The 70,936-nt window shown below is 50.9% G+C and overlaps 1 protein-coding gene and 1 long non-coding RNA gene across 5 annotated transcripts; one reads left to right on the top strand and one right to left on the bottom strand.

The window, feature by feature from the left end:
* Positions 1–16,266: 16,266 nt before the first annotated feature.
* Positions 16,267–48,807, top strand: LOC123345076. Its single transcript, XR_006572703.1, has 3 exons — positions 16,267–16,610; positions 24,679–24,754; positions 47,797–48,807. It is a non-coding gene; the product is annotated as an uncharacterized LOC123345076 (long non-coding RNA).
* Positions 20,338–35,878, bottom strand: LOC123345074. Of its 4 annotated transcripts, XM_044981721.1 has the most exons (3): positions 35,796–35,878; positions 33,037–33,189; positions 20,338–23,159 (listed from the first exon to the last, which is right to left on the bottom strand). In XM_044981721.1, the coding sequence occupies exon 3, from the start codon at positions 23,148–23,150 to the stop codon at positions 21,765–21,767; it is 1,386 nt and encodes a 461-aa protein (XP_044837656.1). In that variant the 5' UTR covers positions 23,151–23,159; positions 33,037–33,189; positions 35,796–35,878; the 3' UTR covers positions 20,338–21,764. The 4 variants fall into 4 exon arrangements, with proteins under 4 accessions (XP_044837656.1, XP_044837659.1, XP_044837658.1 ...); XM_044981724.1 differs by lacking the exon at positions 33,037–33,189 and having other exon boundaries at positions 35,796–35,868; XM_044981723.1 differs by lacking the exon at positions 35,796–35,878 and having other exon boundaries at positions 33,076–33,263.
* Positions 48,808–70,936: the final 22,129 nt, after the last annotated feature.

A 70,936-nucleotide genomic window follows, 5' to 3' on the forward strand; every position in this document is an offset into this window, starting at 1 on the left:
GGGCCGCAAGAGGGGAAAGGATAAAATCAGGTGGGTGGGACTGGAGATGCCCTGTGACAAGGAGAAGAGGAGACTGGGAGGGATACAGGAAAATAAGCAGGGGTGGGAAGTGAGGGCTAGAAAAATTATGAATAAAAAAAGGACAGAAGCGAAGGAAAGGGAACGTAAGAGGGACAGAGGGATTTTTTACATGTTACACTGTAACTCATTAATTCACTATATTAATTCCTGGACATTTGTGCTATTTTTGTGCCATTAAGGAAACTGATCTGGCTACCCTGTAGCTGGGATCTCCTTCCCACATGCTGTGGTTATTAATGCTCCTTCTTAGTGCCTTTTACTTTCCTGCTTTCCAGTTACTTGCTGTAAATAAAACATTACAAACAATTCTTGTTTTGTTCCACTTTAATGTCCCAGCTGCAGTTGCTGGGGGCAGAGTCCTGGGATTTGCTTCCTGACTTGGTTGTTCCCCCCATGCCCCTGCAGGGAATATCCTGCCTCTAGGAGGAGAGTTTGGGTTTGGCTGTGTTGGGTGTGTGTTATGTTATACTGTTATAGTCTGTTAAAATATGGATATATTCAATCCAATATGTAGTTTGTAAAGACATATCAGCAATCCAAGATGGAGTCTGAACTGCCATCTTGTCACCGCCATCTTGTTGTTTACTGTTATCGGCTCCCACTGGTTTTTCCCGCCACTGGCAACTGCAAGGACAATTTTATGTCAGACAGTTTCCCGCCTTTGCTGGGACTGTACCATATTTTCCGCCACTAAAGGCATAAAGGGACTGAACTCACCGACAAGTGGCGCAGTCCGTCCCAGGGAGTGTGCGTGCGCGGTTCAGAGCACCCCCAGGCCTGAGGCGAAGAGAAAGGGAAGGAGACGTTCCATGGTACCTGCTCCTGTTCCTGCTTCGGTCGCTTCTTCCGCCCAGAGACATCCACCGAGGGACTCCCCAGTGCTCCTCCTCTGCGGGTTCCAGTTACCCAATGAGTTGCAGGTCCTGGACTTCGCCGCCGCCGCAGACGTGCTGACAACATAGCGAGAGAAATTGGGTTTTCCCAGGTGGTGATTTATGTGTGTTATTGCCAAGGTGATTTGTATTTTGGGCCTGAGCTTCATGCTCCTGTTTTAAAGCTGCTGTTTCACTGTTTGTATTGTCTAGTTACTGTTCATTTACATCTTTCCCTGATTTTGTACGTGTCCCCCCCCCCATACACTTACCTGTTGTTTTTACCTTCACCTATTGCCAGTTTTGATTATTTGCACAACACACAGGGAAGAGGGAGGGAGACCTGCACACCAGTCCACCGGTGACAGACACGGCAGGGGGCGGCTCTGCTCTTGTGAGGAAAAGGGGCTTGTTTTACATCTCGATACCTACATCATCATACGTTAGAGTTACCTTGGCTCCCCTTTGAGGTAACAGCTGTGGTGTGTCACTGTCCAGCCTGTGCTCTGTCTCTGTCCTGGACACACTCATGTCAATCAGGAATTGCTCAGGCATCTGACGGTGCAGCGGCTGTGCCAGGAAAGGCCTATTATACTGCAGTCCATGCTGAGGCAGATGGGGATGGATGGATCCTGGCCAGGCCAGCTTATCTGAAGTGGACAGGCACAGATGGGGCGTGGCCGGCATCTTTTAAGGAGATGGGGCTGTGGTGATATTGTGCACACAGATGCTCGCCAGTATCGTGTGCGATGCTGTGGGGATGAACCGTCCGCCCACAGAATCAGCTGCCGCATTTGCAGCCAGGTAATAGATTATTTAGCAGTGATAAGGGAAAGAGCCTGGGAGCCACCCACAGTGCTCAGGGCTGGGCGTTGTCTGGGATGGGTGCAATGGCGGCCAGGAGCGCACATGGAAGATATGGAGGGAGGGGCAGGGAGATGGGGACCCATGCATGGGGTTGCAGCAATGGGACACACGTTGCTGAAATGGGGGGACCCAGCACATTGGAGTAAGGAGGACATGGCTGAGAGGGGTAGCGGGGACATGTGGGATCTCTTGCGTTACACCCCATAACAATTGCAGCTCCCAGGTGTGTCTGAAATAGGTGATCATCCGTCCCGTTTTTAAAGGAACAGTCTCATTTTTTGGGACTTTTTCTTATATAGGCTCCTATTACCCCCCACCCCCTGTCCCGTGTTTCCACAGTTGCTGTCTGGTAACCCTAGTCTGGAACACCAGAGGGCTCTAGAGAGCTGGGGAAAGGATTTCAGACCTTCCTACTAGAGCCCTGTGCAGATACAAAAATGTGTATCCACATCTGATCTGCGATCTGCAAACATTTACAGTGGATATCCGCATCCACGGACGTGGACATCTGCAGATTTGCAGGGCTCTACAGATTTGCAGGGCCAGGCTGAGGCTCTGAGGCACACATCCTCCCTCGCTGCAGACCGGTCGAGGAGAGTCGAGCGGGCAGCTTGTGGGGGGGAGGGGGATTGCGCAGATTCGTAGACCCTCCACCTGCCTCAGCCGGGCAGGAAGCCTGGGGGGCAAGGACTCAGCCGGGGGCTGCTCTAAGTCCCACCCATCGCACCACGAGCAGGTGGAGGGTCGGCCGTGGCTCCCCACAGCTCCCCGTCTGGCTTTTATCGTGGCCGTGCTCACCAGACCCGGGTTGGGGAGACCTGCGCTGGCAGCTGTGGAGAGCCTGGGTCCCTCCACTTGCCCTGGATGGAGGGTCTGGGGGGCAGGGACATAGGCCAGGGGCTGCTTGGGTAAGAGCCAGGCAGGCAGCTGTGCAGAGCTGCAGCGGACCCTCCACCTGCCCTGGGTGGGGGGCCGAAGCAGCTGGCCCCTGTCCTTGACCCACAGACCCGCCCCCACAGGGCAGGTGGAAGGTCCCCACCATGGTTCCTCTCAGCTGCTTGCCTGGCTTTTACCATCAGAGCCCTGCATGGATACGAAATTTGTATCTGCATCTGCCATCCGCAGAAATGGTTCATGGATATAAAGCGAATATCTGTGGATTTGCAGGGCTCTACTCACTAGCTTCCTAAAAGCGAGTGCTGCAGCGCGAGGGGAAGGGAAGGCCATGCAGCAAGGAAGGGAGAGAAGGGGGGTGGGAGGAAAAGGTGGGAGATCTCTAATCTTTCCTCTCAAAGATGCTGCGCAGCTGCACACCATGTTTTGGGAACATATAGACCCCGTGTGTGTGATTTCTCCCACCAGCCCTCTGACTAGAAAACCCACTTCACAGCATGATCTCTTGGGATTTGTGCATAGGGCCAGTGCTGATGGTAGACCATGAGAAACCTGGGTACGCCACTGGATATGCATATCAGGGATATGAAAACCTTGCCTGGAGTATGGGGAAAGACTTAATAAAAAGGGGGCTCTGTCTGTGGGGAACAGACTGGCAGTTAGTCAGGGATGTGGGGGGGGGTTGGGAAGAGCGGGGCTCTGTCTGTGGGGGACAGACTGGCAGTTAGTCAGGGACGTGGGGGGGGTTGGGAAGATCGGGGCTCTGTCTGTGGGGACAGACTGGCAGTTAGTCAGGGACGTGGGGGGGGGGGGTGGTAAGAGCGGGGCTCTGTCTGTGGGGACAGACTGGCAGTTAGTCAGGGAGGTGGGGGGGGGGTCGGGAAGAGCGGGGCTCTGTCTGTGGGGGACAGACTGGCAGTTAGTCAGGGACGTGGGGGGGGGGTTGGGAAGAGCGGGGCTCTGTCTGTGGGGACAGACTGGCAGTTAGTCAGGGACGTGGGGGCAGGGCCGGCTCCAGAGCCCAGCGGGGCAAGCACCCGCCCGGGGCGGCCCTTTCCCGGGGGGGCGGCAGGCTGGGCCGGCGGACCTGCCGCAGTCATGCCTGCGGGAGGTCCACCGGAGCCCCGGGAGCAGCGAACCGCCCGCAGCTGCGGGAGGCCCAGCCGAGCCGCGCGACCAGCGGACCCTCCGCAGTCATGCCCGCGGAAGGTCCGCTGCTCCCGCGGCTCGGGGGCGCCTCCTGGGCATGATTGCTTGGGGCGGCCAAATTTGTAGAGCCGCCCCTGCGTGGGGGGGTTGGGAAGAGCGGGGCTCTGTCTGTGGGGACAGACTGGCAGTTAGTCAGGGATGTGGGGGGTTGGGAAGAGCAGGGCTCTGTCTGTGGGGACAGACTGGCAGTTAGTCAGGGATGGGGGGGGTTGGGAAGAGCGGGGCTCTGTCTGTGGGGACAGACTGGCAGTTAGTCAGGGATGGGGGGGGGTTGGGAAGAGCGGGGCTCTGACTGTGGGGACAGACTGGCAGTTAGACAGGGACGTGGTGGGGGGTCGGGAAGAGCGGGGCTCTGTCTGTGGGGACAGACTGGCAGTTAGTCAGGGACGTGGGGGGTTGGGAAGAGCGGGGCTCTGTCTGTGGGGACAGACTGGCAGTTAGTCAGGGATGGGGGGGGTTGGGAAGAGCAGGGATCTGTCTGTGGGGACAGACTGGCAGTTAGTCAGGGATGGGGGGGGTTGGGAAGAGCGGGGCTCTGTCTGTGGGGACAGACTGGCAGTTAGTCAGGGATGGGGGGGGTTGGGAAGAGCGGGGCTCTGACAGTGGGGACAGACTGGCAGTTAGACAGGGACGTGGTGGGGGGTCGGGAAGAGCGGGGCTCTGTCTGTGGGGACAGACTGGCAGTTAGTCAGGGACGTGGTGGGGGTCGGGAAGAGCGGGGCTCTGTCTGTGGGGACAGACTGGCAGTTAGTCAGGGATGTGGGGGGGTCGGGAAGAGCGGGGCTCTGTCTGTGGGGGACAGACTGGCAGTTAGTCAGGGATGTGGGGGGGTCGGGAAGAGCGGGGCTCTGTCTGTGGGGACAGACTGGCAGTTAGTCAGGGAAGTGGGGGGGGGTCGGGAAGAGCGGGGCTCTGTCTGTGGGGACAGACTGGCAGTTAGTCAGGGATGTGGTGGAGTTGGGAAGAGCGGGGCTCAGTCTGTGGGGACAGACTGGCAGTTAGTCAGGGATGTGGGGGGGTCGGGAAGAGCGGGGCTCTGTCTGTGGGGACAGACTGGCAGTTAGTCAGGGACGTGGGGGGGGGGTCGGGAAGAGCGGGGCTCTGTCTGTGGGGACAGACTGGCAGTTAGTCAGGGACATGGGGGGGGGTCGGGAAGAGCGGGGCTCTGTCTGGGGGGACAGACTGGCAGTTAGTCAGGGATGTGGTGGAGTTGGGAAGAGCGGGGCTCCGTCTGTGGGGACAGACTGGCAGTTAGTCAGGGACGTGGGGGGGGGTTGGGAAGAGCGGGGCACAGACGGTGGGGGACAGACTGGCAGTTAGTCAGGGACGTTGGGGGGGGTCGGGAAGAGCGGGGCTCTGTCTGTGGGGGACAGACTGGCAGTTAGTCAGGACGTGGGGGGGGGTCGGGAAGAGCGGGGCTCTGTCTGTGGGGACAGACTGGCAGTTAGTCAGGGACATGGGGGGGGTTGGGAAGAGCGGGGCTCTGTCTGTGGGGACAGACTGGCAGTTAGTCAGGGATGGGGGGGTTGGGAAGAGCAGGGCTCTGTCTGTGGGGACAGACTGGCAGTTAGTCAGGGATGGGGGGGTCGGGAAGAGCGGGGCTCTGTCTCTGGGGGACAGACTGGCAGTTAGTCAGGGACGTGGGGGGGGGGGGTCGGGAAGAGCGGGGCTCTGTCTGTGGGGACAGACTGGCAGTTAGTCAGGGACATGGGGGGGGTCGGGAAGAGCGGGGCTCTGTCTGGGGGGACAGACTGGCAGTTAGTCAGGGATGTGGTGGAGTTGGGAAGAGCGGGGCTCCGTCTGTGGGGACAGACTGGCAGTTAGTCAGGGACGTGGGGGGGGGGGTTGGGAAGAGCGGGGCTCTGTCTGTGGGGGACAGACTGGCAGTTAGTCAGGGACGTGGGGGGGGGTCGGGAAGAGCGGGGCTCTGTCTGTGGGGGACAGACTGGCAGTTAGTCAGGGACGTGGGGGGGGGTCGGGAAGAGCGGGGCTCTGTCTGTGGGGACAGACTGGCAGTTAGTCAGGGACATGGGGGGGGTTGGGAAGAGCGGGGCTCTGTCTGTGGGGACAGACTGGCAGTTAGTCAGGGATGGGGGGGGTTGGGAAGAGCAGGGCTCTGTCTGTGGGGACAGACTGGCAGTTAGTCAGGGATGGGGGGGGGGTTGGGAAGAGCAGGGCTCAGTCAGTGGGGACAGACTGGCAGTTAGTCAGGGACGTGGGGGGGGGGCGGGAAGAGCGGGGCTCTGTCTGTGGGGACAGACTGGCAGTTAGTCAGGGATGTGGGGGGGTCGGGAAGAGCGGGGCTCTGTCTGTCGGGGACAGACTGGCAGTTAGTCAGGGATGTGGGGGGGTCGGGAAGAGCGGGGCTCTGTCTGTGGGGACAGACTGGCAGTTAGTCAGGGAGGTGGGGGGGGGGTCGGGAAGAGCGGGGCTCTGTCTGTGGGGGACAGACTGGCAGTTAGTCAGGGACGTGGGGGGGGGGGGTCGGGAAGAGCGGGGCTCTGTCTGTGGGGACAGACTGGCAGTTAGTCAGGGAAGTGGGGGGGGTCGGGAAGAGCGGGGCTCTGTCTGTGGGGACAGACTGGCAGTTAGTCAGGGATGTGGTGGAGTTGGGAAGAGCGGGGCTCCGTCTGTGGGGACAGACTGGCAGTTAGTCAGGGACGTGGGGGGGGGGGTCGGGAAGAGCGGGGCTCTGTCTGTGGGGGACAGACTGGCAGTTAGTCAGGGATGTGGGGGGGTCGGGAAGAGCGGGGCTCTGTCTGTGGGGACAGACTGGCAGTTAGTCAGGGACGTGGGGGGGGCGGGAAGAGCGGGGCTCTGTCTGTGGGGACAGACTGGCAGTTAGTCAGGGACGTGGGGGGGGGTAGGGAAGAGCGGGGCTCTGTCTGTGGGGACAGACTGGCAGTTAGTCAGGGACATGGGGGGGGGGTCGGGAAGAGCGGGGCTCTGTCTGTGGGGACAGACTGGCAGTTAGTCAGGGAAGTGGGGGGGGGTCGGGAAGAGCGGGGCTCCGTCTGTGGGGACAGACTGGCAGTTAGTCAGGGACGTGGGGGGGTTGGGAAGAGCGGGGCTCTGTCTGTGGGGGACAGACTGGCAGTTAGTCAGGGACGTGGGGGGGGGTCGGGAAGAGCGGGGCTCTGTCTGTGGGGGACAGACTGGCAGTTAGTCAGGTACGGGGGGGGAACGGGAAGAGCGGGGCTCTGTCTGTGGGGACAGACTGGCAGTTAGTCAGGGATGGGGGGGTCGGGAAGAGCGGGGCTCTGTCTGTGGGGACAGACTGGCAGTTAGTCAGGGATGTGGGGGGGGTCGGGAAGAGCGGGGCTCTGTCTGTGGGGACAGACTGGCAGTTAGTCAGGGATGTGGGGGGGTCGGGAAGAGCGGGGCTCTGTCTGTGGGGACAGACTGGCAGTTAGTCAGGGATGGGGGGGTCGGGAAAGAGCGGTGCTCTGTCTGTGGGGACAGACTGGCAGTTAGTCAGGGATGGGGGGGTCGGGAAGAGCGGGGCTCTGTCTGTGAGGACAGACTGGCAGTTAGTCAGGGATGTGGGGGGGTCGGGAAGAGCCGTGCTCTGTCTGTGGGGACAGACTGGCAGTTAGTCAGGGGTGTGGGGGGGTCGGGAAGAGCGGGGCTCTGTCTGTGGGGACAGACTGGCAGTTAGTCAGGGACGTGGGGGGGTCGGGAAGAGCGGGGCTCTGTCTGTGGGGACAGACTGGCAGTTAGTCAGGGACGGTGGGGGGGCGGGAAGAGCGGGGCTCTGTCTGTGGGGACAGACTGGCAGTTAGTCAGGGATGTGGGGGGGTTGGGAAGAGCGGGGCTCTGTCTGTGGGGGACAGACTGGCAGTTAGTCAGGGAAGTGGGGGGGGGGTCGGGAAGAGCGGGGCTCCGTCTGTGGGGACAGACTGGCAGTTAGTCAGGGACGTGGGGGGGGTTGGGAAGAGCGGGGCTCTGTCTGTGGGGGACAGACTGGCAGTTAGTCAGGGACGGGGGGGGGGGGTCGGGAAGAGCTGGGCTCTGTCTGTGGGGGACAGACTGGCAGTTAGTCAGGGACGTGGGGGGGTTGGGAAGAGCGGGGCTCTGTCTGTGGGGGACAGACTGGCAGTTAGTCAGGGATTGGGGGGGTTGGGAAGAGCGGGGCTCTGTCTGTGGGGACAGACTGGCAGTTAGTCAGGGATGGGGGGGTCGGGAAGAGCGGGGCTCTGTCTGTGGGGACAGACTGGCAGTTAGTCAGGGATGGGGGGGGTCGGGAAGAGCTGGGCTCTGTCTGTGGGGGACAGACTGGCAGTTAGTCAGGGATGGGGGGGGTCGGGAAGAGCGGGGCTCTGTCTGTGGGGACAGACTGGCAGTTAGTCAGGGATGGGGGGGTGGGGAAGAGCGGGGCTCTGTCTGTGGGGGACAGACTGGCAGATAGTCAGGGATGGGGGGGTCGGGAAGAGCTGGGCTCTGTCTGTGGGGGACAGACTGGCACTTAGTCAGGGACGGGGGGGGGGCGGGAAGAGCGGGGCTCTGTCTGTGGGGGACAGACTGGCAGTTAGGGACGTGGGGGGTTGGGAAGAGCGGGGCAATGTCTGTGGGGACAGACTGGCATTTAGTCAGGGATGGGGGGGTCGGGAAGAGCGGGGCTCTGTCCGTGGGGACAGACTGGCAGTTAGTCAGGGATTTGGGGGGGTTGGGAAGAGCGGGGCTCTGTTTGTGGGGACAGACTGGCAGTTAGTCAGGGATTGGGAGGGTTGGGAAGAGCGGGGCTCTGTCTGTGGGGGACAGACTGGCAGTTAGTCAGGGATGGGGGGGTTGGGAAGAGCGGGGCTCTGTCTGTGGGGGACAGACTGGCAGTTAGTCAGGGATGGGGGGGTCGGGAAAAGCTGGGCTCTGTCTGTGGGGACAGACTGGCAGTTAGTCAGGGATGGGGGGGTTGGGAAGAGCGGGGCTCTGTCTGTGGGGGAGAGACTGGCAGTTAGTCAGGGACGTGGGGGGGTCGGGAACAGCGGGGCTCTGTCTGTGGGGACAGACTGGCAGTTAGTCAGGGATGTGGGGGGGTTGGGAAGAGCGGGGCCCTGTCTGTGGGGACAGACTGGCAGTTAGTCAGGGACGTGGGGGGGGTTGGGAAGAGCGGGGCTCTGTCTGTGGGGGACAGAGTGGCAGTTAGTCAGGGACGTGGGGGGGTTGGGAAGAGCGGGGCTCTGTCTGTGGGCACAGACTGGCACTTATTCAGGGATGGGGGGGGTAGGGAAGAGCGGGGCTATGTCTGTGGGGACAGACTGGCAGTTAGTCAGGGATGTGGGGGGGTCGGGAAGAGCGGGGCTCAGTCTGTGGGGACAGACTGGCAGTTAGTCAGGGACGTGGGGGGGTCGGGAAGAGTGGGGCTCTGTCTGTGGGGGACAGACTGCCAGTTAGTCAGGGATGTGGGGGGGTTGGGAAGAGCGGGGCTCTGTCTGTGGGGGACAGACTGGCAGTTAGTCAGGGAAGTGGGGGGGGGGGGTCGGGAAGAGCGGGGCTCCGTCTGTGGGGACAGACTGGCAGTTAGTCAGGGACGTGGGGGGTCGGGAAGAGCGGGGCTCTGTCTGTGGGGACAGACTGGCAGTTAGTCAGGGATGGGGGGGTCGGGAAGAGCGGTGCTCTGTCTGTGGGGACAGACTGGCAGTTAGTCAGGGATGGGGGGGGTCGGGAAGAGCGGGGCTCTGTCTGTGAGGACAGACTGGCAGTTAGTCAGGGATGTGGGGGGGTCGGGAAGAGCCGTGCTCTGTCTGTGGGGACAGACTGGCAGTTAGTCAGGGAGGTGGGGGGGTCGGGAAGAGCGGGGCTCTGTCTGTGGGGACAGACTGGCAGTTAGTCAGGGAGGTGGGGGGGTCGGGAAGAGCGGGGCTCTGTCTGTGGGGACAGACTGGCAGTTAGTCAGGGACGTGGGGGGTCGGGAAGAGCGGGGCTCTGTCTGTGGGGACAGACTGGCAGTTAGTCAGGGAGGTGGGGGGGTTGGGAAGAGCGGGGCTCTGTCTGTGGGGGACAGACTGGCAGTTAGTCAGGGACGTGGGGGGGGGTCGGGAAGAGCGGGGCTCCGTCTGTGGGGACAGACTGGCAGTTAGTCAGGGACGTGGGGGGGGGGTTGGGAAGAGCGGGGCTCTGTCTGTGGGGACAGACTGGCAGTTAGTCAGGGATGTGGGGGGTTGGGAAGAGCGGGGCTCTGTCTGTGGGGGACAGACTGGCAGTTAGTCAGGGACGTGGGGGGGGGTCGGGAAGAGCTGGGCTCTGTCTGTGGGGGACAGACTGGCAGTTAGTCAGGGACGTGGGGGGGTTGGGAAGAGCGGGGCTCTGTCTGTGGGGGACAGACTGGCAGTTAGTCAGGGATTGGGGGGGTTGGGAAGAGCGGGGCTCTGTCTGTGGGGACAGACTGGCAGTTAGTCAGGGATGGGGGGGGTCGGGAAGAGCGGGGCTCTGTCTGTGGGGACAGACTGGCAGTTAGTCAGGGATGGGGGGGGTTGGGAAGAGCGGGGCTCTGTCTGTGGGGCAGGGCCGGCTTTAGGAAGTGCGGGGCCCAATTCGAACAGTTTTGACGGGGCCCCGGCAGGGATGACTAAAAAAAAAAAACACAACCCCCACCCTTTCATTTCTTCCATGTATTATTTACTTTCCACGACTATATACATAATAACAAAATTATATATTACATACATTACATCATATTATAAATATCAATATTTATTGTACACCTCACCTATGTTTTTAAAACTTTATCTTCCTCGCTTTTTGTTTGACAAAATCTTTCAGTAAATTGCCTAACTCTAAGCTCTTCATTACTTCCCATTCAATTGACATGATTGCCAAATTGTTTAATCGGTCTTCCTGCATCGTTGATCGCAGATATGTTTTAATTAGATTTAGCTTCGAGAAACTCCTCTCTCCTGAGGCTACAGTTACTGGAATAGTCAGGAAGATTCGAATTGCTATAAATAAATTTGGGAATCCTGTTGATCGGTTATTATATGCAAGAAATTGAAGGATTTTTAGGGGGTTTCTACAATCAGATGAAATAATTGGCTTTAATGCTTCCAGTTCTTCACAAAGCATGTAGCCATTTATGTCAACTGATTTTACAGTTGAAACTTGTTCGTTTTCCTGCACTAATTTCACATCTGTCAATGCAAGTTCCAGATCTGCAGCAGCTTTTCGTATGGTGTCCTTGGGAATATTTTTGAATTTGCATAAAAATCCAAATAAACTTTCATGCTTTTGTAACTCTTCAAACCTTGGTTCAAGTGACTGTAAAGCTTTGTCTAAGGGCTTGGCTACACTTACAAATTTGCAGCGCTGCAGCAGGGTGTGAAAACACACCCTCTCCAGCGCTGCAAATTGCGGCGCTGCAAAGCGCCAGTGTGGTCAAAGCCGCAGCGCTTTGAAGTGTAAGTGTAGCCAAAGTAGAGTCACTAATTTGGAGTATGGCTACACTTGCAAATTTGCAGCGCTGCAGCAGGGTGTGAAAAAACACCCTCTGCAGCGCTGCAAATTGTGGCGCTACAAAGCGCCAGTGTAGTCAAAGCCCCAGCGCTGGGAGCGCGGCTCCCAGAGCTGTCCGTTATTCCCCACAGGGAGCTGGAGTATGGACAGCGCTCCAGCGCTGGGGCTTTGACTACACTTAGCGCTGGGGCTTTGACTACACTTATGGCTACATTGAAGCGCTAATGTAGCCATAGCCTAACACTTGATTGAAGCACTGCACTCTGTAAACTCCTTTGGGTCAGAAAAAGGCTCATCTGCAGACTCGTACTAAAACTGTTTTTTTTGTTTGCGCAAACGTTTAGTCTGGAATACTGGAGTCACATCTAGATCTTTGGCAAGTTCATTGGCACCAGTTAACACTTCCTGAAAACCCTTCTCTCTGTACATTTTTAACCAGTTACAAAGCTTTTCAAATGAAGAAATTCCTGCAGAAATATCCATTGTATCACTCTGCAGCTCTTTGCTCACAAAATTCACTTGAAAAAGTAAATCATGCCAGAAAACTAGGAGATAAAAGTCTTAGCCTGCCCTGTTGCAGACCTTTTGCATTCTCCCCTCTTGATGTATTTGATTTCCTCCTCCAAACCTCCCTCTCTCTCACCTGGAGTTCACAGCACTAAGTACCGGCTCGGGGCTTTTTTCCTGGGTTACAGGATCCCGATACTTTAGTTTTGAAACAGACACAGGCAGCCACAAACTCACCCTCAAACACCAACACCACGAAAACCACAAAAACAACACAATATTACAAACCTACGGCCAGGGTCACTATATTACTGCACACAGCAGTCAATCAATGCAGTTGTAGATAAATCTCTGCATTATGCATTTTTGTATAACCTTTACATGACTTTGTATTGAACCTTAGTAATATGTTATAGCGGGCCCCTAAGGTAGCATAAGGTAAAAGAAAAATGTCTTTTTGCTAGAAGTAGAATAAGATCTTCCCTCCACTTTGTAATCAATTGCCCCATTGACTGAATGAGGTGTGAATGAGGAAGGTGTGGAAGGCAGGCACTCCAGACAGCTGCAAATCTTGGAGAGGGGCTGGGAGCCAGACCAAGGAGCTTTGCCCAGGGCTGAGTGGGACGGAGTGCGGAGGGGTGGGTGCAGGCTTTGGGACAGAGTTTGGGGGCTGGAGGGAGGTGCTGGGGGGAAGGGACTGCCATGTGGCTTCCTTCCTCCCCTGTTGCCCCTCACCATAGCCTCAGTGGGGGATGGAGCTGCCCCTTGCCCAGTGTTTGCAGGAGTGGTGGCTGGGGGGAAATCCAGTCAAACTCTGGTTTTACTCTTTCGCTGACGGGTCACTTAAACCCCTTACAAACTCCTTCCCGCCTCTCTCACTCCCCTTTTCTACTGGGCTTGTTTGTTCTTTTCGGTGGAGCCAGATGAAAACCACAAACCCCAGTGAGAGCAACAGGCTGGAAGACTAGACTGAACCCACCACCCAGCCTAGTCCATCCCAGAGCCCAGGACTGAGGGCAAATGTCCCCCCACCCCACCCCAGGCCACCTGCTTCCACTCCTGGCCTCTCCCAGCGCTGCCAATGATTCTGTGTGGCTGCATCGGGTGGGATTTCAAGCGGACCCCTCAACCCCCTGCTAAATTCACCCCTGTTTTGTGACCACTCTGCACCAAGAGCACCTACCTTCCCTGCCCTAAAGCTGCTGGATGGCTAGAAAGCTGAGCTGGGCATTTGATTGATCTAGAATATTATCATGTCCCCCCCAAACCTTAATATCCACAAAGCTTTGGGGGGGGGGGCTATTCCCCCCCAAGCCGGTCTATTTCATTGTTGCAGGGCAAATGAAGGAGCCATGGTTTAATGGAAATATTCAGCCCCTACAGCGGTCTTGCAGCAGGGAAAGCAGAGTTGATGGGAAGGGAACAGGTTTGGATAGGAGCCCCTGTCCTCCTCCTTTGCAAATAATTTGGAGAGGGGAATTTGATCACTCAGTGCCTCAGTTTCCCCTCTTGCGGGGGGAGGGGAGATAAAAGTCTCAGCCTGCCGTGTTGCAGACCTTTCGCATTCTCCCCTCTTGATGTATTTGATTTCCCCCTCCAAACCTCCCTCTCTCTCACCTGGAGTTCACAGCACTAAGTACGGGCTCGGGGCTTTTCCCCTGGGTTACAGGATCCCAAGACTTTAGTTTTGAAACAGACACAGGCAGGCACAGACTCACCCTCAGACACCAACACCACGAAAACAACCCAATATTACAAACCCTGGGGGAATCACAGGGTCAAACACTCACCGTTGGAAGCCCCAACTGCTCAGGTGAGTGAGGTGCACTGCAGAGATTCCTGTCTGCCACAGACCAGAAGCTCCCTTGGCGTCTCCTCCAGGTGAGTGCTGGGGGTGGGGGAGGGGGAGGGGGAGGAAGGCAGGCACATGTGCCTTCTCCCCCCCCATGACCTGTCCTGCAAGTACAGCCAGGGCTGCCTCTGCCGGCCAGCGTCTCTCAGCGTCTCTCGTTGCCTAGCAACAGCTGCTGCTTCCGGGAGACGCAGAGTTTGCTTCCGGGAGAGACGCTGCCGGTGCGGGGGGGCCCCTTCAGGCGCGGGGCCCAATTCGGGGGAATCGGGCAAATCGGCCTAAGGCCGGCCCTGCTGTGGGGACAGACTGGCAGTTAGTCAGGGATGGGGGGGGTCGGGAAGAGCTGGGCTCTGTCTGTGGGGGACAGACTGGCAGTTAGTCAGGGATGGGGGGGGGTCGGGAAGAGCGGGGCTCTGTCTGTGGGGACAGACTGGCAGTTAGTCAGGGATGGGGGGGTTGGGAAGAGCGGGGCACTGTCTGTGGGGGACAGACTGGCAGATAGTCCGGGATGGGGCGGGGTCGGGAAGAGCTGGGCTCTGTCTGTGGGGGACAGACTGGCAGTTAGTCAGGGACGTGGGGGGGTCGGGAAGAGCGGGGCTCTGTCTGTGGGGGACAGACTGGCAGTTAGGGACGTGGGGGGGTTGGGAAGAGCGGGGCTCTGTCTGTGGGGACAGACTGGCAGTTAGTCAGGGATGGGGGGGTCGGGAAGAGCGGGGCTCTGTCCGTGGGGACAGACTGGCAGTTAGTCAGGGATTTGGGGGGGTTGGGAAGAGCGGGGCTCTGTTTGTGGGGACAGACTGGCAGTTAGTCAGGGATTGGGAGGGTTGGGAAGAGCGGGGCTCTGTCTGTGGGGGACAGACTGGCAGTTAGTCAGGGATGGGGGGGTTGGGAAGAGCGGGGCTCTGTCTGTGGGGGACAGACTGGCAGTTAGTCAGGGATGGGGGGGTCGGGAAAAGCTGGGCTCTGTCTGTGGGGACAGACTGGCAGTTAGTCAGGGATGGGGGGGGTGGGAAGAGCGGGGCTCTGTCTGTGGGGGAGAGACTGGCAGTTAGTCAGGGACGTGGGGGGGTCGGGAAACAGCGGGGCTCTGTCTGTGGGGACAGACTGGCAGTTAGTCAGGGATGTGGGGGGGTTGGGAAGAGCGGGGCCCTGTCTGTGGGGACAGACTGGCAGTTAGTCAGGGACGTGGGGGGGGTTGGGAAGAGCGGGGCTCTGTCTGTGGGGGACAGAGTGGCAGTTAGTCAGGGACGTGGGGGGGTTGGGAAGAGCGGGGCTCTGTCTGTGGGGACAGACTGGCAGTTAGTCAGGGATGGGGGGGGTCGGGAAGAGCGGGGCTCTGTCTGTGGGGACAGACTGGCAGTTAGTCAGGGATGTGGGGGGGTCGGGAAGAGCGGGGCTCTGTCTGTGGGGACAGACTGGCAGTTAGTCAGGGACGTGGGGGGGTCGGGAAGAGTGGGGCTCTGTCTGTGGGGGACAGACTGCCAGTTAGTCAGGGATGTGGGGGGGTTGGGAAGAGCGGGGCTCTGTCTGTGGGGACAGACTGGCAGTTAGTCAGGGATGTGGGGGGGTCGGGAAGAGCGGGGCTCTGTCTGTGGGGACAGACTGGCAGTTAGTCAGGGATGTGGGGGGGTTGGGAAGAGCGGGGCTCTGTCTGTGGGGACAGACTGGCAGTTAGTCAGGGATGGGGGGGGTCGGGAAGAGCGGGGCTCTGTCTGTGGGGACAGACTGGCAGTTAGTCAGGGATGGGGGGGGGCGGGAAGAGCGGGGCTCTGTCTGTGGGGACAGACTGGCAGTTAGTCAGGGATGGGGGGGGGTCGGGAAGAGCGGGGCTCTGTTTGTGGGGACAGACTGGCAGTTAGTCAGGGAGGGGTGGGGAAGGGAAGAGCGGGGCTCTGTCTGTGGGGACAGACTGGCAGTTAGTCAGGGATGTGGGGGGGTCGGGAAGAGTGGGGCTCTGTCTGTGGGGACAGACTGGCAGTTAGTCAGGGATGTGGGGGGGTTGGGAAGAGCGGGGCTCTGTCTGTGGGGGACAGACTGGCAGTTAGTCAGGGACGTGGGGGGGGGGGTTGGGAAGAGCGGGGCTCTGTCTGTGGGGGACAGACGTGCAGTTAGTCAGGGATGGGGGGGTCGGGACGAGCGGGGCTCTGTCTGTGGGGGACAGACTGGCAGTTAGTCAGGGAAGGGGGGGTTGGGAAGAGCGGGGCTCTGTCTGTGGGGGACAGACTGGCAGTTAGTCAGGGATGGGGGGGTCGGGAAGAGCGGGGCTCTGTCTGTGGGGGACAGACTGGCAGTTAGTCAGGGACGTGGGGGGGTCGGGAAGAGCTGGGCTCTGTCTGTGGGGACAGACTGGCAGTTAGTCAGGGACATGGGGGGGTCGGGAAGAGCTGGGCTCTGTCTGTGGGGACAGACTGGAAGTTAGTCAGGGATGTGGGGGGGTTGGGAAGAGCGGGGCTCTGTCTGTGGGGACAGACTGTCAGTTAGTCAGGGATGTGGCGGGGTTGGGAAGAGCGGGGCTCTGTCTGTGGGGACAGACTGGCAATTAGTCAGGGATGTGGTCAGGCTGGGGGATGACTGTGGCATTGCTGGAGCAGATGGTCTGACGGGGGGCACAGGCTGGCGCTCGGGGTGTCTGGATGGGGAAGGTTCGAGACGAGGACGAGCCAGATGGTGAATGGGAAACAGACGGGGGAGGGATAGGAAAGGCTGGTTCTAGCTGCCCCGGGGCAGTTAATGGGGTTTGTCCACTGTGCACTGGACTCAGAGGTGACAGAGTTTACACCATTCAGTAGGATATCATGAAGCCCAGCCCGGCATTATGGTGGTAGCTGAACAGGCTGATGTGGTTTCTGGTTCCTTCCTCTGGGCATCCGCTCCTGGAGCAGGTAGGGGTGTTGTTGGATTCACTGTTAGAATATAAGAACATAAGAACGGCCAAACGGGGCAGACCAAAGGTCCATCTAGCTCAGTATCCTGTCTCTGACAGTGGCCAATGCCAGGTGCCCCAGAGGGAATGAACAGAACAAAGAATCATCAAGTGATCCATCCCCTGTCACCAATTCCCAGCTTTTCGCATCCACCAACTCTCTCCCCTGGCCTCCAGGCCTTGTGCTACAGGGAACCTCCCCTGGAACCCCAGTCTCTGACCCCGTTCCTCAGCCCCTCTCTAGCTGGCTCTGGAGAGTCCCTCACTCAGCTCTGGAGTCAGGCCCGTAGCCCCTTTCCATCCAGCCGCTCTGCCCTACACCATCCCTCCAACAAGGCTCGCCGGCATCCCAAGGACTAGCTGTGACCCCCCAGGCTGGACTTGTCTCTTCAAACCAACTGTGTTCATGATTTAATATTCTTGTTACAGCTTTAAACTTGCTAAACAAGCACACTATCCCGCTCTGCTGCCTGAAATTCTCCATTACAGCCTATTGGTGCCTTGGCTACTCTTAATTATTGGTACAGTGTCTTATTATCATCAAAATAGTGTGTGCATCTTAATTTGTTGCATATATTTGGTTCCCAAGATGCACTGGTGTGTTGGTGTTAATGGTTTTAGGCTATTTTTTTTGCTAAACAGAGGATATTTCATACAAAAACAAGTGCAGCAATTAGAAGGGTGCAGTACAAGCAGTTGATCTGGGTTCAGTTTCCAGCCAGTGCTGTATCTCTTCAGTTCTTCTGATTTTCAGACTGTAAATAAGGTGTCAATTTGTAACAGTGAGGGTAATTGACCATTGGAACAACTCAGCAAGGCCTGTGGTGGATTATACATCACTGGCAATTTTTAAATCAAATTGGATGGTGTTGTGTTTTTTTTCAAAAGAACCGATCTACTTCAAACAGGAATTAATTCAGGGAAGTCCTTTGGCCTGTGTTATAGTGGAGGTCTGACTATATGATACTGGTGGTCCCTTCTGATCTTTTAATCTGTGAATATAAGTATTGTCAGACTGAGTCAAACTTGAGTTTATTCTAGCCCAGTGTCTTGTTTCCAACCATAGTGAGCTCCAGCCAGGAGTTACAGAGGCTCCCTAAAAGTGTGTGTGTGTGGGGGGGGGCTACTGGCACCTGAACTGGGGCCCTTCCCCCTTCCCTGCCACCTCCCCCTTCCCCTTGAACCTGCACTCCCCTCCACTGCCTCCTCGCACCATCGCCCAACCATACAGCCAATGAACAGTGATGAGGCTATGGGTTCCCGGCCCCCCTTGTTCCGGTACCCTTGGCTCCAGCTGTTTCAGAGGGACAGGTAAGAAACCCCCCTAGCTGACAGTGATGTAATAGCCTGGCCATGGGGGAAGTTCCTGTCCTAACCCCCATCTGTTAGTGATTGAATCGTGCCCTGAAACAGGAGCGTGTATAGCCCTGCCAAACTTGTGTGTGTGTTTTTAATCCGTACTATTGCAAATTGGAGTGTTCTCATTCTCCATCTAAACTCCAGTCCTTGTTGGAATACTCCTATGCTCTTGGCTTTAATAAATATCTTGTGGCAATGAGTTCTGATGGCAAATTTTACACTGTGGTTGACTTTCATTTTCATTGAATGTCTGCTTGTTTTTGTATCATGGAAAAGGGTGAATTAAATAATGCTACCAGTAGGATTTGACATTTTTAATATACATTATCTTTGATTATTACTATACATTACTATTGTGACAGTGCACTCCATATGCTCTATGAAAATATGCTTATGAATGTGAATATGATGTAACTGGAATATGCTTTATGCAAAAGCTCTCTTGTAAGGTATTACAAAGGTTATAACCTCCTGAATAGATTCATTTATATGCATGTATCATTCTTGTATCTGAAGCTAGAAATATGAAGTATAACTCTGAGGTCCTGTTGTAATTATGCAAAGTGTGGGCCATTAAGGGTGGTTTAGAAACTTGATGGCTTCCATTGACTCAGACAATTGGTTGTAAATGACCTTATTTACCTGAAGCCTTCTTGTGTAGGTGAGGGCCAGCCCATGGGTACTGGGGAATGAGGTCTCTCAGACATGTGACCATGTTACATGATACTGGAATCCATCTTAATCCTGGTACTTTTCCATTGAGAGGCTGGGGTGGGGACCAAGCACAGATAAAAGACTCCTGCCTTGTGCCAAAGCTATAAAAGGGGGTGGAGCAGGACAAAGGGGTGGCCAATCATGAGAAAACCCCTGGTTACCACAGGAGATGTCTGCTGGAACTAACAAGGAAAGGATCGGGCCCAGACTAGGAAGGAGTCTAGTCTGTGAAAGAAGCTTATTGGAACATCTTTGAGGGTGAGCTATTACCTGTCATCAATTTCTTAATGTATTAGGCTTAGACTTGCATGTTTTTGCTTTTATTTTGCTTTGTGACTTACTATGTCCTGTCTGTTATTATTTGATACCACTTAAACCCTACTTTCTAATAAGGTTTCTTGGGGATGCAGTATTTCAAATGAGCTATATAAGCTACTCCCTGACCTCTTGTGTTTGTTCTAGATCTCCAGTCACTTCTCCCCTTGCCCCCAGGATGCTGGTTACAATTTGGCCCTAGGTCCTGGGGGACTGGCCACCCCAGGGTTTGAGTAATATGAGATGGGGCGTTTCTTGTCTAGGGGCCACTGGCTTCAAACTTGCACCATTTCCCTTTGTGGAGTAACATTGTGAGTTTGGAGGAGCCTGCCCTGCCTCTGTGGGGGCTACTGAACTAGCACCCAGGTATAAAAAACAAGCTGAGCTGGTGCATGAACTGATGTGAGCACAAGAAAGCACAAAAACCTAATAGAGGAGAACAGGCTGCATTTACCCTGGACAGACTAAGAACTGATGCACCTGTCACAGGTTAATTTCAGTAGGTGTATCTAGCAGCCTTGCTATGACCTGGCAGTCAAAGAGCCCAGGGTGAACTCCTCCAAGAAATAAGGGCCATCACAAACTGCACCACTTTCTGCTCTCTAAGTGCAAGGTGCATTCTTTGACCTTGTCCTCTAATGTAAACACAGAGCAACAGGTATGTTAAAAAACCACCCGACCAAAACAAGACTGTACACTGCCCATGCTTCTCACTCTCATCACTATGGTGTTGAGAATGGTAAAAAAAACCTTAATAGATTGGAATAGAGACTACATGTTGGTGTTTGATGCAGGATCTCTCAGTTTTGGGCCCCCCACTACAGAAAGAATGTGGACAAATTGGAGACAGTCCAGCGGAAATGATCAGGAGGCTGGAGCACATGACTTACGAGGAGAGGCTGAAGGAACTGGGCTTATTTAGTCTGCAGAAGAGTGAGGGGGGATTTGATAACTGCTTTCAACTACCTGAAGGGGGGTTCCAAAGAGGATGGAGCTCAGCTGGTCTCAGTGATGGCAGATGACAGAACAAGGAGCAATGGTCTCAAGTGGCAGTGGTGAAGGTCTAGTTTGAATATTAGGAAACACTATTTCATTATTTCACAGCCGCCTAGTCCGCCTAGTAGTTGCACCGGCCCTGCTGGCTGGGATGATTTAGTTGGGTTTGGTCCTGCTTTGAGCAGGGGATTGGACTAGATGACCTCCTGAGGTCTCTTCCAACCTTAATATTCTATGATTCTAAATTTTGACTAAGCTGTTGTAGACAGAAGTACATTCAGAAGCCTTGGTTAATTGGAGTCACAGAAGCTTTATTGAATCAGAGCCACTAAATGAGTCACAGGTAAGAATTGCAGCAGAAATGCATCCCAGATAAAAGTCAACTCATGCACCCCAAATATACGGCAACAGGGAGTCAGCAGCACTTCAGATGGGACTGTATTGAACAGCTGACTCTCAGCCAGTTCTACCCATCTCCCCTCAGCCCTGGGGATGGAACTCAGGAGTCCTGATTCCAACTCTCCTACTTGAACCACTAGCTCCCACTCCCCTCTCAGAGGTGGGAATAGAAACCAGGATTCCTGACTGAATCTCTTGCTTTCACCAGGAGCTAGCTAATGGTTTATTTTGCAGTCACTGATGTGCTGTATGTGCCAATGCATAAAGATAGCAATCAGCAAATAAAGGAGAAGAAAGATCAGGCCAATGATTCTCTCCTTGGCCAGAGGCTCGTCAATTGCTCTGACAGATGATAAACCATAGGAGATTGCAGTGCTGTAGGTGTGGAGTTAATTCTTTATTCACCAAAAGCAGCATTGCTAACGGGATTGGTTCTTGCTGTCTCCCTAGCACCGTAACAAGGTGGACAGCGTTACACCAAGTGAAACATATTAACAACCCCACGACTGTCAATTCACTGGAGAGCTAATGGATCTTGAGTTGACAGGGCAGTGTCCCAGGAGGAAGCTCCCCAGCTTTAGCTCCGTTTCCCCTCAGAGCACTCTGGTTCCAGGTTTCTTCTCCAGGTCTCCATCCCTATCAGAGAAGGTTGGAGTTTCTGGCTTCTTCTATCCCTTTGGAGGAACATGGGATTCATCCATGATAGGCTCTCCCCCAAATGTTCATCATCCATCCTTGTTCCAGCCGCTGATGACTTCCTCTGCCTCCCATGAAATCTCCAACTACTTCCCGCTGATGTCTCCTCTAAACTGAGCTAATGTGTCAGGATCTGCATAGACCCACTTCTTGCAGTGGGGCCCATTCGAGACTCTTCATTATGTGTTTAATAGGAGTGATATATTTGAAGGGTCGTATGTGTGTGTGTGTGTGTGTGTGCACGCGAGAGAGAGAGAGAGAGAGAGAGAGAGAGAGGAGAGTCTCATCACTTGGGACATTTAAAGCTAGAGCCCTGGGGAAATAGACTGAAGGGAACAATTCTGCCTTGGTGCCTGATTGGGCTGAATGAACTGAGACCTGATGGGGCTTCTTTCATTTTTGTCTCCCAAGAAAGATGAAGTGGATCTGAATGGAGCTTTTCAGAGGTGAGCTTCGAGAGAATGGCTGGTTGAGATCTTCAAGCAGAAAACAAAGCAAAAGAAAAGGGTGGGAATTTTTAATCACTTGATTGTGGAGCTTTGCCCAGTAGCTGGCACCTAACTGGGACCTCATATTCATACTAATCTTCTAACTTTGCAGTTGGCCCCATGAGTTACTTTCAGCTTCTCCTTGCTCATGGGTGCTGCATGGCCTTCATCTTCTCGATGGTCTCCAGCCCGGCATTTAAATTCCTCTTGAACTTATCCTTCATCTCCAGCACTAGGCTGGAGACAGCTTTCTGGGCCTCATCACAGCCACTGGCTATCTTAGCACACTCAGAGTCAAAACTGGGATTGGAAGGTTCCATAGTGAGGATTCTCCCTGAGCTGCTGACCAAGTTTATCAGGTATTTTTCACATACTTGGGTGAATGTCTGGGAGATCATGTGCACCAGCTGAGTTACATTGGAGGCACTGAATGCATGAGTGATCTGCTGGATGCCTTCAACAGACGCTAAACATTCCTCAATGTGCCAGTTGAAGCAGAATTGGATCAGGTTGGAGATCATATGGAAGAACTGTACCATCTTATCCCACTGTTGCTCCACCTTCCCCAGGGCATCTTGCCCTTCATTCAGCATCTTCTTGGCTGTCTCAAAATCTTTTCGTCTCATCTCATACTCCTTCATCTCACAAAGGATTTCTGTCTGCTTCTTCATCAGATCAATGATGTTCTTCAAACTTCTGTAATCCTCCTTGTGGGACTGCCTCAGTGCCTCCCCACTCTCCTCCACTTTCGATAATTGTTTTTTTATCCACTCAGTTTTATCTGTCACATCTGAGCCTATGTCATAACATGAAATGGGACTGAAGTTCAGAGCTTCTTCAATCTCACTGAGGGCCCTCTTTATCTCCCCTTCCACTTGCATTTGCTTCCACTTAGCATCCTCCATAGTCTTTCTGACTGACTCCTGCTTGATCTTTGCCTCCTCTAGCTTGATCTTCACCTCATCCAGGTCCTTCTCATAACCATACTCGGCATTCTGACAGGCCTGCAAGAGCTCCTTGACCAGGAAAATCACCTCCAAGAACTTTTCCTTCGTTGCTTGAGCTGACTTTGTGCACTTCTCTGCCTCATTCTGTATTTTCATTATCTCTTTCCTGAGCTGGTTCTTTCCCTCTTGAGCATTTTGGAAGAAGCCCTGCCTGATCTTTGTCATCTTCTCTGAGACATACTTGGAATGCCAGCAGATCGGCTGCGTGTTGACCTCATTGAAAGCGTCCCATGCTCTTTCACTTACTTGGCGCAAGCAAGCCCTGAAGGATTCTGGGTGTTCAATAGATTTAAACCCATCTGTAGGGCGGTTCTTATTGATGGAGACATCATCTTTCTGCCTCGTGGAGATGAGTCCTAGTTCCCCCAGGATGGCGATGGAGATGGGGGCTGGCATGAAGATCTCCTCCCACTTGGCATCAGGCTTCAACAGCAGCTCTGCCTCCTCCCTCACTTTGTCCGCTTCTGTGATGCTTACCATGGCTTTGGTTATGGCCTGAAATTGACCTTCTGCTGCTGCTGCCATTGTCTAGCCCTATAAAACACAGAAAGATATCACAGACCTGGCTGAGATCCCCCCGCTGCACTCGCACAAGACTTCACTGTTTGGATCCAGACAGTGGATCCTGCATGCTTGACTTCTAGGAACTGGGACCCCACAATCCATACCACTGCCCCCCAGTGCTGACCCCCCAAGTCTCCCGAGTAGCTTAGGCATCACCTCCCCACAGTTTAACCCTTCATGGACATGTGACAGTTTGAAACAAGTAACTCACAGGCTTTGGAGAGGGATTATAAACCAAACACATTTTCATAGATTCCAAGGGCAGAAGGGACCATTGTGATCATAGAATCATAGAATCTCAGGGTTGGAAGGGACCTCAGGAGGTCATCTAGTCCAACCCCCTGCTCAAAGCAGGACCAAACCCAACTAAATCATCCCAGCCAGGGCTTTGTCAAGACTGACCTTAAAAACCTCTAAGGAAGGAGATTCCACCACCTCCCTAGGTAACCCATTCCAGTTCTTCACCACCCTAGTGAAAAAGTTTTTCCTAATGTCCAACCTAAACCTCCCCCTCTGCAACTTGAGACCATTACTCCTTGTTCTGTCATCTTCTACCACTGAGAACAGTCTAGATCCATCCTCTTTGGAACCCCCTTTCAGGTAGTTGAAAGCAGCTATCAAATCCCCCCTCATTCTTCTCTTCTGCAGACTAAACAATCCCAGTTCCCTCAGCCTCTCCTTATAAGTCATGTGCTCCAGCCCCCTAATCATTTTTGTTGCCCTCTGCTGGACTCTCTCCAATTTATCCACATCCTTCTTGTAGTGTGGGGCCCAAAACTGGACACAGTACTCCAAATGAGGCCTCACCAGTGCTGAGTAGAGGGGAATGATCACATCCCTCGATCTGCTGGAAATGCCCCTACTTATACAACCCAAAATGCCATTAGCCTTCTTGGCAACAAGGGCGCACTGTTGACTCATATTCAGCTTTTCATCCACCGTAACCCCTAGGTCCTTTTCTGCAGAACTGCTGCCCAGCCATTCGGTCCCTAGTCTGTAGCGGTGCATGGGATTCTTCCCTCTCTGCACTTGTCCTTGTTGAACCTCATCATCTAGTCTGACCTCCTGTATCACACAGGCCATAAAACTTCCTCAGAATAATTTACAAGGCAGAACTTTTAGAAAAACATCTAATCTTGATTTTAAAATTGCCATGCTGGAGAATCCACTGTGACCCTTAGTACATTTTTCAAGTGGTTAATTCCTTTCCCCTTTAAACATTTTACATCTTATTTTCCAGTCTGAATTTGTTTAGCTTCAACTTCCAGCCACAGGATCGTGTTAGACCTTTCTCTGTTATACTGAAGAGCCCATCATCTAACATTTGTTCCCTAGGTAGTTACCTATAGACTGTGATCAAGTCAACCCTTAACCTTCTCTTTTTAAGCTAAACAGATGGAGCTCCTTGAATCTATCGCTATGTGAGGTATGTTTTCTAACCCTTTAATCATTCTCATGGTTATTACCTTTTGAACCCTCTCCAATTTAGCAAAATCCTTATTGAATTGTGGACCCCAGAATTGGACACTATTCCAGCAGTGATTGCACCAGTGCCAACTACAGAGGTAAAATATCCTGTCCACTCCAGCACAAGATATCCCTGTTTATGCATTAAAGGATTGCACTAGCCCTTTTGGCCACAGCTTCACACTGGGAGCTCATGTTCATCTGATTATCCACCACGACTCCTAAATCTTTTTCTGAGACACTGCTTCCCAGGGTAGAAGCCTCCATCCTACAAATATGGCCTACATTTTTTATTCTTAGAGGTACGCATTTACATTTTTCCATATTAAACCACATATTCTTTACTTGAGCCCAGCTGACCAAGCCCTCAACATCAGTTTGTATCAATGATTGGTCCTCTTCATTATTTTCCACTCTCCCAATTTTTGTGTCATCTGCAAATGTCATCAGTGATGATTTTATGCTTTCTTCCAGGTCATTGATAAAAATGCTAACCAGAGTAGAGGGCCAAGAACCAATCCCTGTGGGACCCCACTGGAAACACACCTACTTGATAATGATTCCCATTTCAGTTAGATTTTAAGACCTATCAGTTAGCCAGTTTGTAATCCATTTAATATGCGCCATATTAATTTTATATCATAGTTTCTTAATCAAAATGTTGTGCAGTACCAAGTCAAATGCCTTATAGAAGTCTATTACATCAACACTATTACCTTTATAAACCAAATTTGTATTCTCAGCAAAAAGAGATATCAAGCTAGTGTGACAGGATCTATTTTCCATAAATCCATGTTGATTGGCATTAATTATATTACTCTCCTTTAATTCTCTATTAATCTAGTCCCATATCAGCCATTCCATTATCTTGCCCCAGATCAATGTCAGACCGAGAGGCCTATAATTACCTGGGTTCTTCTTTGAGTGATTGCTTATATTGATTCCAATTAAGTGTGCATGTGCCCTGTGCACAGTCGTTGGAAAGTTTTTCCCCTAGCAGCACCCATCGGGTCAGCTGTGGAGCCTCCTGGAGTGGCGCCTTCATGGCACTCAATATATGACCCTGACGACCCGGTGCCTGCTCAGTTCCTTCTTAGTGCCAGTAATGGTCATTGGAACTGTGGTGTCTTGCTCAGCAAGTTCTACCATGTTTCCGTAGCCTCATTTGTTGTTCTTTATTCATTCTATTTAGTTTAATTGTTGGTTAGTATTAGTAGTTAGCAGTTGGACTGGGGGGTTTACCCTCTGTCCTGAACGTGTTTCCTTGGGAGGGCTTTCATGCCCAAATCCCAGGGGTTCAAGCCCTGCAAGTCCTGCTCCAAGCCCATGCCAACCGGCAACCCCCATGACGCTTGTCTAATGTGTCTGGGGGAGGCTCACCAAGCCAATCGGTGCAGGATTTGTAAAGGGTTTTGCCCCAGAACCAAAAAGGAGCAAGACTTTTGCCTTAAGCAGCTCCTTACGAAGGAAGCACTTAGACCTCAGCCTCCGCTGGCGTGGCAGGACCTGGCAACAAGTTCTTCAGTGCGTAGCACCCCGGTGACAGTGGTGGACGCAGCACCATGGAAGGACTCTGGCAGAGACCCGCGGCTCTGCTGCTCCCTGGCGCCGAAACCAGTGGGATCGACCCAGCACCGCTCCCACTCCCCGGCACAGACGCGGCACTGGAAGCAAGGGAGGAGCAGCTCTTGTCACAGAGGCCCACCCCGTTGGAGCCAGTGAATGGTGCGCGTCCTCGTGAGGAGCACCTAGTGCCAAAGTGTGCAGAGATGGCACCGTTGCCTTCGGCCCCGCAAGGCGGCCTGTCGAGTCCGGTGTCATTGGACTCCCGGGTCATCAAGGAGGTGGAGCTGCCATCCATCTCAGACACCTTTTGAGGCCACGAGGGACCTCATTACCATCACAGCACCAAGGTCACCCAGCATTCATGCCAACCCTCCAGTACCACATCGGATGGCACCATCTCGAGGCAAACCAGCATTACTCTGGCCCTCGGCACCGCTGATAGAATTGCGGCACCGCTCAGAGTCCCGGCACCGCGCGGAGTCTTGGTGCTGCTTGCACTTGCAGCACCAGTTGGACTCGCGGCACCGCTCCAGGTCATGCCAGAGCTCCCGCTCTTGATGCCAATCCATGCGTCGATCCCTATCGTGCAGCAGCACTGGTCTCAACACCACTTAGCGACCCTGCACAGCTCCAGATCATGGCACCGCTCCCTAGTCTCGTGGCACTGCTCCCCAGTGTGGCACTGCTCGCTAGATCAGCTCTGCTCAGCAATGCCCTGGCTTTCGCAGTCCCAATCTCAGTCTTCAGACTTGGAAGCAGGCTCTAGATACTCAGAGCAGGGCTGACACTGGTGAGGCTGTGGATGCTCTGAGGTGAGGACCAGCGCAGTGGCCATTCTGGACTCTGTGGGCATACCACCAGGCCCAGGGCACCCAGTATAAAGGCTCCTGATCAGCCACCTCTGAACTGTGGGTGCTGGAGGCCTTCACCAGTCTTCCCACCCCTAGAGCTGCTGAGGAGGCATTGTGCCCCTGCCCCCACCTTGGAACCGACTCCAACTCCGGTTCCTGAGCCTGGTCCAGCCAGAGAGACTGGACGAGAGGTTCCTGATGAGCAGGAGGGACAGGAGGACCCTGTTCCCCCATTAGCATCTTTGTCCGCCTCCCCAGACGAGGCTATTTGTGAGCACTTCCATCTCTGGACCACCTCCCATAGACAGCTGCGCCCACTAGGACCTCCTTCTCACGGTGGCACGCAACATGGGTCTGCAGGCCAAGGAGGTGGTGGAGTCAGAGGACCAGGTGGTCGACATTTTGGCCCCAGAGGGTCCATCGAGGGTGGCTCTGCCCCTCATCAAAACTATACAGCCAATGCCAAGACCATCTGGCAGACCCCGGTCTCCATCCCTCCCAAAAGGAGAGGTGGGGAAGCAAGCCCCAATGCCTACATCCAAGGAGACCAAATGCCTGGACTTGTGTGCATGTAAGGTGTACTCAACGGGGGGCTCCAGCTCAGGATTGCCAACCAGAAGACAATTCTGAGCCAGTATAACTTCAGCTCCTGGGACTTGATACTCAGGTTCAAGGAGCTGGTGCCAACAGAGTCCAGGGAGGAATTTGGAGCTATAGTGGAGGAGAGCAAGGCAGTGGCTCAGACCTCTTTTCAGGCCTCACTGGACGCTGCGGATTTGGCGGCGCGCACCTTGTCCTCTGGTATCTCCATGAGGCGCACCTCATGGTTGCAGGCCTCGGGCCTACCATCCGAGGTTCAACAGACAATGCAGGACCTGCCTTTTGATGGGGCAGGACTGTTTGTGGAGCAGACTGACTCTTGGCTGCATAGCCTAAAAGACTCAAGGGCTACTATGAAATCTTTGGGTATGCACGCCCCGGCAATCCAACGCACTATCATTGGGTTACAAGCAGGCCTTTTGAAGGGGCACCCGAGGACAGCACCCCAGACTCATTCTCCGATTCTTCTCTGTCCTTTTTTAATCGTCTGTCCCACTTCTACCATGCTTGGTTCCAAATAACTTCAGGCCTCTCGGTCCTCTGCACGGTGGAAGTGGGATACTCTCTCCAGTTCTGCTCCTACCCCACTTCCCCGTCCCTCTTCAGGGACCCCTCTCACGAGCAACTCCTTATTCAAGAGGTGCAAGCGCTCCTCGCCATGGGAGTGGTGGAGGAGGTTCCTCAGGAGCTAAGGGGCAAGCAATTCTACTCCCAATACTTTCTAATCCCCAAGGCCAAGGTGGGATCTCAGACCCATTCTAGATCTGCACGGACTCAACAATTTCATGGTAAAGCTGAAGTTCTGCATGGTCTCCCTGGGCACTATAACCCCTCCTTGGATCTGGGAGACTGATATGCCACCCTCGACATGAAGGCCGCGTACTTCCACATAGCGATTATCCAACACACAGGCGCTTCTTACACTTTGTGGTCAACCACAAGCATTACCAATTCACTGTCCTACCATTCGGTCTCTGAACAGCTCCCCAGTGTTCAGCAAGTGCAAGTCGGTTGTGGCTGCTTTCCTCCATCGACAGCAGGTCAAGGTATACCACTACCTCGATGACTGGCTGCTCAGGGGCCGCACTGGGGCACGGGTGCAATCCAAAATCTGCTTGGTCAGGCACACATTTGAGCGACTAGATCTCCTCAACTTGGGGAAGTTGACCTTGGAACCGACCCAAAGAACAGAATTCACTAGGGCTCTGTTAGACTCGGTTCAGGCGCAAGCCCTTCTGCCGGAGACCTGATTCTGTGCCATCACGGACATAATTCAAAGCCTCCAGCAATTCCCACCCATAACAGCAACAGGGTGCCTGAGTCTCCTCGGCCACATGGCTGCTTGCACTTACATGATCTGGCACGCCAGGCTGTGGCTCAGACCTTTGCAGGCATGGCTCGCCTCGGCCCACCACCCAGGGTGCAACAGCTTGAATTCAGTGGTCACAGTGCCAGGGCAGCTCCTCACGTCCCTCCACTGGTGGTCCAACCCTCAAGTGATGTGCAAAGGAGTCCCCTTCCACAACCCTCAATCTTGCTTGTCCTTGGCTATGGATGCGTCGGCTCTAGGATGGGGTGCGCCCATCCTAGTGGTTTAGGCACTTTACTGGTTTGCCAAAATCTCCCCGTACAGAGGAGCCCGTTCCTCTCTCTTATGCCAGGAGGCCCTCCGACTGTGGGAGTTCTGCATAGCCCACTCCATTCACCTGGAAGCATCCTTTCTACCAGGAGTTCAGAACATGCTGGTGGACTGCCATACACACACACACAAGTGGCCCATCCGGCCGGATGTCATACACCTCATTTTTCAAAGATGGGGATTTCCCCAGGTCGACCTGTTTGCCACCCGACGCAACAGGAAGTGCCCAATGTTCTGTTCCTTCCAGGGTCACAGCCCAGGCTCACTCATGGACGCATTCCTGGTACCCTGGAGAAGTTACCTGCTCTATGCCTTTCCCCCATTCCCTCTCATGAACAAGGTCCTTCTCAAGGTCTGCAGGGAAGGGGCAAAGGTAATTCTGATAGCTCTAGCGTGGTCTCGACAACAGTGGTACCCCAAGCTACTGGAGCTGTCGGTCGATGCACTGGTCATGTTGCCTCTCCTCCCTGACTTACTCGCTCAGGACTGCAGTCACCTCCACCACTCCGACCTGCGGTCCCTCCACCTCACAGCTTGAAAGTTTCATGGCTGAACCCCGTGGAACTTCTGTGCTCAGAACAAGTAAGGGAGGTTCTCCTTGGCAGCAGGAAGCCCTCCACTAGAGCCACGTATCTGGCAGAGTAGAAGAGAGTCTTGTGCTGATGTGATCTGTGTTGTAAACCCCTCCTCCAGGCACCTGTACCCCTCATCTTGGACTACCTCCTACACCGGAAAAAGCAAGGCCTGGCAGCGTCCTCCATAAAGGTACACCTGGCTGCTATCTCGGCCTTCCACCCAGGAGCATCTGGTCGATCCGTCTTCGCCAGAATCCTGGTTCCTAATCTTTTATCTGCCCTTCTTTCATGTCTAGATTTCTGGGACTTTCCAGGGGCTGAAAATAACTCTGGGGAAAACCCAGCAAAAATTGGGGTAGAGCCACCCATGGGTGCCTCGATCTCTGCCTGGGGTTTACTGTCCTCCCCTCACTCGATGGGAGGGGAGTAGGCTCTCGAACCTGGGAAAGTCCCTGCCAATTAAGACCAGATAGGGGAGCTTGGGGACCACGTCTGCAGTCATGTTGGTAGTGTTCCCCTGGATCTCAATCCATTTTGGGGTTCTGGGGTAGAAATTTACTGTGCCATGGACACACATCACTCTTGGGCTCTTGGATCGGCTCAGCTGGTGTTGCCCCACTAACTTCCCTGAGACCAGTGTGACAGCATTCCCAGAGTCCACCAAAGCTACGGTCTGGATGCCCTTCATCTTTACTGGCTTGGTGTACTCATGTGGGGCCGTTGTGATGCCCCCCAGGCTGATTAGGCCACACTGGTCCCCGTGATCCCCCAGATTGCATTGCATGGGCTCCTCCCTGTTGGGGCACTGGGCTGCTATATGCCCCAACTTCCAACACTCGTACCAACGATATCTCATCCTGCAGACTGCCCTCTGTCTTGGGCTCTCTGGACTGCTCCCCCAGTCCTCTCCTGCCGGAACCCAGGTCCCTTCGGGGCCTCAGGCTGCTTCTTGGTGCCTGGTCTTCCACCTGTGGCTTTCCTGGAGTTCTCGATGATCCGAGGCCTCGGGAATGGGACTGGCTTCCTGGAACACTGTGTTTCACCTCCCGGGTTTTCAAACAGTTCACGGGCTGCCAGTTGTCTCTCCATGAGGGTGACCAGTTCGTTATAGGTGGAGGAGACATTCTGACCTAATCAGGCTTGGAGGCCCGAGGGTAGTCCCCTTGTATAGCGGTCCAGCACCAGGAGCGCCATCGTTTTCTCAGAGCTGAGGGCCTCCGGGCATAACCACTTCCAGGCTAGGTGGATTAGGTCAAACAGTTGAGACTGCGGTGTCCTGTCTTCAAAATACTGCCATTCATGGAACCTCTGGGCTCGCAAGGCTGTCGTTACCCTGGACCTGGGCAGGATCTACGCCTTCGGTTGGGGGTAATCTGCCACCTCCTCTGAGGTCATATCATAGCAGGCCTTCTGGGCCTCCTCACACAAAAATGGGGTGAGGATGCCCAACCCCTGGTCTCAGGACCAGACCTCCTGCAGGGCTGTCCTCTCGAAGGACAGGAGGTACGCCTCCACATCATCCTCTGTGTCATCTTCTGCAGACAGTAGCTGGCCGGTATAGTCCACGTCCCGTCATACCCATGGCTCAGCTCCCTAAGGGTCTTCACCTGGTTCACTCATTCCTGCAGCACGGCCCGATCTTGGGTGGCCTGGGTCATCAGCAGGCAATTGGTCTCTTGCTGCAGCTGCATGGTCTCCTGTTGGGCAGCTGCCTGGACCTGCGTCACCTCCTGCTGGGCAGCAGTGGCTTGCACCAGTGCTTTGACCACGTTCTCCATTTTGGGGACAGGGTGGTCGTGCCCCACCCTGGGTTACATTCAAGGTGCGGAAATCCCACTCTTAACACCACAAGTGACAAAATGACCAATGTTGGCATGATAGGTCCCGTGCTTTTCTTGGTGGGCTGGGGGCGGGGGGCTAGGATGCCATCCCTGGCCCCTACTCTTGAGGCACCAAGGGCCTTGCTAGTGGCCTGGGAAGGTGGTAGAGGAGGGAAGGGGGGAAGGGGTCTGGGTTTGCTCCTCACTCTGAGCCCCAGCCCCTCTCAACCCCTGTAGGTGTCTTACTCTCTTCCCCCTTGGGCAGGGTAACCCTTGGTCCTTGACACTGGGGAGGGAGTCTGCCTTCCCTGCTGGGGCAGGATCTCCTTTCCTCTGGTTCTCTGGTCTGTCAGTTGTCAGCAACACAGCTCCAAACTCCAGCCGTCTCTCCTTCATTGCACATCCTGTCTGCCTGAAACAGGGCGTTTTTATTAGGTTCCTGACAGGCCTTTAATTGACTACAGGTGCTCCAATTAACCTATAGCAGCCCTCCCTAGTCTATGGAGAACCATGCCTAGGGTTTATATATCTCCCCTTTACCACTCTCCTGCTTCGAGGCGCAATGGGCGCTGTCCAGGGTTCTCTGCTCAATGTCCCCCAAACTTGGTTGGGTTCTGAGTTTAGTTTATCCTCCCTAGGCTGAGGGAGGGGCTTTTAGCAGTGAGCGAGCTAACACCCACCCATGTCCCGGCACTCAAAAGGGGCACTCTCCCACTTCGAGCAGCTGTGGGCGCTGTCCGGGATTCTCTGCTCGGTGTCCCTGTCAAGTTCCCTTCATTTAGCTGTGACCTCACTCCTGTCCCTGTTATATCTTTAGTTGTCCCTCGTAATTAATTGAGATCCCGGACTTTGTGGATCCTCCCGCTAGGCCGGGGGAGGTCCTTTGCCAGGCTTCCACCCACCCACTTCTAGGATCCCAACAGGACCACTCTCCCACTGCTCCCTGGCCCTGCTGTATCACACTCCCAAGACTGGTGGGTAAAACTGAAGTTAACCCCCCCCAACCAGTCAGGAACTGTGCTTCTGATCCCCCACATTGGTTAGCAGGAAGCAAAAAAAGAAATCACACAGCCCCCTTTACTGCATTCCAGTTCTCTGGCTCCCAATCACACATAGGTCCAGTACAGTGAAAAGTTATTTAAAAAATTCTGCTCACATATACAAAATGTTCTTCTGACCCCAAAGCCACATTACCAGGTCAGTATAGGTTTGGATCTTACCCAAAATACCATGCTGCCAGCCAATCCTTTAGTGTCTAAAACTAAAGGTTTATTATAAAGAAAAAAGAAAGAACAAGGAGAGATGTTTAAAGGTAAAACAGTCACATACATACAAAGACTTCAAAGTCTATCAGGTTCCTAGCAGTACCGGTGAGTTTCCTGGCTTGAAAGTCCCTCTGGAACACATCCACAGCTTGGATGGGTCATTCAGTCCTTTGCTCAGAGCTTTGTAGAAAGGTTACTCCAGAGGTAAGAAGCAGGACTGAAGACAAAATGGAGAAGATGCAGTTGCCGTTTATAGTCTTTTGCCAAGCAGCTTGTATATTTCCTTTGTTCCAAACACAAGCTGCTCAGCACATGAAGCCTTAGAGTTCTGTCCATAGGCATGCCCCTGCCTGCCTTGCTGAGTCATAAGCCTTTCAATGGGTTCATTGTACAGCTGATGTCCCTTGATGGGCCATCAAGCAGGCTAGGCAGTGCTGATGCCAACCTGTCTGGGGTTGTCACCCAGATGCATAGCACAAGTTTGAAATACAGATATACCCTACATATCTAGAACTCATAATACAAAGATGATACAAACATATAAAGAAGATCATCATATTTGGCAAATCATAACATTTCCACAGATACCTTACACAGCATATCTGGTCAGATTCCTTCCAATTTTACAATATTGGTATTCATAATATCCTAAATCCTAAAGTGTCCCCCAGGTTCCATACAGTGTCCCAGAGCTAATGTCGTTTTTCAAAGTGCCTCTCCCATTCCCCTTTTGCCCATTCAACCCTTCCTCAACAAGTTATAACTGTTCAGTTTCACATTCCAATTGTGTGAATCGTCCCCTCCCTCAGATAAGTCACAAGAGTTACACAGTTCTAAACAAAATAATAAAACTCCCATGTGATATTCCCTCCCCCAGTTTCCTCGCTACTGTTAAGCATTGTTTGGATTTGATCGGTGTCTTCAAGGTCCCAAGACCACTTTCTCTTCCTTCCTCCTGCTCAGTCTTGCCCTTTTGTACTGGTTGATGAGAGAGTTACACAGAGCAGAACTTGTGCTTTCAGAATTTCCTGTCCCCTCTCTCCTGCCATCTCCCTGGTCAGCATCAAAGCATCAGGTGATCAAGGTCCCTGGTCAAGTGATCTGTTGTGGGGCTACTACCCACCTGTATTCCAGACTAAAAAGCCTGGTTCTTGCTGCTCAGCTACCCCTGTAGCCAACTCATTGTATGGCCAAGGTCGACCCAATCGAATGTTCACATTGGCCCTGCATTGCTCATCTTTGTTCACCCTATATCAACACCTCTTGGAAATAATATCAGTTGTGATGGGGCAAGGCCAGATGGCTATAGAAAAGTAGTGGGAGAGAGATATATTAGCCCCAGGTTAAACAAATCTCTGGTACCAGGATAAGTAAATGGCAGCTGCTCCAGGTCAATTAAGACACCTGGGGCCAATTAAGAGCTTTCCAGAAGGCAGGGAGAAAGCTAGGTTGATTGAGACACCTGAAGCCGATCAGAAGCTGGCTGAAACTAGTTAAAAGCCCCCCAGTTAGTCAGGTGGGTGTGTATGCCAGGAGCTGTGAGAAGTTGTGCTGTTGGAGAGACTGATCTGTACACACCATATCAGGCACAAGGAAGGTGGCCCTGAGGTAAGGGTGAAGTGGAATTGAGGAAGTAGCCCAGGGAATTGTATGTGTCCTGTTCCTAAAAGGTCAGTTACTATAGCTGATACCATTAGGATCCCTGGGCTGGAGCTTGGACTAGAGGGTGGGCCTGGGCTCCCCCCTCCTTTGCCCCCGTCTTTAATCACTGAGACTGGGAGACAGAGACTGTGCAAGGGAGGCTAGCTTCTCCTCACCTCCCTTGCTGGCTTATGATGATAATGACTCAGATTGTGACCCTTCTCTCTAGAGAGGGAAGGGTTAAGTGGAGGGTCACAGTGGGCCTCTGCGGCTGGTGAAATCGGTCAGGAAATGCAGGACCCATGGAGACAAGGACAGAGATTTGTCACACGGCAAAATGGATAAAAAAAAAACCCAGCAGGGAAGGGTCAGGACATCCTTACAATCAAAAGGATGCTCACAAAACAGAGTTTGTATTTTGATAGAGACGCATACAGAAATATACTAAACCCTCACAAAAGCTCCAGAGACATGTACCAAGATATGACAAAGGAGGAGGGGAAGGTGCTTTATGGTTTAAGTCCCAGCATGGCAGTTCAAGATTCAAGGCTGGGAAATCCTTTGATTTAAATTTTTCCACCAACTTTTGTGCATTTATTAAGCGCCTCAAAGTTGATCTGCAAATAGGAATAAACCAATCCCACTACTTCAGGTTAATGTGCTGGATACCTTTGCCTTCTAGATTGAAGAGCCAACTGTCAAATACTTGTTCCCATGTAGATACTTATAGACTGATCAAGTCACCCCATAATCTTCTCTTTGTTAAGCTAAAGAGATTGAACTCCTTGAATCTCTCCCACTATACAGCATGTTTCCTAATCCTTTAACCATTCTCATTGCTCTTCTCTGACCCTCTCCAATTTATCAACATCGTTCCTGAACTGGACACAGGATTCCAGCAGCAGTCGCACTAGTACCAAATACAGAGGTAATAGAACCTCTCTTCTCCTATTTGAGAGTTCCCCTGTTTATACATCCAAGGATCACATTAGCCCTTTTGGCCACATGGTTGGGGATCTGACCCCATTGAATCCAATGGAGCAACTTTTTCCTCCCAATGCAGGGTCAGATCCCCAGCTGGCGCGGATTGATATATACCATCTGAAGATCTGGCATATAACCCTACAAGCCTTTTTGCTCTTTCTTGTGCCTTACCAACTCCCAGTGACAGAAGGGACTCACCTTTATATGATGGAAAAGTTGCCTGGATTTTTGTCAGCTTATGATGCCTCTCAGAGTCAGGCTGAATCTCCAGTGCTGGTGAGTTGCAGGCAAAATGGGACCTCAATATATGGGAGTTCTTATGCAAATGACCTGGTGGGTAGCTCAAGTAACCATGGCTGAAGGAGGGCCCTCTTAAAGTGATAGTGCACTGAAGTGTGTTTCCAGGGCTCATTTGTGTTTTACAGCAGTGGGTCTCAAACTGTTATACTGGTGACCCCTTTCACTTTGCAAGCCGCTGAGTGTGCCCCCCTAATAAATTAAAGACACTTTTTAATATATTTAACACCATTATAAATGCTGGAGGCAAGCAGGGTTTAGGATGGAGGTTGACAGCTTGTGACCCCCCCATATAATGACCTGATGACCCCCTGAGGGGTCCTGACCCCCAGTTTGAGAACCCCTGTTTTACAGTATCCAAATCTCTATAGCTGGTAGCTCCATTGTATTGCTAGGGCAGGGATATTAATCAGGCATTAGGTTAACACATAGTACAGAGAGACAGTACAAGTGAGGTAATATCTTTTACTGGGCCAGCGTTAGTTGGTGGAAGGGACAAGCTTTGTCGCTTCACTGAACATTTCTGATGAGCTCTGCAAAGTTTGAAAGCTTGTCCCTTCCACCAACTAAAGTTGGTCGAATAAAATATTACCTCACTTGTATTGTCTCGCTCATATCCTGCTACCAACACACGTACAACACTGCAAACAAATATAGTAATGATATTTATACTGTTCTGAATCATAGATTTTTATTTTTTTTGTCCTTGCTGGAACTAGAATCTAGAGGCTCCGCACACAAAAAATTGATATTTGACCTCTTTTTCAAAGGCCCCACCACGTTATGAAGAGTCAACATAGACTCATAGACTTTAAGGTCAGAAGGGAAAATCATGATCATCTAGTCTGACCTCCTGCACACGGAAGGTCTCAGAAGGCTGCGTGTTACCTTGTCTATGAGCCTGAGCTTTACACTGAGATGGACCCCTGACTCCTACTTCCCACCTCCATCTGGGACCCAGGCTGAGTCTGCTGCTCCTCCTGCCCGACACTCTGGCTAGCTTCTCCCCCCGCCCCCAAGTGGTGACGTGTATCTTAATTATTCATTTCCTGGATTTCAGATGTTTACGTTTGTGTTATCTAGGGGCAGGAGAAGGGCTTAGATACCCCATGAATTCAAGGCTGACATGCCCCAAACCATAAACCCCCAACTTCCTTTGCTACCCCTCTTAATCTCCAACCTCCCCAGTCGTCTTCCCTCCCACTCTCTCCCCAATCCTTACCTTACCCCTCCCTCTTACTTGAACGCACCCTCTTCCTTCCCCTGCCACTCATTCCCATTCATCTCACAGGCATAGTCTCTAAGGACCGTTGCACCAGCCAGAGGGGCCACAAGTGAAGGCATCGCACCAGGCGACATGTAGCTAAGTTCACAGAATTAGCTCGTCCAACGAATCCATGAGGTTAGGGTCAGGGCATGCACCCTGTTGCATGTCCCATTTATGCCCCTCCCCATAATACCCTTGCTGCAGATCCAAACTCCCCTTCCCCATTACCACCTAGTCTTGCACCCCAAATTACCCCATCCATCCCAGTGAGCATAGGCATGTGTCATTTTTTTCTTTAAAAAAAAAGTCAGCACTTATGAATATTCTGACATTCAGATTACATTTCTCCAACATAATATAATTAGGGCTGTCAAGCGATTAAAAAAAGTAATCATGATTAACATTTTTATCATGTTTAATCACATGTGGGATGCACAAAATTTTAAATTGCAGATTTTAGGAAAATCTGCTAATGAGTGTGACTATAATGTAACTAGAATATGCTTCATGCCAAAGGTCTCTTGTAAGGTATCGTTACAAAGTTTATAATCTGAGTAGTCTTCCTATTTGTTTGTATGTATCACTCTTGTATCTGAAACTAGAAATATGAAATATAACTGAGGGCCTATTGTAATCATGCAAAGTGGGGCCATTAATGGTGGTTTGGAATCCTGATGGCTCCCATCAACCAGGACGATTGATGGTGGGTGGCTCTGTTTGCTTGCAGGCCTTCCTGTGAGTCAGGCTGGGAGGAGTGAAGGCTTGGCGTCTTACAGTGATCATGTCACCTGAACTGGAATCCATCTTTAACCTGGTGCTTTTCCATTTAGAGGGCGGGGGACCCAGGGAGGGACACAGGATTCCCACCTTGTGCAATGCTGTATAAGGGGGTGAAACAGAAGAAAGGGGGTTGCAGTCATGAGAAATCCCCGAGCTACCACCTGAGCTGGAACAAGGGCTGTACCAGGGGAAAGGATTGTGCCCAGACTAGGAAGGTGTCCAGTCTGTGATAGAAGCTTATTGAAACATCCAAGGGTGAGATTATTATCTATTCAGTTTTCTTACTATATTAGGTTTAGACTTGTGTGTTATGTTTTGTTTGGTAATGCACTGTGTTCTGTCTGTCATTACTTGGAACCACCTAAATCCTACTTTTGTAGTTAAAATACTTTTTACTTATTAATTAACCCAGAGTCTGTATTAATACTGGGGGGGGGGGGGGGGGGGGGGAGCAAACAGCTGTGCATATCTCTCTATCAGTGTTACGGAGGGTGAACAATTTGAGTTTACTCTGTATAAGCTTTATACAGGTTAAAACAGATTTATTTAGGGTTTGGACCCATTGGGAGCTGGGCATCTGAGTGTTAGAGACAGGAACACTTCTTAAGCTGTTTTCAGTTAAGCCTCCAGCTGTTGGGGGGTGGGGGGGAGAAGCCTGGTTCAGATCTGGGGCTGTTTCCAGCAGGCAAGAGTGTCTGGCTCAAACCAGGCAGGGCACTGAAGTACTAAGCTGGCAGGGAAAAACAGACTCAGAGGTAGTCAAAGCACATCATCTGGCAGTTCCCAGGGGGTTTTTTTGTGACCCAACCCACCACAGTGCTATTAAACAATAATAGAATACTATTTATATAAATTTTTTTTGATGTTTTCCACATTTTCAAATATAGAATCATAGAACTGGAAGGGACCTCAAGAGGTCATCTAGTCCAGTCCTCTTCACTTAAGGCAGGACTAAGTATTATCTAGAACCAGGGCTTCTCAAATTGAGGGTTGTGAGGCTATTACATGGGGGGTCATGAGGTGTCAGCCTCCACCCCAAACCCCGCTTTGCCTCCAGCATTTATAATGGTGTTATACATTAAACACTTTTTAATATATTTAAGGGGGGGGGTTGCACTCAGCAGCTTGCTATGTGAAAGGGGTCACCAGTACCCAAGCTTGAGAACCACAGATCTAGACCATCCCTGACAGGTGTTTGTCCAACCTGATCTTAAAAATCCCCAATGATGGAGATTCCACAACCTCCCTAGGCAACTTATTTTAATGCTTAACCACTCTGACAGTTAGGAAGTTTTTCCTAATGCCCAACCTAATCTGCCCTTGCTGCAATTTGAGCCCATTGCTTCTTGTCCTAGCCTTAGAGGTTAAGAAGAACAATTTTTCTCCCTCCTCCTTGTAACAATCTTTTACGTACTTGAAAACTATCATGTCTCCTCTGTCTTCTCTTCTCCAGACTAAACAAACCCAATTTTTTCCAATCTTCCCTCATAGGTCATGTTTTCTAGACCTTTAAAAAATTTTGTAGCTCTTCTCTGGATTTTCTCCAACTTTTCCACATCTATCCTGAAATGTGGATCCCAGAACTGGACACAATACTCCAGTTGAGGCCTAATCATCATGGATTTCAATTACAACACAGAATACAAAGTGTACAGTGCTCACTTTATATTTATATTTTATTATAAATATTTGCACTGTTAAAAATAGTATTTTTCAATTCACTTAATACAAGTACTGTAGTGCGATCTCTTTATCATGAAAGTTGAACTTACAAATGTAGAATTATGTACAAAAAATAACCACATTCAAAAATAAAACAATGCAAAATTTTAGAGCCTGCAAGTCCACTCAGTCCTATTTCTTGTTCAGCTAGTTGCTCAGACAAACAAATTTGTTTACATTTTCAGGAGATAATGCTGCCCTCAATTTGTTTACAATGTCACCTGAAAGTGAGAACAGGTGTTCACATGACACTGTTGTAGCCAGCGTTGCAAGATATTTACACGCCAGATGCACTAAAGATTCATATGTCCCTTCATGCTTCAGACATCATTCCAGAGGGCATGTGTCTTATGGTGGGTTCTGCTTGATAACAGTCCAAAACCGTGCAGATCAACACATGTTCAATTTCATCATCTGAGTCAGATGCCACAAGCAGAAGGTTGATTTTCTTTTTGGTGGTTTGGGTTCTGTAATTTCCGCATCAGAGTGTTGCATGCGCCACAGCCCATCTCAATCAGATTTTGGAAGGCACTTCAGATTCTTAAATGTTGGATCAGTGCTGCAGCTATCTTTAGAAATCTCACATTGGTACCTTCTTTCCTTTTTGTCAAATCTGCAGTGAAAACGAACAACATGGTCTTAAAACAAACAACATACTAAGTCATCATCTGAGACTGTTATAACATGAAATATATGGCAGAATGTGGGTAAAATAGAGCAGGAGATATACAATTCTCCCCCAAGGAGTTCAGTCAAAGCATGAAGAGGCATACAAATGTTTAGCATATCTGGCACATTAACACCTTGCAATGCCAGCTACAAAAGTGCCATGTGAACATCTGTTCTCACTTTCAGATAACATTGTAAATAAGTGGGCAACATTATCTCTCATAAATGTAAACAAACTTATTTCTCTGAGCAATTGGCTAAGCAAGAAGTAGGACTAAGTGGACTTGTAGGCTCTAAAGTTTTACTATTGTTACTTTGAGTGCAGTCGTGTAACAGAGACTGATGGGGCCAGGATATTGACTTTCTTTCCAGGAGTCAGTCTTAATATTGAGCTTGATCAAGGCATCCAGACTGGCCAGTGACTCTACTCATAGCAGCTCATCTTTGAGCTGCACTTCAAGGCTGAACCAGAAGTGGTAATGCTGTGCAGACTCATTCCATATGCAGTGTCAGCTACCAGATATTGCAACTCCACAGCATAATTGGCAACTGGCTAGTGTCCCTGCCATATGGTCTGGAGTGTGACCTTGGCTGTGTGCACACAGTTTGCCTTGACCAAAGTCCTCACACTGGTTCAGAAGAGGACTAGGCTTTCCAGGAGTGGGGAGGTCCAAGCTAACAGCTCCCTAGGCAGCAAGCTAATGATAAGTCCCACCTGGGACTGGTCAGTGGGGAAGGACTGTGGGTGCAGCAGGATAGGACCCGGCGCTGGTACATAAAAGTGCAGACTGGCTGTAGTCACCTGTCTGGGAGGGGAGCTTTAGGTTCCTGAGGGGGAGGAGTCATGGGTGACATGGCCTGTGCCTGCGGCATAGCATCCTGCACCTGCAGGGTGTGTATCTGCATCTGTAGATTTGAAGTGTGCTCACTGTCTCCAAGAGGGAGCTGCTAGCCTTAGCAGGATCCATTCCTGTAAACAATCCATCCCTCCTCCCCTTCTTTACCTCCTTCTCTTTGTGTTTGGGCTGCTCCAATTATCACAGACAGGGGTGGAGGTGGTCCAGCCTAGTTGTTGGAGCTGAAGTTAAGATCCAGGAATCAGACAGAGCTGAGGGTCACAGCTAGGGTCAGGAACTAGAGGTCAGAAACTAAGCAAGAGGGCAGGGCTGGAATGGACTGGAGCAGGGCTACAGCAAGGTTGGAAATCAAGCCGGCACAGGAGTGATTGCAGCTGTGGGCATAAGCACTGAGCAGCCACTGGCCAAGTGCAACTGCTGGGCATAAGAGCAGCCCTGGCAATGCCGCTCAGGCTATCTGGCTCATTCGGGGTTTCAGCTGTTAACTAGCTGATCCCAGGCCCTGCTGCAGCCCTCATTCCTGGCACCAGCTTCTGCCCACAGAACAAGTGTAGGAGAGAGAAGATCTTGTGCAGGAATTGGGGCTGAGGAGGACTCTGTCACCCAGCTCGCTGACAGGTAATTGGGAAATTACCTTGATATCTTCTCCACGGGGGATGATAACCTGGGGTGCACAGGGTTGACGCAGCACGGGACTGAGACTGAAGATGTCAGATATGTGAGACAGGGATGACAAAGGATCCCAATCCACCACCAGGCAGAGTTCAGCAAACAATTGCAACAGATGGTGAAGAGAGGCATGATCTGGCTCCCGATGAGCCCATGGGCTTAAGAAAGAAAGCTGGAGGGAGATGGACATGGGTGGATTATTGACAGCTGGATTATATTACCATGAGAGATGCATGTCTCCTCCCTTAAACTGATGACACTCAAGACTTGCTGGTAAAAGCCTGTTGGTTCTTCACCCTGGGCCTGGCCAGTGGCTACTGGCAGGTAAAGGTGCACCCTGATGACTACTAACAGAAGACAGCATTCACCGCCAAACAGGGTCTTTTTGAGTTTAATGTCATGTGTTTTGGATTCTGTAATGCTCTGAGGACATTCCAAAGGTGGTTGGATGTCATGCTGGCAGATTTGCAGGGCACATCCTGCATGGTGCATCTTGACGTTATTGTCATTGTGAGCTCATTTGAAGAGCACCTGCAGATGTTGGGCATAACGGTGACCAGACAGCAAATGTGAAAAATCAGGACGGGGTGGGGGGTAACAGGAGCCTATATAAGAAAGACCCAAAAATCAGGACTGTCCCTATAAAATCAGGACATCTGGTCACCCTTTTGGGCACTCTGCTGGAGATACTACACCAACCCAACTTAAAGACAAAAACAGCAAAATTCAATTTCCTCTCCCCCCCTTCAATGAAGCAAATTGTCTGAGGCATGTGATCTCAGAGGATGACAGGGGAGCAGACATGGAAAGGGTAGAAGCCATCCAATCCTGGCCAGTGCCACGTTCCCTCACTGAGGTGCAGAGTTTCATTGGCCTAGCTTCATACTATCGAGATGCTGCTGATTTCACCACAGTTGCGCAACCACTGCACAAGCTGGATAGAAAAAGGGTGGCGGTTTGAGTGGACTACCCCATGCCAAGAAGCTGTTCTTGAAGTGAAGGCTGACGTCTGCATCGATAGTGGCTTCCCAGATCCTCAGCTACCATTCATTCTCGACACAGATGCCAGTGAAGCTGCCATTGGCTAAGCCAAGACAGCACCATATGGAGACAAGGAAAGAGTAGTTTGACCCAAGAACCTCCTAAAACTAATTGACAAAGGGACAGTGGGGTTCAGAAGGGGTTACAGAAATCTCATGAGCTCGGTATGTACATTCTAGTTTACCAAAGAATGTCAGTGAGGTCTTAAATGAAAGTCAGTAGCACACTGGTCATTAATATCATTGTGAAATGTGTGTACAAATACCATGTAAGGAGGTGTGTGTGTACTGTATACTGAAAATATGTTCTTAAAGTCTCTGTTTGGGGGATTGGTCCAGAGCAAAGGTGAAAACCAGAGTTTCTGCCAGATAAGCGAAGTTTAGTCATCTATGTGTTTACATGTAAAGTGAGGATTGTCGTCTTTACTATGCACTTCTTACCGCTAGTGTGTAAAGTCAGCAGGAAGGGTGCACACAGTTAAATGGAGCAGTGGGAACCTATCTGGTTGCTACACTTCACAGGTGTGATGGACTATATTTTGGGAAGCAGAGAAGATGCCCAGACCCCGTTTATTGAGGAAGCAAAAAGGACAGTGACTTTGCTTTATGAAAAAGGGATGCAGGATCTGCATCAAGGCTTCATTGGAGTCAATGGATCAGATCCCCAGCTGTCATAAATCAGCCCTACTCCACTGGCATGAATGGGACCAGATCTCCAGTTGGTGCATTTAGTGCTAGCTGCACTGAAGTCACTGGAGCGACACCATTTGCACTGTATGTAGATCTGTTGCAAAGGATCTAGATGTATAACTTGTCATTTGGCAGCTCTGGGGAGGAGGGGGGTGTCACTCCTATTCCCATTTCACTAAGGCTCGGATGTAGTTGGTATTCGCAACATCATTGGAGGGAGAGTTGTGCATCTGTCTTCTGAGGATGCCTGTGAGAGTCAGCTTGGTGCTGTTCAGTGGTAGGGCTACCCACATTGCTCATGTGACTTATAGGTGTCACCTACCCCTCAGTACAGCCCACGCTGTGTATTATCATCCCATACCTTAATGTAGTATATTTCACAGCATGCAATGAAACATGCTGTACCCAGGATCCTTGCTCGTGCTCATGCCTGACTGTGGAGGGGTTCTTCTGTCAGCATAGGTAATCCACCTCCCCGAGAGGTGGTAGCTAGGCCAATGGAAGAATTAATCTGTTGACCTAGCACAGTCTACACCAGAGATTAGATCGGTATGTCTGCATCGCTCGGGGATGTGGATTTTTCGCACTCCTGGCCTGAACAACATAGTTATAGCTACCTAATTATGTAGCATAGGCCAGGCCTAATAGTATAGGCTATAAGAAGGCAAAAATGTTACTGGGCTATGATTTGGCTAACAGAAACTAGCAAGTTGGTCAATATCATGATTTAGGTTTTCAGAATCAAATTACACAACCACAGTAGAAAATAACGCCTGTGGGAAGGTGACTTTATATTTCTGACTGAATCCATCAAAATAGAATCTCTCTTGTTGCAACTGGTTATCAACTCATGTTGCTAATACAACAGAGGAAAACCGAACAGAGCTAGGTCACGAGACAACTTGATCAATTACCTACATGCCAATTTATCAAGGTCTCCTTCCCAGTGTATCTGTAGTAGTCAGCCTTTGTTATCTATTTCCTAATGAATCATACTAGCTCCAGAATGGGATTTAACACTCCTAACTGCCTAAGGGCACATCTTCACTGGCAATGTTAAAGCGCTGCTGCGGCAACGCTTTAACATGGCTTGTGTAGTCGCAGCACCACCTCCACGAGGGCGCTGCCATTGTCTACACTGGCACTTTACCGCACTGCAACTTGCAGCGCTCAGGGATGGGGGGAGTGGTTTACACTCCTGAGCAAGAAAGTTGCAGCTGTAAAGTGCCAGTGTAGACAAGCCCTAAAATCTCTTACATATATGACAGGCTCAGCCTGTGCAGACTAACAATTCAAGGAGTTTGCATTCTGGGTCTCATTTTATGTCCATATACACCTAGAATAGGGGTCGGCAACCTTTCAGAAGCGGTGTGTCGAGTCTTCATTTATCCACTCTAGTTTAAGGTTTTGCGTGCCAGTCATACATTTTAATGTTTTTAGAAGGTCTCTTTCTATAAGCCTATTATATATAACTAAACTATTGGATAAAGTAAATAAGGTTTTTTAAATGTTTAAGAAGCTTCATTTAAAATTAAATTAAAATGCAGATCTCCCAGACCGGTGGCCAGGACCTGGGCAGTGTGAGTGCCACTGAAAATCAGCTCGCGTGCCATAGGTTGCCTACCCCTGACCTAGAATGTGAACGTCATTATGAAACTGTTGACTATGGTAAACACATGTATAGTGCTTTACAATCTTAGTTAACAACAGTAACTTGTTCAGTTTTAAAGGTACTTCATGAGAACCTGATTGGAACCTGTTATAAAACAAAGACACACTGTCATAGAGTTACTATCATTACAACATATACACAAGCGTGTACATTTAATTAGGTAACCAGTTTAAAGAAGTGGTCAACCGACTGCTTTGGGTCATCACCCAAGTGAAATTCTGTGTGTTACTTGTCACCCTTTGCACAGCTGTCAGCTTTCAGCTCAGTTATTGTTCACAGCAGGAGCTGACACTGCAAACACAGGTGCAGTGCCACAGGTGGAGTGGAGGATGGCTACAACCATTGCCTTTTCCTGGTGAAAGCAGGCAACCCAGCCTGCTGGGAAATAGAAAGAGACGGTTAAGGTTGCCTAACCAAGATAGGTACTTGATGTCCCCAGGAGAACTCCCAGATGGCTGGCCCAGGACCTCAAACTTCTCCCTTCCAGGAGTGTTTGGCTTTTGGGAAACGATGGTGCTGAAAGAGAGGATGTTTAATCCCATTTCTGCTGGGTGGTCCAACTTGATTCCTCTTATTGGAGGTGCTGGTGTGGACCAATCAGATGGTGACCCATACTTCTTCCAAAGATTCGAAATGTCCAACCAGAATGAGAGTCGTCCCCTCTCATGGTTCAGTCAGGGAGCGAGTCATCAGCTTTTGGGTTCTTGCAACTTGGACTGGAATTTTCCAGTCACTTTGTAGAACACCTCTGGTCACACTAGTTTTTGTAAGACAAGTTAGGCCACAGCTGTTGGTACGACCATCTTGGGATAGTACCTTGGACAGTGGCTGGTTCACTCCATTCAGCAATTTACCTCTGCAAGTTTCTTCCCATGGGCCCGTTTGTGCTGCATCATGTAGTTACTCTACTAGCTGCTGAAATGTCCAGTTTGGAGTTTACATTCGTAAGTCCCTTCCTATTCTCCGCTGCTCTTTGCGTTGTATGGCGGAGTGTTCAAACAACTTTAAAGTCGCTCCAAGAACTGCTGTGCTCCAGCAAGCCGGGACAACTGTATAAATCTTCCATTTCTCCTCTCCTTGTTTTATCAACAATGGTGGAACCTTAGTATGTCTGGCTGAGCTGAGTCTGTGCATTATTAACCAAACAGTTACATTTCTGATTATTCCACTTTGTGGTTAAGTGTCCTTAAAAACACATTACTGGGTTCCTTTTATTTATTCTATCAGGTTCCCTATTTTACTACAGTATCTGGCACAGAATATGATATAAATATTTGATATTAATTTAATAAGATTTTGAATCAATTTCTTTATTCACAGACAGGGAAAAAAGGGGAAGTCTTTTCAGCTGCACCAGTGGCTCACTCTTGCAGAAGGCCTTCTTCAGACTATTGAAGAAATCAGGCCCTTAGACTTTGGCTTTTTATTCTCTTAGCTCTCCATTGTCTTTTCTAAAAGACCTTGTTGCCTGGGCAACACTTGAGTAGTAATAACTTACAATTTTGGGGCCTAAGTTACTATACGTCCTACCGCGTGAGCCATTTTACTTATCCAAAGGGCTTTACAATCATTAGCCAAGAGATTAATGTGTTTTCATGCATTGATTTTCAAGTGACAGTTCAGACACCATAGGAAACACCTATTTCATGTGTGTCAAATCTTTGCCAGCATGGATGTGAGCTCCCATGAACACCTAACAGGGTCTGGCTTTTACTGATGGCGTTGGGGTTCAGTTCCCCACCTGCTCACCCAGTAGCCTGACTGGAGACATTCTGGTCTCTAGGCAGTTCTCTCTGTTCAGTGGGAGGATGCCTCTGGAATCAGGAGCATGGGCTGGGCAGAGGGTCACTTGGTGGGGGTGGAGGACACTGCCCAATGTGCAGATAAAGAGACTGAGACAAAGAGCTGAACTGAGAAAAGAAACCAGAAATCCTGCTCCCTAGCCCCTGCATTAGGGTTTATCCCTAATAGTCAGATGGACTTAAGCCCTGATACATGGGAGTTTAATATCCTTAATATCTAATTTTTTATATAATTAATTTTGATAACTCTGGATATTTTTATTCTTCATATAAACTTCCTATCCCATTTTGAATTTTACTAGCTTCTTGGCCTCAACAACTTCCTGTGGCAATGAGTTCCACAGCTTAATTACATGTTATATTAAAAATATTTCCTTTTATGTTATTCAAATTAGCCCAGTGTACCATGCGGTCCAGATCACTCTGTAGTGACCCAAGCTTATCCTTATTACTGTTCTACCAATTTGTGTCATATATCAGAGGGGTAGCCATGTTAGTCTGAATCTGTAAAAGCAGCAGAGTCCTGTGGCACCTTATAGACTAACAGACGTATTTGAGCATGAGCTTTCATGGGCGAATCCGACATGCATCTGGCATGCATCCGACGAAGTCGGTATTCACCCACAAAAGCTCATGCTCCAATACATCTGTTAGTCTGTAAGGTGACACAGGACTCTTTGCTGCTTCTGTCATATAAAAACCTTACTAGCAATGATTTAATGTTTTTCTTCCAGGTATTATTGATCCTGTTTCCATTGGAGACTGTATGGATGACTGGAGAAATGGTAACATTGTTTCATCACAGATAACAAAAGAAGCAAAACCCAGATGATTGGTAGATGAAGAGATATTTATACAAAACTGTTTCGGGGCAGATACAGAGGTCATGATTTATAAACTGGTGTAAATGGGCCACTTTTTGATGAAATGAGACAGCCTTATACTCACTTACAAAGACAGAACATATACCTCTTCCACCCCAGCTTTGATCTCCAGCCTACCCCAGTGCAAATCCAGAGAGACCCCAGGGACAGCAGTGGAGTCAGAGCCGGATTCTGATCTCAGTGACCCGGGTGTAAATTTGGTGTAAGTGGGATCAGGCTCAGGCTCACTGACATGTCGCACCCCCCTCTGCCCTGGCTTAGCTCAGCTCTAAAAATTCCTGTCTTTAGCCTTGGCCATATCCTCCCTAAGCTTTTCAACCACACATTTTAGCTTCTCGACCGGGTTCTTTATTGTCTCTGTGTCAAGGAACCTCCTGCTCCCCCACCCTCCTTTTTCTACCACTGGCCGCACTAACTGATAAATCTCCTCCAAAATCATGCAGGCATATTCATAGTCTGAGGGGTCATCAATGTATGACCTGAGCGCGTTGACTTTCCCAATCAGCTGACTCACAAATTGTATGTGTTTTTTCAGCTCCTCCTCCTCCTCCTGCACTGCTGAAAGCTCAGTTGGTTCACCACCAATCTCTCTGTTTTTCCCCAGACTGGCCCCGATGTGTTCAATCTTCTCCTTGGTTTCTCTCTTCTCTTTCTCACATATGCAAACTTCCCGTTTGTAGTCGGAGACCTGGATTTTGTACTGGCTGATGGTTTTGTGCAATTCCAAGGCTGCTTTCTGAGCAATGTACATAGACACCTGGCAAATGATGGTCACGAGGCTAGCCGACAGGAAAAGCTCCTTCGTATCGGTCACTTTTAGGGCTTCTTGAAAAAATTCCATCGAAACTATTTATAAAAAGAAAATTGGGTTTTTGACTAAACAACATTTTTCTAAAAATTACTCTGGAAAATTTTGATTGTTCTGTTTTATTGAATTTAGTTTTATCTGATAAAAAACAAATGCACCAGTAATAATAAAAAAAAGTCTGAAATAGCTTTTGTGCAGCCTGATGAGATTTACAGTTCTGTTGACTCACATCCCTTTCTCCTCTATGGGCCAGGCTCCTTGACAAGACAACCTCCCACAACAAGAGAAGAGCGTGTGATGCATCATGGGAGATGTAGTTTGACCAAGGAGCCTGGCCCATATAGGAGAATAGATGCACAAGGCACCTGAACTACAACACCGATGAGGCACCAGCACATTTCCAAATCAAAATGTTCCTTTTTCCATATATGATCTTTTTGATGAAAACTCAATTTTCTGTGGAAAATTGACCAAAAGAATTATTTTCATTTAAACTTTTCATAGGAACAAAGGAGAGAGAGGAAAAACTTTCACAACTGTTTAGTCTTTGCTAACAGAGTTGGGTCTTTTGCCTCATGCACTATAGGCTCATGACTTAAGATCCAAAGGTCCGGTGTTTGATCCTGTGGTGAAAGCCGATTCCTTCTGTGTCCCCCCAGAGCAAAGCCAACCTGGGTAGTGTCAGGGTGAGCTGTTCCCACACACAGAGCCACCATCACAGTGCCTCCCCCGACCCGATGGGTACTCCTGTGACAGACAGTACCCCTGTGTTCACCCCTTGCACACTACGGTAGTAATCGCTGTACAAAGTATGCCTTGTGAGCTGTACAAAGTATGCCTCATGAGCTATCATCTGAAAACTCATCATTTACCGGTCTTTATTGTATGGGTGAAATGTGTGGCAACATTGTAGGTAAAGTTATGAGTCCATTACACAGTGTTACTAACACGTGTTCCAAGCCTAGGGCGTAGCTGCACCAGTTCCTCAAGTGTTTGGGGAAACTCCATGTGGGATAACAGGATTTGTGCATATCATTTCTAGTAATAAAATGAAGGACTTGATAGGAGCTTCTATTGAAAGGGCCGGCTCCAGGCACCAGCTCAGCAAGCAGGTGCTTGGGGCGGCCAAGGGGAAGGGGTGGCATGTCAGGATCTTCGGCGGCGGGTCCCTCTTGGAGGGAAGGACCTGCTGCTGAAGTGCTGCCAAAGAAGAAAGTGGCACGGCGGAGCTGCCGCCGATCGCAATCGTGGCTTTCCCCCCCCCCACCGCTTGGGGCAGCAAAAGCCCTGGAGCCGGCCCTGTCTATTGTCCAGGAGAGGGCTGGGCAGTACCAGATGTACATTTTGGGGGAAAGTCTGGAGCTGAGAGTGAATAGGGATGTGGGATCACCCTGCATTGTAACCAGGCTGGGAAGAGCCAAGGTGCGGGTGGCTGGCTGGCTGCAGCACACCCACAGACATAGCTGGGAGAGACATATACTGGGGGCTGTTGGTGAGCCATCTAGGACCGGAAGCTATGGCGGCAAAGCATTGTGAGGGGCAACCCAGGGCAGAGGGCAGGGGGACACAGGGAGTTTAGTCTGGATTGTACCTGGGCATGTCACAACCCCCTCTACTAGACCAAGGGGAGTTCAATCTCTGTGGCCCGTTCAGCAACGCGGCTGAGATGGCGAATGACAGGGTGAATGCAGCAGCTGCAGAGATCCCCAGAAATAGTAAGCCTAAGGCTGGATCGGAGCTGGCATGCCCCAGAGGTGATAGGCCCCATGGTCAATTTCTCACCACTTGAGCCAGCCAGTCCCCCTGACCTGGGGCCAGATCAGAGCCGCCACCCTCTAGCTGGGAAAGGCCCCATCTCCTGATCCTGGACCTCCTGAGCCAGGCAATCCCCCACCCTGGGAGCACATTGGAAGCAGCACCCCTCTGCTCCCAGGGGATTAGCAACTTTAGTCACACAAAACTGAACACCCCACCCCTCCTCCGGGGCCTGCCTCTTCTCCAAGGCTCTGCCCCCACACACTCACTCTCCCCACCCTCAATCACTTGCTCATTTTCACTGGGCTGGGGTGGGGGTTGGGATGCAGGAAGGGGTGAGGGCTCCGGCTGGGGGTGCAGACTCTGGGGTGGGGCTGGGGATGAGGGGTTGAGGTGTAGGAGGGGGCTCTGGTCTGGGGGGTGGAGCTGAGGGGTTCAGAGAATGGGAGGAGTCTCTGGGCTAAGGCTGAGGTGTTCAGGATGCAGGAGGAGGCTCTGTGCTGGGGCAGAGGTTTGGGGTGCGGCAGGGTGTGAAGGCTCCACCTGGGGTTGCAGGCTCTGGGGTGGGAATGGCAATGAGGGTCTTGGGTTGCAGGAGGTTGCTCTCGGCTGGGATTGAAGGGTTCGGAGGGCAGGAGGGGGATCAGGGCTAGGGCAGGGGGTTGGGGCATGGGAGGAGGTCAGGGTGCAGGCTCCGGGTGGTGCTTACCTTAGGCAGCTCCTGGAAGGAGTGGCATGTCCTGTCTCTGGCTCCTAAGCGGAGGCATGTCCAGGTGGCTCTGCATGTTGCCCCCCCCCAGATGTGCCACCCCCCCCCATAGCTCCTAATGGCTGGGAACCACAGCCAATGGGAGATGCAGAGCTGGTGCTTGGGGCGGGGGCAGAACGCAGCGTCCCCTGGAGGCAAAGCGGGGACATGCCACTGTTTCCGAAAGCTGCACAGAGCCACAGCAGGCAGGGAGCTTGCCTTAACCCCACTGCGCCACCAACCAGACTTTTAACAGCCCGGTCAGACCGGAGAAGCCAGGGTCCCGTTTTGACCAGGTGTTCTGGTCAAAAACCGGACACCTGGTAACCCTACCCCCAAAGAGGAAATTCCCTGTGTCCCAGGCTGAAGGGCTGGATAGGCAAGTAGAGGTGGAAGTGCAGCAGAGTTGTGGTCAGGAGGAGGGGCCCCTTTAGGGCTGGTAGGAGCAGCCGGCCAAAGCAGAGCTGGGAAGCAGAGAGACAGGGGAGGGCTGGGTGCGGCCCAGTATCCGTGCGCACTATTGCCAGGGAATTATTACTGGTGATGAGAGGCCTGAGCAGTGAATCAGGGCGCGGGGTGCATCGAGCATCCATGGGGCAGAGAGACGACTCTCAGGGGACACTACTGATGGCACCAGAGCCAGCCCCAATCCCTAGCCAGAAAGACCTAGATCAATGGATCAGTGGAAGGACCTCAATGGGCTTTGGATCAGACCCTTCCAGGGGAGCCCTCATGTGTTGAGCCTGAGGAGCACCAAGGGGTGACATGTCTGTTGTGGTTCCCCACTAGGGAAGCCCACCCTTAGGGGCAAATTCAGGGACTGCAGTTCCCTGTCATTGAGACTAACCCCTTTGTACCCAGGTCTCCCACACACTTGTTTCCCACCTCAGCCCTAGAAGATAGCCCGTTCCTGGCTGACATGCCTGGGGGCTCCCTCTGGGTGCCCATAGCACTATGTAACCCCTTGGTGGATGGGTGTTATCCATCGCCCTCTGTGCCACCCACAGGGGATGTGAGTCTGTTACAACCCGCAGATAGGAAACATGGCTTTTTAGCTCAAGCTGCAACAGCTTGGGCGCTCAGCTCAGGAGGTGCCTGGTTCAAGCCCTGGGGTATCAACCAAGGTGGTGGCAACCATGTAAGTGGCTCAGGCAGAGAAGGGGACACAGAAGACATGCCGACCCACGTGCTATGCTTCTCTCTGAGCCAGTGGCAGCAATTGATGTGCTATCAGGCATATTGCAAAGATCTGATATCCTGCTTCACCCATGAGCTGGAGCGGCCTTGGTGGATACTTACTTAGGAGAGTGTAAAGAGGCAGGAGCACCAGGGTGATATTTGTCATGATTTTACTACACTTCTCCTCCTTTCTCGCCTTCTTCAGCAGTGCCATCAGCTCCTCCAGATGGTTCTCGGCCATGGTCAGCTTTACTTGGACATAAAAGTGCATCTGCTCATGGTTTTCCATTTGGATCTCTAACTGACTGAGCTCCCTTTCCTTTTGCTTCTCTTCATCGCTCTGCTCTTTCTTTTTGACAAGCAGTTCCCCGATTTGGGAACTCAGGGCTTTTTTTCGGGCTTCTAATTCCTTCTTCGTGGCGTTCATTTTCTCCAAAGCACATTTACTGTGTCCCTGCATCTTCTCATGCTTGTCCAGGTCTGTTTCAGCCTGGGGCAGACATTCGGCTAGAGACACCAGATACTCCATCCCCAGGGTGAACTCACGTACATAACTGTCATCTTGTGAGGCCCGTGGTGAAAAAGCCATGATGGGCAAGCCAGAGACAGGGCATGTGCAATCTACAGGAGGGAGAGAACTTTCATTACCATGGACAAGAGAAGGAACAAGGGGAATTGTTTTCCTACCCTTGATCTCAAGATTGCCTGCTCCATGCATTATGGAACAGTGGCAGCCTCTCTACAATTAGGATTGAATGCCCACACAAAAAAGTATTGTGAAGGCAATTAGTTCCTTCTGAACATTGTACCCTTCCGGCATGTGGGATATTAAATGTGTTAGAAAACCAGGAAATAGAGAATGAAGGTGATTGAGAAGGAGCTAGGGGATGGGCAACGCCTCTGAAAACTAATCCCTGCTCTAAATCGGAGCTCCACCAAAGTCAATGGAGTCAAGGTCACATCCTGATCTCAGTTACCCTGCAGTAAATCTAGTGACTATATGGAACTAAATGGAGTCTGGGACGGATTCTGATCTTAATTACTCCAGTGCAAGGCTAGAGTGACCCCACTGACCTCACTGGAGTGAAGTCCAGATTCTAAACTCCACTCCCCCAGTGTAAATTCTGAGTGACCCTACTGACTCTGGATGAACCGTGTTATAACTGAGATGAGACTCTGTCCCACTGAATTTGCCATCTGGAACCAAGTCTGTCTAACCCACAATCCTGGCTGCCTTCCTGGACCAAATCAGACCATCTATAGCTCAGTATAAATCCATCCCCTGCCACACCAGATCAAATCAGTGTGCCCAATCTGCAGCCCACCACCACCACCACCCAGGATCAAACCAATGGGATCATCTAGCCCAGTATCTCCCATTCCCCCCCGCACTGGTTTAGACCTTCTGATCTCTCTTTGTCCCCGGTACAACACTGGACAGTGCCTCCGGGGGACAGGCTTTCCCCAAGCTCCCCATTACAAAAGTACCATGAAATAATCCCTACCCCACCCCACCCACCGCTGCTGCCACCACCACCACTTACCTTTCTGCTCGCTTCAAACCTCTTCTCTTCTGTAACTGAACCAAGTGCCTGAGTCGCGGCGATATTTATACAGGGCTCTGTTGATCAAGGACTCAGCCTAGTGGTGTGTTAGTGTCTCTGCATGACCTCAGCTGAATCTTGAAATCTCAACATCCAATGAGGTTACACGTAGGAAAACACCTTTGATCACTTGTCCAGAAGGTGAGCACTAACCCTCAGCATCCGTGGGTGAATTGCAGCTGGGATGGTTCCATCCAACCTCCCTAAAAGCCAGTTCCAAATGGACACGGGATTCTCCTTTTGGAAACCCAGGAGTCCCAAGTCCCTGCAGTGTTGCTTGCACTGATCTCCTCAGCTCTAGGTGAGGTTTCCTGATCCCCAGACAGAACTTCCTCGTTGCTCATTCTCTGCCCCCTCTCAGCAATCCTGCTCCTTCCATACAGTTCTCAAACTTCAACAATGATCACTGCTTTATAGATCTCTAGCTATAAAACCAGTAGGTACCACTGTGATCATCTAGTCTGATCTCCTGCATAGCACACACCACAGGGCTTCCCTGAATTAATTCCTGTTTGAATTACTGCATTTCTTCTAGAAAAAAAGATTTCATCTTGTTTTAATAATGACTTCTCATACCCCCCTAAACAGAACTGGAGTTACAGCCTGGGCACGACATTGCGTTTATCCACAGGGGCTGCACATTCTTCTTCTAAGGGCCTCTTCTGGTTGACTTGACACAACCCAGTACTTCTGGGTTTTGTAATTCGTTCAGCTTCTAGCCACCTGAGCTAGTGAACTGACCACAGAGGGCTGAGTGGATAACTTCCCTGGCCCCAGCACTGCTGTATCTTTCCATCCTGTCATTTCCCCGTTGAATAGGTTACCAGAAAGCTGCAAATCATCTCATTTTCAGGACCTTTCTGTCCACACATTCCATGGGAATAAAACTCTGCTGTCCCTGCTCTAACCACTAGATCACCCTCACCTTGCAGAGCCAGGAATAGAACCCAGGAACCCTGGCTCCCAGCTCTAACCAATAGACCTCCCCCAGAGTTGGGAATAGAAGCCAGGAATGCATAGCATTATCATGTGCATTGCAGTAGTGCCTCAGGGCCCGAGTCACAAACCAGGTCTCCACTGTGCTAGGTGCTGTACAAACTGAACAAAAAGATGGTGCCTGCCCCAAAGAAATTCCAAAAGGGTACGTCCAAACTGCACACTTCCTAGGTGGCGTGTAGAGTCCGTACACTGAACAGGTGTGAATAGCAGTGTAGATGGACACGCCTGAACCCTGCTGCAGTGAGAGACTCCAGCAATGAGGAAAGGCTCTGGCAGTGGGGAAGCAACAGGGAAAGCCTCCATCCGCGGGGACAGGGCCGAGCTATACATACCCTCCGCACCGCCGCCTGTAGTGTGCAATGTAGACACAGCCCGGGTTACATGGCAGTGCCACCTCAAACACCCGAGTCAAGGTTTGCTTCTCCAAGAGCTGAGGGGCAAAGATGGGTGCTCTAGAGGTCTAACGAGGGAGGCTCTAATGAGCACCCAAAGATCACATGGTGGCAGGGTGTTGGTTTATGGGGTGGAGGGGAGGAATGAGAAGAAAACACACACCTACATACTGCTAAACAAATATTAAGGAAATTCAAGAGTGTCAACATTCATAAGCTGTTTTACTCAGGTGTCGCAATCCAAACATATCCTCCAAATGGGCATTTATTCCAGCCCGTGTGAACACTCAATATTGAATTTTATCTCCCTTCCCTCCGCTTCTCATGCCCAGATGTATTGATGCTTGGAGATTTTTCAATCCCTAACTAGAGCCAGCTGAATTTTCACACAAAGATTTTTTTTTCCTGTGATTTCACTGAAAATGATTTTTCAAAACAGGAAGTGTCGTGGTTTTGGGTGGGAAATGTCAGTTTTAGGCAGAGAATGTTTTGTATTTTTTCTGAGGGTGGAAAATGTTTTTGCGTGAAATATCAGGGTTTTCTACGAATCTTCCATTGCTCTTCTCCTTTTAACAACAATGGTGGAACCTTGTCTGGCTGAGCTGAGTCTGTGCATTAACCAACCAGTTACATTTCTGATTATACCCCTCTGTCGGCAAGTGTCCTTAAAAACACATTATTCGGTTCCTTTTATTTACCGCCTCTTTCAACACAGGTGTATTTCATTAACTCGGTGGCACAAGCATGAGCCTTACTTCTGCTCCTTTATCACTTGTATTTAGCTGTGGGACTCGGAGGGCAGGTCTACACTTAAAGCACTGCAGCAGCACATAAGTGAAGACGCTCCTATGCTGACGGGACCGAGTGCTCCCGTTGGCGTAGTTAATCCACCTCCCCGAGGAGCAGTAGCTATGTCGGGGGAGAAGCTCTCCCATCCACATAACGCTGTCTGCACAGGGGGGTTAAGGTCAGTATAACTATGTCATGCAAGGGGGGTGGATTTTTCACACCGCTGAGCAATGTCGTTATACCGGCGTAGGTGGAGTAGCCCAGAATTGAGTACATTTCCCAGAGCTGACAAAGAGCTCTGTAAGCTCCAAAGCGTCTCTCTCTCCCCAACAGAAGTTGGTCCAATAAAAGATATCACCTCACCCCCTTCTCTCTCTATTATGGGGTGGGAAGTTTGAGAATAAAACAAAAAAAATTATTGCATTTGTTTCACCTAGAAACTTCAATTTCAATTAATTTTTGAAAAATTGAAATTTCAGATTTTTACCCTCATTTCCCCTCCTTTTTCTTTCTTCCATGTAGTTACTTGTCCAAGTGTCTTCAACCTTGGAGAAGTGACAGAGCCACAAAAGGAAAAAATGAAACCAGTCACTACACAAGTGTGTTACTTTCTAAAGGTGAGGAAGCTTAAAAAAATTAGAGTGAAAAAAATGGAAAAAGTTTTTTTGTGGGGGAACCCCAACAAAGATGGACATTATTCATTTTATTTCTCCCACTGATGAAGCGCTGTCCACACTGGCGCTTTTTGTTACTAAAACTTTTGTCATTCAGGGGGGTGTTTTTTCACACCCCAGAGGGACAAAAGTTTTAGTGCTGAAAGTGCAGTGTAGACGTAGCCTGTGTCTACACTAGGAATTAGGGGTGTGAGTCCCTGCTTGTGTACACACATTTATACGAGCGCTGATTGAGGTAACACAAGTGCAAATAGCAGTGTAGGTGCGGTAGCATGGGTAGCGGAGATATGGCTGAGCTGTGCTGAGTACGTACCCAGCTCAGCTGTACCTCTGTCACTGCTCCTGTGCTACATAGACTCATAAACTTTAATGTCAGAGGGGACCATCATGAAGATCTGTCTGATCTCCTGCAATCGCAACCACAGAACCTCACCCACCCACTCCTATGATAGACCCCGAACCTCTGGGTGAGTGACTGACGTCCTTAAATAGTGATTTAAAGACTTCAAGTTACAGAGAATCCACCATTCACAGTTCTTTAAAACTGCAATTGACCCATGTCCCATGCTGCAGAAGAAGGAGAAAAACACCCTGGGTCTCTGCCAATCTGACCCCGGGGGGCGAGGGGGGATTCCTTTCTGACCCCAAGTATGTTCATAAGTAGGACCCTGAGCATGTCAGCAAGACCCAGCAGCCAGACACCTGGGAAAGAATTCTCTGTAGTGAATCAAAGCCCTCTCCATCTAGTGTCCCATCACGACCACTGTGCATATTTGCTGCTAGCAATTGCAGATCGGCCACATTGCAGGCAACCTTATCAACTTATCATGCTCAGCCTTGAAGCCAGTTCGGGTCATTGCCCCCACTGCTCCCCTTGGGAGGCTGTTCCAGAGCTTCGCTCCTCTGATGGTTAGAAACCTTCATCTAATTTCAAGCCTAAACTTGTTGATGGCCAGTTTATACCCATTTGTTCTTGTGGCAACATTGGCTCTTGACATGAATAACTCCTCTGCCTCCTTGGCATTTACCCCTCTGATGTATTCATATCTCCCCTCAGCCTGCGTTTGGTTCAGCTACACAAGCCCAGCTCTTTGAGTCTCATCTCATAAGGTCAGTTTTCCATTCCACTGATCATCCTAGTAGCCCTTCTCTGACCTGTTACATGGCACACTGCTATTTATAGTCACGCTAGCTCGAGGAGAGGCAGCACGGGTAGGTGTACGTGAGCTTGTAGTGTGTGCATAACCTAAGAATCGTAGACGAATCATAGAATCTCAGGGTTGGAAGGGACCTCGGGAGGTCATCTAGTCCAACCCCCTGCTCACAGCTGGACCAACCCCAACCTTAGTGATGTCAGAGCTGGGAACTGATTAATGCTCTCCAGAACCCAGCCCAATGCCTCCCACACAAGCTTGTCCCCCTGCTCTTAAAGTTCAAACAGTGGGCTGGGACTCAGCAGATCCGCATCCAGTTCCCAGCTCTGCCATCTGTGTCACTGCAGCTCTCTGGGCTTCCAGTTCCCCATCTGTAAAACTAGGGATACCGTGAAGATTCCTTCATACACGTCTGTCAGGTGCTCACTATGTATTATACCAACATAAAAGCTTCTCTTTATGAAGCTAAAGAGATTTAGCTCCTGAGTATCTCACTATACGGCAGGTTTTCTGGATCTCATCTCATTATTGTAGCTCTTTCTGAACCCTTTCCAGTGTGTCAACATCCTTGGTCAGGTGTGGACCCTAGAATTGGTGTCACCTGCGCCATGTGCAGAGATGATCCCACGTCCCTGCTCCTGCTCAGCATCCCCCTGCTTCTCCATCCAAGGGTCACGTTAACCCTCCCGGCTGCACCATTGCACGGGCTGTATCTGGAGTAACATAGGGAAGGATCAGACCCCCTTGTATCTGATTCTTCTTGAATCTAAGGCCCCTTTGCATCTCTCCAGCCGCGTGAAGGGGTGGCAGAGAACTGGAGCTAGTTGAAGCGTTTTCAGTGAAGATATTGTATTTGGGAAAGAAAAGCATTGAAAATATTCCTCAACAAAAGAGGTTTTTCCAATACTTTTCCATTTTTTTCTTCAAAATCCCCCATTTTTTTCAGTTTTTCTTCCCCCTCTTTTTCTGCAGCAATAAAAAGGGGGTGGGGGAAGTGAGCTGGGGAGAAGGAGGAGTTGTAATGGGGGGGAAGAAAAACCGAAAAAACCAAAATTTTCATAACTACCAATTTTCTATGAAAAAAATATATAAAAAAAAACAACTTGGTAACAAATTTGAAATGTCAATATTTTTTGTGAATTTATTTTTCTGCTTTCCAAAGAGCTTCAGATTTACCATTTTGTCTCTTACAAACATTCCCACCCTCCTCTTAGTATTTATTATTTGTACTGCAGTAAGCCAGTCATGGACCAGGGCCATCAGACATGGTACTGTACAAACAGAACAAATGTAATGAGGCAGCCAGAAGATTTACCAGAAAGGTGTGTCTCTTTATTTCCTGGGCCCAGGGCCCGGCACCTATGGCTGAATTAACTAATTCTGTGGAAGTCACTCCTAGTGAAATAATACACTCAGGGTGCGCTGTATCTCTGCTTGCTGGGAACTGGCTAAAGGTGAGCGAATGAAGGCAGTGATCTGAGGCATGGAATATTTTCTGCTGCTGTTTACAAAAACCTGTTCCAATACCCTGCACTGACTCAGGGTAGCAGGCGGCTCTGTTAACCCCACGTCTGAAAACCCTCATGTTGTTTCATCTGGTTTACAAAGAGTGAATTTCCTAGGGGCTATTGGGTAGAGTCTGATTGGTGTTAGGTAGTCAGGGGCATGGCTGAAGGTCATATTGGTCAGTACACAACTAAGCAATGAGACTTCACCCCAAATACCTTCCCCAGGACAGGGCCAAAACAGAATCTTTTATCAGAGTCAGGGCCAGACATTGAATCAAAATCTTCAGCTCCCAGCCAAAGCCTGTTCCCCCTCTCTTGACCTTACAGCCTTGGGCTGGGACTCAGGAGATCTGGGCTCAGTTCCCAGCTCTGCCACCGATGCCTTGTGTGATCTTGGGTAAGTCACTGCATTTCTGTGGGCCTCAGTTTCCCTATCTGTAAAATACAGGATAATATGAGGATTCCTTTGCACTCACTGCATTTTATGAACTTTTACTCACTTTCTTACGCTCACAATTAGGATACATGTGTAGACCCAGTTATGGCAACCAACCGCACTCGCCACCCAGAAATAGAATCCAGGAGACCTAACTCCAAGCCCCCACTGCTGTGATCCATTTGATCCCCCTCTTCTCCCAGAGCTGGGTGCAGAACCCAGAGTTCTGGTGCCCCAGCCCTCGCTCTAGTGTACCCGGTCCATCCTCCCATTCCAAGATCTAGGGATAGAACCCAGGAATCCTTACTTAGAGCCCCCTCTGCTCTACCCACTAAGCCCCACTCCCCTCCCAGAGGCCAGGCTGTAACCTAGGCGCCCTAAGCCCTTGCACCCCTGCTGGAGTCTTCACACCCCTGGGCCTCACCAAAAACATTACGGATCCGGCACCTGTGCACGTCCTTCATGGTAATGGCGTTTCGTGAGGGCTAGCGGGGCCACTGGGCCACACCAGGGAAACCGGGGCAGGATGGGAAGGGGGTGGGGGCTGTGCAGGGAGGCCAGTATTGGGAAAGGGATGCAGTTCACAGGGACTGAACAGGGTGGGGACAAGGGCTGCATTAACTGTCGTGCTGGTCTCACAGAGCGTGGACCATCCTTTGCTTCTCCCATTTAAAATAACCACTAAATAGCTCCCATTGTTCATGCTAGAACATCCAGTGTTCAGTGGCAGGTTTATGGGAACTGCCCGTCTGGACAGACCGGGCTCACTGTAGCCACGTCTCATGTTTCAGACACTCCTAAACTTTGTAAACATGGGAGTGAGTTCCCACAAACACCAAACCCTGTGCACTTCCGTGGAATGAACCACAAAAATCTCATTGGATTTCACAGCACAGGGGCAGGAAGCCCATGGCCTCACCCTTGGAGGGTGAATGAACCAGAAATGCAGCTGTTCTCATCCAGGCTTGGGGATGCCATTTTCTCTCTAGACTTGTTGGTACTGACTGTACTGAGGCCAATGTGCCCATTCAGATAGAAAAAGGCTGGAGTGGGCACTGCTGGGGGAGTCTTAGGCTCCCTTCACAGGCTTGGCTGGTGATAGAGAAACCTGATCTCAGACCCCCAAAGGATAAAGAGGGGGCTTTGTTCCAGCACCGATCACCCATCGCAGCTTTGCTGAAAATTCCCTTCCAAGTAGGTTCTCCTAAGTCAACCAGCCGACAGCACAGCTGGAAATAGAGCCAAGGAGATCTAACAACCAGTGCTTCTCACTGCTGGATCCCACTCCCCTCCCAGGGACAGGATCAGAACCCAGGAGTCCTGAGTCCCAGCTTCCCCTGCTGCTCTAACCCACTAGATCTCACCTGCCTTCCCAGAATCAAGGAGAGAACCCAGGAGTCCTGACTTCCACTCTTATGAACTGTAACCAATTAACCTTGCCTAACGCTATGATAAAGGGCGTGTATTATTGTTTGAGAAGAATGCCTGGTAAATATGTGCCAAAGCTTTGCAAACAGGATTGTGAGTTCCCATGAATATCAAGCATTGCAGATTTCCGTGGGAGAAACTAAACATCCTGCTTGATTTCACAATGTGGTTGCCATAAAGCCTCAGCCTTCTCTGAGGCCCCCCGCATGCCCTGACACTTCTCTGAGTCCCCGTCCCCTGCTCACTCCATGCCCCCTCCCTCTGTTGCTCACTCCTCCCCACCCTCCCTCACTTTCACCGGGCTGGGGCAGGGGGTGAGGACTCTGGCTGGGGGTGCAGGTTCTGGGCTGGGGCTGGAGATGAGGGGTTTGGAGTGAAGGAGGGGGCTCTGGGCTGGGGCCGGGAGGTTTGGAGTGCGGGATGGGGTGTGGGCTCCCACTGGGGTTGTGGGCTCTGGGTAGGGTGACGAGGTGTCTGGTTTTCAGCTGGACACCCGGTCAAAAAGGGACCAGCCAGCACCACTGACCGGGCCGTTAAAAGTCCGGTCGGCGGTGCTACGGCGCCAAGGCAGGCTAGTCCCTACCTGTCCTGGCTGGCACCGCGCTGCGCCTTGGAAGTGGCCAGCAGCAGGTCCAGCTCCTAGGCAGGGGGGCCATGGGGCTCCGCGCGCTGCCCCTGCCCAGAGCACCGGCTCCGCATTCCCACTGGCTGGGAGGCAGAGGCGTAATGGGAACATCATGATGATCTAACGCTGTTGCTATTGGCTCGGCAGCCAAAGGGCCCAGACTGTTGGTGTTTGGGGTGTCAGCTCAGTTGTTATAGACAGAAGGACACTCAGATGCCTTGGTTCATTGCAGTCACCACTGCTTTATTGCTTCAGCGCCACAGAGCGAATGACAGGACAGAATCGCAGCAGAAATGCACTGCAGATAAAAATCAACTCAGCCGTCCCACACCCACCACAACAGGGAACCAGCACTTGATTCCCAGCCCCACCCTGCTCTAACTACTAGGGGTCACTCCCCTCTCAGAGCTGGGACTATACCCAGGAGTCCTGACTCCCAGCCTGCCTTTCTAACCGCTAGACATGCAGTCATAGAGCTGGGGAGTCCCAGCTCCGAATCTCTTGCTCTAGCCATTAGCTGGCACTCGCAGTTTATTTTCCAGCCATGCAAACGCTGTATGTACCAATGCAGCAACATGCTAAGAACCTATTGAGAAAACAAGCAGCAAATACAGCAGAGCAAAAGTTCAGGTTAATGGTTCTCTCCTTGGCTGGGGACCAACCGCTCCCTCTGCAGCTGATCAATGTCAGGAGCTTGCACCAGGTGCAATAAACTAAACAAACCCAAGATGATCAACTCCCGTGGAAGCACAGGCAGTGGGGGGCTAGGGGGCTCAGCCCCTCCAATCTATTCTCTGAGCCACCCCATGCACTTGTCCTGACAGGCGAAGCCCCACACCGGGCAGTGCCAGGGCCAGGAAGGGAGTGAGGTGGGGTGTCATTGGGGGAAGGCCCCATCTGCACACTGGATTCCAGGCATGTGGAGCTAGATTCCTCAGTTCCACCAGGAGGCCCTGGCTTCTGCCTGCTTCTTCCTGGACAGGTTCACTGGGAGGAGGCGAGAGTCCTGGGGGAGGAGCGTGAACCTGAGTTATGAGGGGGGAGCCCCAGGGCAGGAGGGATTCTGAGGTGTCTGGACCCAGCCCCAAAGGACAGGAGCCTCTGCTGTGGGGTGAGTGCGGGGTGGGCTCAGTTTTCACCAGCTGCTTTGCTTAGGAAGCTAATGGCTCTTGAGGGGTCAGGGCTGGGTCCAAGGTGAACCCTACCCAGCAGCAGCTCAGGTGGCACCATTAGGCTCAGGGTTCCCAGCACCTCATGGTTCCACTTCTCACTCAGGGCACTCTGGGTCCATCTTCTTCTGTCTCCATCCCTGTCAAGGGGTCTGGCTTCTCCTGTCCCCTTGAGGGGACACGGGGTTCATCCATAATAGACTGACCCCCCTCACACACCAATTTTCATGACCCACCTTCCTCCCCGCTGCCAATTCCTTTTCCAATCCCCCTCCTCCTCCTCCCTTTCCCTGCTGCTGATTCCCCCTTTAAACTAAGCTAAGGTGACAGGATCTCATAGACCCACTTCTTGCAGTGGGGCTGATTCAAGACACTTCATTATGGGTTCAGAGGGGGTAAAGGGGAGGAAGAAATGGAGATGGCATATCTTTGATGTCTCCTCTCACTGGGGAAACAAGGTGAGTCCCTGATGTTGGCTGTGGACCACATCTCCTCTGGAGTGTATCCAATAACCATCCAGTGCCTGGGCTGAGTTAGCGGAGAACCTCATTGTTCTCCTGGGTCACTGACCTTGGAATTATCTCCTCAAGGGAAGGGCTGGGAGATGCATCACTTGGGACATTTAGTGCAGGAGCCCTGGGGACATAGACTGAAAAGAACAATCGTGACAAGGGCATGCTGGGGATGGCTGAGTTGGGAACTGGTGGGACTTCCCCCAGAGGGTCGAAGAGTAGACTAATGGAGTTTTGCCCAAGGTGAGCTTTGAGAAAGCGTCTGGTGGGGATCTCCAAGCAGAAAATCAAGCAACAGGAAGAGGTGGAAATTTTTAATCTCAGTTTGAGCCAGTAGCTGGGACCCCACTGGGTCGTCATATTCATACTGATCTTTCTATTGCACTCTCAGCTCCCTCATTGCCTGCTGCATGGCGCCTTCTATCGCCTTCAGCTTATCCTCATTCATTGGGGGCTGCATGGCCTTCATGTCTTTTTTGATGGTCTCCTCCTGGCCCTTTAAATTCTTCTTGAACTCTTCCTCCTTCTTTTGCACCAGGCTGGAGATGTTTCTCTGGGTCTTGTCACACCACTTAGCTAGTTCAGTCTCCTCAGATTTGAAACTGTCTTTGGAAGGCTTTGTAGAGATTTCCTCCAGCTCTCCCAACAGAGGCATCAGGTGTTTATCAGATACCTCGACATAGGTCTTGGAGATCATGTACACAAACTGAGCCACGTTGGAAGCTTTGAATGCCGGGGTGTAGATTGGATCCATTGTGGAGGGGTTTGTGATAGCTTTAACAGAATCGAAATATTCCCTGAAGCAGGATTCGATCTCACTGGAGATCATCTGAAAGAACAGCACCATGTTGTCCCACTGCCTCTTCATGCTCTTCAGGGATTCCGCCCCTTGGCCCAGTATCCCTCCAGCTATCTCTAACTCTTTTTCTCTTGCCTCATATGTCATTATGTCACATTCGGTTTTCATCAGCTCCTGGTTCTGCTTCTCGGTGAGCTGAAATTTCTTCTCCTCCTCCTCCAGGGTTGACCTCAGCACCTCCCAGTTCTCCTTCACTTTTAAGAACGTCTCATCTGTCAGCTCAGTTCCATCCTGCTCTTTGAAAACAGGTCCAGGTGCTGCTCCAGGGTCAGTGACGTAGCTTTTTATCATTTGCAGCAAGCACATGCCTACAGATTTGCCTGAAGTGGGGATGCTTGCCTTGTACTTCTGGAAGGCCTCTTCCAGCTGCTGTCTCCTCTTCCTTCCATCCTGCTCTGACTCCTCCTTGTCCGGCTTCACCCTGGTGATGTCTGCCTTCAGATTCTGTACATCCTTCAGCTCATCCTCATAGGCCTGCTTGGCCTTTTCACAGGCCTGCAGCAGCTTCTCAATCAGGTCGATCGCAGGAGAGAATGTGTTGTTAAACTTCTGTGTTGAGTCTCTGCAGTTCTTTAATACAAGCTGCATGCTTTCAAGCTCCTCCTTGGAGGGAGCCTTCCCCACTTCATCCTGGAAGAAGGCTAGGACAATGTTTGCCATCTTCTTTGGGACACCCATGAAGTGCCCCTTGATTTCATTCATGATCATTCTGGTGTTGCGAAAGGACCACCAGACTTGGTTGTTCACTAGCTGCAAGCAAGCCCCAAAGGATTTCGACAATGTTGGGGTGTTCTCCTTGAAGACGACATGTTCCCCACCTGCAGAGATGGACATCAGGTCTCCCAGCTTGGTGATGAAGATGGGGGCCGGCATGAAGAACTCCTCCCAGTTGGTGTAGGGCTTCATAACTAGCTGAGTCTCCTTCCACAGCTCTTCTTCTTTGCTGGTGCTCAACTCAGCTTTGGCCTGAGATTGTCTGTCAATGTGTGGCCTATAAAAACAACACAGAAGATCAAGAGGAAAGTAGCGAGGGATGGAGAAATGTGTTTTATGATTAGAGTCAGAGTGAAGCAGTTCAAGAATCAGTACCTTTAAATATATATATATTTCCACCAATTTTTGTTTTGTTTAACCATCCATCATAAAGTTGATCTGCAAAAAGGAATAAGAAAACCTCACTAACTTTAGGATGATGTAATGGACACATTCCTCCCCATGCACCCCAGATAAGGAAGGGGGACCTCAGCTTACAACTTTTGGGGTGGGGAGGGGCAGAATTGATCCCTGATGTATCTCCACTCTAGTGGCCACAGTAAACCAACGAGTTGAATTCATGCCCATATAATCATGAGGTAGTGTAATCTAGTGGCCAAGGACTGGACTGGGTCAGTCACTTCACCTCCTTATGCCTCTGCTTCTCCTCTGCCCTGTGTCTGTTTAGAGTGTAAAACCCAGATGCACAAAGGGACTCAGGCATTGCAAAGCCTCGTCACCTAGGGAATCTACAAACCTTGGCTTAGGCCCCTAAACTTCCTATACAATGTGTGGAGAGGGATCGGTGCCTGAGAACAGGATCCAGACAAGCCAACATGCTAGGCAGGGAGCCGCCTAAGCTAGCCAGGAGGAGATTGGTGCCTAAGTCCAGGGATTTCTCTACACCCCTCTGATTTCTCCCCCACCCCCACCCTGTGGTCCCCCACGTAGTCATATTGCAGTGTTGCCAATTTAATCATTTCCAAACTAGATCTTGTTTTAAATTTTTCTAGTGGGAAAAAAATTCCATGTAGTTGCTGGTTGGAAATTTGAATTGAAATTGAAACCTTAAGACACACTTTAAAAGCAAATATATGATCAAATACTTGTATCTGAAAAAGCGTGATCGGTTTGAAAATTAGGAACAAAGACTAGCTTCCTCCCACAGCTGCGTATGTTATGACGGTGCCAGTGCAATCATTTCGGCCGACCCAATAATTTCAAATGGTGATTTATAAACAACGATAAATCAGCGTAAATTCAAATGCTGATGTTTATTGGTGCTTTATGATGTTTAAAATGTGGGGCTGAATTGCCTTGCTGACGAAAATGTACAGCGCACCTTCACCCACATGGTCTCGCCCCATGGCCCTCACCTCCCCCGTAAATTCAAACACTCCCTCGAATTTCAATTCCTGGGGAAACACTGCCTAAATGTGGGCTGGAATGAGACATCTGTCTCAGTTTAGGAGCCACCGTTGGGAACCAGGAGTGCCGGAAGTTCCCTAGAAATAGTGGCCACCGAGGCCTGAACTGTGGCCCCGCTCTGCCTCTTCCCCCAGGGCCTCACACCCCCTGCTCACTTCTCTCCATCCCTCCCACTGTTGCTCAACCTTAAGGCAGGTAAAAAGTGATGGGGCCATGGCCCCCTGATCCCCCCCTGCACTGCCACCCCGGCAGGGAACCCCTGTTCTGCAGTCAGGCAGCTAAGCCAGGTCTCACAGGAACATCAGTGGCACTCGCCTAACTCTATACTGGTGGAGAGGTGGCCTCCCATACAGCCGTTAGCCCAGTGGTTAGAGCACTTCCCCAGGGTGTGGGAGACCCCCCTCTGCCTGATGAGGAGCAGGGAGTGGAAAAGGGGTTTCCTGCTTAACCACAGGGCTATGGGATGCTCTGCTGAGGGGCTTGCTTGGTCTCCCCGGGTGAGGCTGTTCCGCTGGGCCAAAGAGAGCTTGAGAATGGCTCCATAGCACAGTGGTAGGGCTCTTGCCAAAGAGGTGGGGAAACTCCCTTCTCCTCATCAGAGAGAGCGAGGAACTGAAACAGGATGTCCCCCAAAATCCCAGCCAAGCGTCCTAACCACTGAGCTCACAAGAGAGGCTTGTGTGGAGTTAGGTATGATCTGAGAACGATGCAGCAACATCTGGTTTGGCCCGGTTTGTGGATCCTGTTGAGGTTAGGCATGAGATAGGTGCCTAGATGGAGGCACTGAAGCTTAAATGCCTCCACCATGAGGACTTGTACAGTGAAAATTTAAGAGCAGAGGGGTTGTAGGAACCATCAGGGATGAGGAGCAGGGATTTTGAGGATCTCAGAGGTGCCTACATTTGGGGAGTTAAGTACCAAAGTCCTTTTGTGGATCTTAGCCTAAGAACTTTGGGGCAGGGACTGTCTCTTACCATGTGTATGTAAGGCATCCGGCTCAATGGGGCCTGATCTGGATTGAGGCCATTAGGTGGGAGACCAACAGGGCTGGCTCCAGACCCCAGCGCGCCAAGCGCGTGCTTGGGGCGGCATTTTGCCAGCAGGGTGGCAGGCGGGTCCGGCGGACCGTCCGCAGTCATGCCTGCGGGAGGTCGACCGCAGCCGTGGGACCAGTGGACCTCCCGGAGGCATGACTGCGGAGGGTCCGCTGGTCCCGCGGCTCCTGTCGACCTCCCACAGGCATGACTGCGGACGGATCGCTGGTCCCGCAGCTCGGGTGGACCTCCCGCAGTCATGCCTATGGATGCTCCACCGGACCCGCGGGACCAACGAACCCTCCGCAGCTGCGGGAGGTCCTCTGGAGCTGCGGGACCAGCGGACCCTCCGCAGTCATGCCTCTGGGAGGTCCGCTGGTCCCGCGGCTCCGGTGCACCTCCCGCAGGCATGACTGCTTGGGGCGGCCAAATTCCTAGAGCCGCCCCTGGAGACCAAGCAAGTAATCCAGCTCCCACTGAAATGATACATCTAATATTACAGAAATAGTAAGTAATAGCAAGGAAATGCGTTAGAGTATCTTTTGTTTTAGCTTGTGAATTTTCCCTGTGCTAAGAGAGAGGTTTATTCCTGGTTGGTTGTTTTTTTTTGTTTTTTTGTTTTTTGTTTTTTTGTTGTTGTTTTTTTTTTGGTAACTTTAAAGTTTTGCCTAGAGGAGAATCCTCTGTGTTTTGAATCTTTTGTTACCCTGTAAAGTTATCTTTCATCCTGATTTTACGGAGGTGATTCTTTTATCTTTAAATAAATTCTTCTTTTAATAACCTGATTGATTTTTCATAGTTCTTAAGATCCAAGGGTTTGGGTCTGTGTTCACCTGTACCAATTGGTGAGGATACTATTCTCAAGCCTTCCCCAGGAAAGGGGGTATAGGGCTTGGGGGAATATTTTGGGGGAACAGGACTCCAAGTGGTCCTTTCCCTGATTCTTTGTCTAAATCACTTGGTGGTGGCAGCAATACTGTTCAAGGACAAGGTGGAATTTGTGCCTTGGAAAAGTTTTTAACCTAAGCTGGTAAAAATAAGCTTAGGGGGTCTTTCATGCAGGTCCCCACATCTGTACCCCAGAGCTCAGAGTGGGGAAGGAACCCTGACATGATGGCAGAGTGGTGGGATCATTTTGAACCAAAAGCACAGTAGGAAAGCAGGGAAGCTTTTTTTAAGGATTTTTTTTTTAAGCTGTGAGCAGCTGGAGTTTTTTTCTCTGCCTGAGGGCAAGGTAGTTAACTTCCTGCAAGGGAATTCACAAGTGGTTTTTTTTCTTTCTAGCTCTTGGGTTAGGCTAGGTTAAGCACAGGAAGGCTGGGATGATGGACAGTGAAGTCCAAAAGAAATTAGAATTAGCCAGATTCGAAGCAGAAGAGAGACAAAAAGAACACGATAGACAGGTGGCCTTAAGGCACTTGGAGATGGAGGCAGAAGAAATATCCTGGGTGACCCTGGCCAGATTTCCACATCCAAAGCAGAGGCTCTGGGATAGTCTGTTGAGGGTCTCACTTGCGGCAGCCATTCCACTTTAATTAATATTAATTGGACCAGAGAGAGTGAGGAGGACTGTAATTCGGTGGCTAGAGCGGTCACCTGGGAGGTGGGAAATCCCTTTTCCTCATTGGTAGGGAGAAGGGAAATTGAGCTGGGGTTTCCCATATTGCAGGTGGGGACCATGACCACTGGGCTAAAGGGAAGCTGCAACCTCCTCCCTCTGCTCCCGCAGCCATTTGGTTTGGAGTGAGGCAGGCACCTACAGTGCCTCCCTGAAGCCCAGACTCAGGCACTACAATCTGAGAGAGGCGGGGTGTGGGACACACCTCTCTGGTCAGTGCCTCCCATTGGCTAGCTTAGACAAATCCCTGCTGTTATCATCAGGTCCTTCCTCGGTCTCTCCCAAGACTACACAGGGCCAGTTTTTTTAACCTAGCCTCACAGATCAGGTTTTCTAACTTTCTGATCATTTCTGTTGCTCCCCTCTTGACTCTCTCCAAATTGTCCACAGCTTTGTGAAACTGTGGCACCCAGAACTGGACACAGCATCCAGCTGAGACCTCACCAGTGCTGAGAAGAGCAGGACAATGACCTCCCATGCCTTAAATACGACACTCCTGTTAATGCACCCCAGAATGATACCAGCCTTTTTTGCAACCGCATCACATTCTCGACTCATATTCAATCTGTGATCCACTATAACCCCCCAGATCCTTTTCAGCAGTACGGCCACGTAGTCAGTTATTCCCCATTTTGTAGCTGCGTATTTGATTTTTTTCCTTCCTAAGTGAAGTACTTTGCACTTGTCGTTACTCACTTTCATCTTGTTGATTTCAGACCAATTCTCCAATTTGTCCGGGTCATTTTGAATTCTAATCCTGCAAACCCTTGCAACCCCTCCCACTGTGGTGTCATCCACAAATTTGATAAGCATGCTCTCCAGTCCATTATCCAAGTCATTAATGAAAATAGTGAGTAGTACCGGACCCAGGACTGACGCATAACCCCTCTCCCTTCAGCTTTATTGGATCCCTTGCTAACAAAACCTAACCCCTAAAAATCATGGCACTAACATGGCTGCTATTACACTGATCACTCTGCCTGTGTGTTCTACCCCTTCCCACACCATGGGTTTGTCTGCTCTATTGAGACTGTCAGCTCTTCAGGGCAGGGACTGTCTGCTACACTCTGTGTGTGTGTGTGTGTGTGTGTGTGTGTGTACGTGCATGCAGCACCTAACACAATGGGGCCACATTCTTGGTTGGTCCTTAGGCACCACTGTAGTGAACATAATTAATAATAAGCATAACTCAAAGTTTTTTTGCCCCTCTTCTGTCTTACCAACACCCACCAGCAGGAGTGACTCACCCTTCTATGGAGTAGAAGTTGCCTGGCTTTTCCTCATCTTGTGATGCCTCTTTGCATCAGAGCTGGTCTCCAGATTCTGGTGAGTTGCTCGTGAAACAGGATCTCCGGGTATTATGGTGTGCATGCAAATGACCTTGTGGGAATCTCAGCTCATTGTGACTGAATATGGGAGCTCGTAAAGTGATAGAGTGATTACAACAAGGTTACAGGTGATAAATGTAATAGCGCTGATGTAATAGACTTAGACTTCTTTAAAACTTTGTACCGCAAG

The sequence above is a fragment of the Mauremys mutica genome, chromosome 12, assembly GCF_020497125.1.
Source record: "Mauremys mutica isolate MM-2020 ecotype Southern chromosome 12, ASM2049712v1, whole genome shotgun sequence".
In the NCBI taxonomy this organism is placed as follows: domain Eukaryota; kingdom Metazoa; phylum Chordata; order Testudines; family Geoemydidae; genus Mauremys; species Mauremys mutica.

Bases quoted from the DNA above. Each gene is read 5' to 3' on its own strand.
- LOC123345074 (XM_044981721.1), bottom strand. From the start codon at position 23,150: ATGGCAGCAGCAGCAGAAGGTCAATTTCAGGCCATAACCAAAGCCATG.